The sequence below is a fragment of the Neopelma chrysocephalum genome, unplaced genomic scaffold (genome assembly GCF_003984885.1).
Source record: "Neopelma chrysocephalum unplaced genomic scaffold, ASM398488v2 Primary Assembly neopelma1_23b, whole genome shotgun sequence".
In the NCBI taxonomy this organism is placed as follows: Eukaryota; Metazoa; Chordata; class Aves; order Passeriformes; family Pipridae; genus Neopelma; species Neopelma chrysocephalum.
In genome coordinates this window covers 4,594,857-4,659,714 of record NW_020897692.1, presented here as the reverse complement: position 1 = coordinate 4,659,714, position 64,858 = coordinate 4,594,857, and the positions used below count along the sequence as shown (strand labels likewise).

The 64,858-nt window shown below is 36.3% G+C and overlaps 1 long non-coding RNA gene across 1 annotated transcript; it reads right to left on the bottom strand.

Moving 5' to 3' along the window:
• Positions 1-29,443: 29,443 nt before the first annotated feature.
• Positions 29,444-46,596, bottom strand: LOC113973224. Its single transcript, XR_003536173.1, has 4 exons — positions 46,548-46,596; positions 32,438-32,713; positions 32,094-32,306; positions 29,444-30,098 (listed from the first exon to the last, which is right to left on the bottom strand). It is a non-coding gene; the product is annotated as an uncharacterized LOC113973224 (long non-coding RNA).
• Between the last annotated feature and the right edge of the window lie 18,262 nt (positions 46,597-64,858).

Genomic DNA, 64,858 nt, shown 5'->3' with positions numbered 1-64,858 from the left:
ACTCAGATAACTGTGACTTTTCTGGCAATGATTACTTGTTCAAGATATCCATGATCCACACCACCAGCACACTGTAGAACATCAGTCTTTACTAATGGAAACATGTAGATAGTACACTGATTATTCGTGACGTGCTTCAATGAAGACATTGTGAACACATTTTTCCATTAAGTGAATGGATTCATGGGTCATTTGGATTAGACATTTAACTTCATCCTTATTAAAGTGATTGGCTTCTCTCTGCCTTCCATTTCTTCATGAATTCAAAACCTGCACATATACTTTTATATTTTTAATTTCTCTTTCCCACTTTCTTTCTCCCTTGGTTCACCAGACAGATTGCCGTACTTCTTTCCCTCTGTCTTTCTCAGCACTGTCCACTTATATCTGAACTTAATAATTAATTTGTAAAAAAAATTTAATGTTTAAATTTTAAGTTAACTCAGATATTAATTTGAAAAATACCTGTATCATTGGACCTTTCTATTCTTGTAATACTTCCCATAAAACTAATGGTTTTTACATCTCCACCTCACTACCTGCATCTTTCCCTGTTAATTGTCCCATTTCTTCACCTCTCACTCTTCCACTTTTTGCTCTATTGCTCCATTCACACCTGTGTTTCTTAATCTCCCTCTGGAATCCTTTATTTGTTTTAGCAGCACAAACATTCCACACAGTCTTCAACTCCATGTTTTCCTTTGTGACCAGATTCTCAGTTAAGTTTCCTACTCTCTAAATTACTCATGAACATGCCAGTTCAAGACTGGGAAAACACATATCTTCTTTAACATAACCAACATAACCAGTTTCCATGCTCATAGTTCTCCCCTCCTTTATGCATTATTCTCTAGAATTCTGTACTTTCTTTCCCTATTTCTTTTCCTGTTCTCGTTACACAAATCTTGCCATATGCCTCCTTCAGTTCTGTGTCACCTAACTTCTTTTTTGTCCAAAATACTATCCCCTTGATGTCAGAAACTTAATATTGTCAGACACCTGAGGTGTTCACCAGCCTTTTCTTTGTCTTCAGCAATGGATCTCCAAAAAGTCCTCAACTCTCCCATACCTTTGCTTATTTGTCTTTTAGCCCTATTTCCCATTAGACTAACATTAAAAGTTCTCTGTTATACTGATACATTTCATCTTCCTCTGTCAGCTTTGTAGACCAATTTTAAATTTTTCCATCATCCTCTTATATATGCTGTTCTTTGCACTTCTTTCACAATCACAGATTGCATTTCCTTAACTCTCTGCTCTAGTTAACCAAAATGACATATTTATTTCTGTGTGTTAAATCCTAACTCCCTTTCTCAATACACTTAATTTTTTTCTGTTTCTTTATCCAGCTAACAACTTGCTAATTAAAAGATTTTGGCATCACATTAGTCTTTTAAAATTCTGTCAAATGTGAAACACTCCTGTTATATTTCCTTATAGATTTTTGATCCTCAGAACTTTTACGGTAGATGAGTTGGAGGGGGAGAACCTTCAGGCCTGGCTTCAGTCCATTACCTGGAAGGTGTATGCCCTTCCACCCTGCCCCCCACCCACGTGGTGCTGAGACCCCACAAAGGAGCACTCACCAGACCACCAGGGAGAGACTGACGAAAGAGGAAGTTTATTGTGGTTAGGGGTTTATAAAGCTCTTGGGAGCATCAAAGGGGACCATGTAAGGTAGGGGGTCTTACAAAACACCAATCAGGTAGGGAGTTAACAGCCAAATAAGGAAGGGGTTAACAAAAGACCAATGAGAGCACCTTAGGACATCTTCCCAGGACGCTCCTACCTGAGAGATAAGGAGTCTTACAGAGGGTGTCGGGAAAAAGCAGTGACTCTGCAAAGAGCCATCTTAACACGTGTTTAAACAACATTAAAAACTTCTGATTCACCAGTCCATCTTTGGCAGGACTTTGTCCATAAATCCATTGCTACACAGAACCCTTAACTTTCTAGGTGCTATCTAATACATTCACATTACATTTTTTAGAATAAATTATGCAAAATAGCAGTGAGCACTGCTGATAACCTAAGTCAGTCACCCCTAATGACTCTCCACAAGCACATATCTATTGCTTGTTCATGTTATAGCCACTTCACGTGGACTGTAACATTAGAATATATCTGAGTTGACAACTCTAAGGGACCCATAACAGTAATATGTTCTTCATCATATTGGGGAGTATGTATATGTTCTGTACAGATGGCTGTCTGCTTATTATATATCCTTATTATATATATGCTTATAAACCTATAAGCACTGAAGAGAAAGAGCTGTGTCTACAGAGGATTCAGAACACTTGAGTTAACCTTGATTCTGAATCACCTATTAAATTAGACTCCTAAAATTAGTTTGGGCAAACGTTATGAACAGGATTTCCAGAAGACAAGTGTAGTCGTGAATATGAATATTTAGGGAAGAATATTTAAAGGCCTACAGGGAGAATCATAATTAGAAACTTAGTACATCTGAAGAACTATAAGAATATTTGCTGAAAAAGGGATGTTAGTAAAGAAGACAGTTCCTTCTTAGGAAATCTTACTCTTAGTGATAGATGTCAAAAAACTGAAGTAAAAGAAGTCTCCATATTTGCCTACTCTAAAACCTCTTGAGTGAAAATATCAAACTAAGTACTTAATGCTATCAAAGTTCATGAGTTTAAGAAATCTTAATTAATGTCAGCAGAAAACTTTCCAACAGAAAAATGTCAACACTTTCATTTCTCTCTCTTGAATCAATTTCTCATACAGGAAATGCCAGAATATCTAAATATAGATGTATAAATATTGACAAATTTCAGGTTTTTTTTCATCCTGCACCTAATGAAGGTGAATAACAGTGAATTCATGAGTCCTAAGCAAGCCTAGAGAGCCTTTCTCATCTCTCATGTGTAACTTGGTGAAGCTCTAACATTTCCAAAATATGAAGGTAAATAATGTATAAGCATATTAAGGAATAAGAGGTCTTCAAAATTTTGTGATACCCTAACAATACTTGTAATATGAGTGCTGAATAAGGATACCACTAATAAACACATATCCAGTGCTATTTTTAGTAAACAGTTTTGCAAAATAAAATTTGATATGTATGTCTAATTAGCACTTCAAAAAGTGATGAATATATTTGAAGTTGAAATAGAACTCAGGTTATTTTTCTCTAAAGATGATGAATATTTGTTCTTTAATTATTTTGCTAATAATTTTTATTCATATATCACACCTTTACAAGAAACAGCATCTGATGAGAAAAAACTAGAAATGGTTGCTTGAAATTTATTTACAAATAGTGTGAAAGCAAAACTACCTATAAATCAAAGGTAAGCTGGCAATTCTCACTGCGTCATAAGTTTTTTGGCATTTGATATAAAACTCTCCTCTTGTAGACAACTGCTTAAGACAGAACACCTTAAAAAATCTTCCTGACCTTGAGGCTGCAGAGCAGAACCTGAAGACCAGAAGGCCTGAATGTACCTTAAAGATTCAAAATTAGAAAGCCAGGGCAAAAGATCCTGAATTTATTCTATCATTCTGAGCTTATCCTCTCTGACTGGTGTTAGCATAGCATTTCTATGTCCCTTAAAGCATAACCACTGACAGTGACACTGTAACTGACTGCATGGCTTAAGTCTTGAATCTGGACACATACAGTCAAACTTTGAACTGGACTAAATGTCTACTGGAGAATTTGAGAAAAACTACATTCCCAGTTAAACATTGCAGGCTGTTTAGAGTATGGGGACAGGGAAGTAGGCAGGGACGTGCTCTGTATGAACAGAAGAGTGTGCTGGGTAGGGAAAGGCAAGAGCCTTCACTTTTGGACATGCTCAGCATCACTGACTGTGTTGAACAGGTTTGGGGAATGTACTGGTGGTATTTAATAGTCCAATAACCTTTAAAAGGGATTCTCTCTTTAAAGAGCATTTTTATTATCCCCCTGAAATAATGACCTTCTGGTTTTGGTGCAGGAAGGCATAAGGGGTGGTGAGGGGGGCCACTGATAAATATTATTTTCATTTTTAAAATTTTTACAGTTGTTGCTTTGGTTTCAAATATTGTCATATTTTCTTTGAAGTCTTTCAGTCACATTTGAAACAGAGATATTATATAAAAGAAATTTAGTCTGAGTGAAATGTGTTTTGGAAAGCTATACTGACATGCATATGTTTAGAAATTAATCTAATTTGAATAGATTGCCTTGATATTACACCAGTAAAAAGTAACACTGAAGAGACAGAATGTTACCTTGCCAAGTTTCAGAAGAAAATGTAAACATTTCCCAAGATTAAGAATTGAATGCGTAGATATTAATTAGATGTACAAACTATTTCTGTACTTTTTTCCTAAACTGCTGTTTTAACATTTCCTAAAGGAATCACATTAAAGTTCTACAAAGTCTGTAGATAGTTTATTTTGGTGAAGTCATTCTATAATTCAGTAAAATGCTACTGAAGTTCTCTGCACGCAGTGTCACACTGTTATAAGTGGCCACAGTCAGTATGTCTTTAAAATTAGGGGAAATGCCTTCCTAATACACAGTCTTTCTTATTTTCTCTCTTATAATTTCGCTCTATATTTACACTTATATGGGCATTACATGCATGTATATGTATGCATGTGCATATATGTGTGTGTATATATGTATGTATGTAATGTGTATGTGTATGTGTATATGTATTACCCATAAACACATGTATCATACATCAGGAAGATGCATAATGAAAAGTCCAGACCAGAACGGCAAATATGGAGGAAGTATGTCAAATAATGAAAGAAATCATGCAGCAGATGACAGTGGCTTATAATATCAACTTCCAGATGATTTGTTGTATGTGAATCCTTTCATCTAAGTTCACAGCAGGCACATCCTCTAGTCTATTGCAGAAAGTTTTATTGATTCACAGGGGAATAGCAAATCCTACCTGAGGCAGCAGTTCTTCCAAAATGCTGTTGATATCAGAAGAAAGTAAGGAAAATCTCATTGTTAGATATGATTTGTGATACAATTCCTCTCAGGTGCTAAGTATTAAGGTATTTTAAAGGAAAAGATCTTTACTGTCCTCAAAAAAGATATAAGGAACACTTCTCATAACAAAATCAGTCTTGAAAATTTGAAATTTCACAGCCCATTAACCTGCCATTAAAGACCAACGACAGGATTTTTTTCAGAAATGAACTTTGTGCTGTGTGAGAAGTTAGTCGTGATACCAGAAGGGAGAGGAGAAAAACCGTCACCCAAATCAACAAAAAAATAAGGTCCACAACATGATTCTTATCTAAGTCCATGCTATTAAAGAAATGAAATTGCAGCTATACAAAGCTGAAGATACCAATTATGTGTAATGGTGCAGAACCAGGTTACATCAGCTTTGAATTTCAGGCAGTTCACATTTCATTTTACCTGCATTTGCAGAAAGTTGAGCCAGTGTCAACTCCCACTTAGGATCCAGTTGGTCACAGTGTTACAGAAAGTCAAACTGACAGTTAAGAGGAAGTGAAAGGCTCTGGGTCATGTCTCTGCTGGGTTTTAATTCATTCTCATTAGGAACAATAATACAACAAAGTGCATGTTAGATTCTGAAGCTGAAAAGCATGCATATGTATGGATTATGGTTAAATTATTTGTGTGGATATAGGAAAGGCAAGTAAGAGGATTTTTGCATTAATTTCAGCAAGAAATGTGTGCTTCTGTTCAAAATGATTCAGTTTAGCACTAGGTAACATGTCTGGGCTAGGTGAACAAGGCATGATAACACCATCAAATGTGCTGTCTCTGGTAATTGTGTTCATTTCAAAGGGAGCAATAAACATTAGGATGCTTTAATTCAGTTCATTTCAATGGGAGCAATAAACATTAGAGGCCCTTTAGTATCCCTTCTGAAGGGTCCCACTTGACTAGTTTTACTCTAATTTAAACAGGAAAGACAGAAAGCATGATTAATTTAACTCTTTACCTGGCAAAACATTAAGTTTGAAACTGCTTCCACCAAAGGAAAAATTAATATTAATTAATATTAATTGCCATTCTAAATATGACATGGTAGCAGCAAAGACTCTTCCCAATGTAGGCTGAAGAACTCACTGAAAGAATAGAGCTGCACAAGGGATGCTTCCTTAGGTATTTAAGTGAGCAACTTCATAGATCTTAATGTATTCTGCACATCCATAGATCAGATGCAAGACTGCATGCATGATAAAATTAGCAATTTCATACGGGTTGTACAAAGAAGTCATGATAAACCAGATTGCACAATGTCTGATAGTGAGATCTACTTTGAAAACATGAGACTTTTCTTTCTTTTCTTTCCTTAGGAACTTGTGGGCTGACCTTGGACAGCAGCTAAGCACCCACACAGCCACTCACTCACTCCCCATCCATGGTGGGACAGGTAAGAGAATCAAAAGAGCAAAAGCGAGCAAACTCATGGGTTGAGATAAAGACAGTTTAATAGGTGAAGGAAAGAGATTATAAAACACAAGTGAGGCAGAGACAATCACTAACCACCTCCCACAAGCAGACCAATACCCAGTCAGTCTCACAGCAACTGCTACTTTGGAAGCACCAAATTTTTTATCCCTGAACATGATACCATATGATATAGAATAGCCTTTTAGACAATTTGTATCATCTGTCCTGGCTGTGTTCCCTCCCAACTTCTTTCCCACCCCAATCTATTTTTTGAAGGGGTAGAGTGAGAAAATAAGGAAGCCATGAGCCTATGCAAGCACTGGTCAGCAATAACACTACTCAAACAAGGTAAGGCCACACCTGGAGCACTGTGTCAAGTTCTGGGGCCCCCAGGACAATAGAGACATGGGCACACTGTAGAGAGTCCAGTAAAAGGTCACTATGATGACTGAGGGACTGGAGCATCTCTGCTATAAGCAAAGTCTGAGGGAGCTGGGATTGTTCAGCCTGGAGCAAAGAAGGCTCAGAGGGATCCTACCAGGCTCTTTTCAGTGGTGCCCAGTGACAGGGCAAGAGGCAGTGGCCACAAACTGGAAAACAGGTTTCCTCTGACAAAGTAAACACTTAGTTACTTGTGAGTGATGTGGGACTGGTACAGGTTGCCCAAGGACATTGTGGAGTCTCCAACCATGGAGATATTCAGAAGCTGCTTGGACATGGTCCTGGGCAGCTGGCTGTAGGTGGTCCTTCTTGAGTAGGTGATTGGACTGGATGACCTTCAGAGATCCCTGCCAATCTCAGCCAGTCTGTGTTTCTGTGATAGTCAAAATATTGGTGTGTTATCAATGCCATTTTAGGGACAGATTCAAAGCACAGCACCATCCCAGAGGAGCCCCCAATGGGCTGCTATGAAAAAAGTTAACTCCATTTCAACCAGATCCAGTGAAATGCTGGAAGCAAAGTTACTTTTTAGGCAGAGAAATATTAAATTGAAATAGCAAAGTTTATAAGAAGATAAGAGGATGAAGGAAAGAAGGAAAGGAAGGAGACAAAGAGGCTGTTAAGTACTTTAATTAATGAAAAGCTACCTGCTTGAGGTTGTGTAATATTCATCCTTCTACGAAATAAAAAAAAACAAAACAAAACCCAAACAGCAAGAAACTGAATCAAACCCTCCTGATAACTTAATCACCAGTGTGTGAGAGTTTTGCTGCTTTAGTTATATGATTAACAGATTCAGATAAATGTAACACGATTCTCGTAGTTTAGTGATGTTCTATTTTCTTTCTGTTACGTTGGTTTTTTTAAAGCTTTCTCTGGATGACAGATATCTATTATGTACTCACTCAGCTCCTCTTGAAGTTAATGGTTAACTGTTGGGAACTACAGCAGTACCATGACCTAGTATGGTATAATTTAAAACTGTCCTAATATTGTTTCTACTGTCAAAAATGCCAAGTAGTTGTTTTACCTTCATACATAACAGTATATGGTATTTCACATTTAACACAATATAGTTAATAGGTGTTTGATAAAGTTAATCCCCTTAAAGCTAATGGGAATATTCTCATCAGTTTCCCTTGGATCTGCTTTTAATTTAATTTCCTTTTATTTTTTATTTTAAGTTCAGAGTGCATTAATATTACTTGGTCAAACACGTCCTATCTATTTACCTATCAATTAATTCAGTCCATCTGGCTTATATCAACATAAAACCTCAGCAGATCACAATATCACATGAATGTTAACTTTAAAATTTTGCCACAATAAGTCAATTAAGAACAATATCCCGCTTCTACTTTTTTTCTCCTAGGTCAGGCATTTTCATCCAGTTTTACAGGGAGTTGCAAATGTCTATATCTGAGAAATGTGTTTTTCACGTTTATGTTTCAGTCATTTTCTGTAACACTTTCAGTCATTTTTCAGTATACATATTCATCTACTAATTTCCTTCAAGAATATGCATATGCTCTCTCTCGTGTTCACTGCTGACCTTGAGCTTCTGATTTCTAGGAAAATATATGAAATCACATCAGTGTATATTAGCATATATAACATCTCTAGACAAACATTTTAACTCAAGTAGGCTGTGTATCCTTAGGCAGAAGAATAAATGCCTCAGTATGCTGTGATAAACTGTTTAATAAAATAAAAAAATAATGAAACCCTTCTTTTCAGTCCAGGCTGCTATACTGCCCTACATTTTATTGGTCTGAAAGGTAGAATTCTTGGCAGAGAAATCATCCCATGGGCCACATAAAGGGCACATGGTATAATACAGCCTAGTGTAACTATAAATGACCAGAATAGAGTCGGAAAGGTCTGCTCATTTCAATATGTGATTTATGTTTCATGCCAGGGTGAGGAGATTTTGGAACTGACTCAGGCAGAGGGGGAGCTACGTGCTGCAATTGTAACTGTCCAGGTGAGAGAGGATACATGGAGCAGGATCATTTCCCAGTGATTAATTCAGCCAACACTATTCTCTTCATGGCAAGACATTAATTTTAAAAATTTTTCAGGTAGTCATATGTGCTAGGCATTTATAGATATGCATGGCATGCTATCTGTTATATCTTGACTAAAAGTGTATTTTTTTTTGGTGACATTTGTCTGTGTTATTCCTTATAAAAGCAAGGCAAAGGTCAAGTTGGTTGAAAGTGTGGTTAATGACAAACTATGTAAATAGGGTAGAATGGAGGTGAATTTTGTCTTTTTTTTACACACTAGTAGGAGCTATTACACAAATGATCTGACTTTGCTGGACTTGGTTAGTAGATACTCATTCTTCAACTGTCCCTGGTTTCAGCACATACAGATATATGCAGAATATACACTTCATAATAAATACTATGTAGATGGTAAACAGTTCTAATTTATAACAACCACTGATCAGAAGAAAAAGAAAAAGATATTTCCTGAAAACCAGAAGTTTTTATCTCACAGTACCTTAGCTGCATACATGTGTTTGTGCATATATATATATACACACATATATGTATGAAGAGAGAAAGAGACAGGTAGAAATTACTTAGGTATAGAGCATCTTTCTGTAAATGATTTTAATTCAGAGAACAGGAATGTATTTGAAATGATAAATTATTTTCCTAGTTATGACTTATTTTACAGCTGGGTGAACCAAAAATACAAAGGTTTTCTAGAAAATGCATTTTCCCTAATTTTAGTCAGACGGTTAGAAGAATTTCTGATCTGATTAGCAGAATTCTTTGATTTCTTAGTACTTTCCAGAAATAAAATATTAACCCTTAGAAATATGCTTTTACCTTTATTCTAGACAGAAAAATAATATTTTGGAAAACAGAAGCTAGTTATTAAAGTGATCAAAAAGCAAAGTCCTTTAAAGTAATTTTTTCCTGTGGCAAATATGTTTCTATTTTAATCAGGTATAAACTCTTTTCTTGTAGAAATATTTATTAGTATACAAAATGAACTTCTTGAATGTTCAGTGAATCAGCTTGTCTTGACTGCAAATATGAAGTGTAAAGTAATGTTTACCAGTGCTTATATTAAAGAATAATTGGATTATTTTAATATATAGAAATTCAGTAATCTTGACAAAGAATGAAGTGTTTGAAAAGAAGGAAAACCTCCAATACTTTTTCCTAGAAAATTGAGTTTGGATGGACAATTTCCAGCAATGGCATTTTGTTAGAATTATTGCACACTGTTGTTTATTTTACTTTTTACATGGTGTTAATTTATGTATTTTAGCAACCCATTTTATTTGCATCTTTCCTTGTACCTGCAAATGTAGATTGTTATGAATTGTAAGGCTTATCCGAAAGAGACCCAAGACATAAAGCTTATCTAACTTCTGACTTATATATCATTTAATGCAAGTAGACATGATAGGTAATTTTGCTTACATTTTTGAGGGTTCTTTGCTCGTGTTTCAGTTTCCCAGACTCTTATTTTTTATTATGATGGGTTTTATTAATTAAAAACAAAACAAACCAAGCCTGTTTCTGTTCCTCAAAAGAACACGATTTCTCTAGCTTCCAACAGAGTTGTCAACAGTTCTTGTGTATCCTGTCATCCTGAGCTGTGAAGTGTGTTGTAAAAACTTTGGTTAAACATTTGTATTGAACAACTCCTCACTATAAAAAGTTCTGACTATTATTTAATAAGGCTAAGCATGAGATAAAATCTTTGTTTCCTTTTTGATGATGGTATTTTGTCTTAGAAATTTCAACTTTTATGTAGATATGACAGAAGTCTTAAAAAATCCTGTGATTTCTTGATACTTTTTCGGTCTATGAACTCCAACACAACACAGAATGGTCCTTGCTACTTACCTCTCCTAATTTCTTTTTTTGTGGCCATTTCAGTGGAGATTTACTGGTGTATAATATTAGCTCTCAATGGACCATGTTGATGTCAAACTTTTGCCTTAAAAGGCTGACAACCAGAGGGTTAATTAGTACTGCCAAACATTTGTGCATTTGCAATTTTTAAAGCATTGGAGAAGAACTAAGAGAATACTATTTAAATTTTGACGATAAACATGTCTAATGGAGTTTTAAAGGTATTTAAATTATGTCTAAGTAGATCTCACTTAGCAAACAAATGGCTACTAATATGTTAGATAATAAGACTACTGTATTGAATAATAATCTTTAAAGAAAAAGTAATACAGGTCAATAGAAAATTCTCTATCATATTAGTTAACAAGTCATGTTTTATTTTATCTTAAACATTTTGAGGGTATGTTGCTTACTGTGTACTTTCTTCATCCAGAAATCAAAGCTGCAGCAAACATTATTGTGTAGACTTCACAGCAAGAAACTTTGCACTGCTGATTATGTTTCTAGTAGGAAAAAAAATCCATACAGGTCTCTTCAGGAGTCTTCATTTAAGTGCCTAATTTAAAAAAATTAATAATAATAATAATGTGGATGGACTTATGCAGCTGGAGATGTCATTAACACTTGCTCTGCAAAAATGTTTCTGGAAGGAATATAAGACACGTAGTCTTAATTTTGGATTATTTTAGTGTTTTGTTTGCATATCTTCCAGAAGAGCAGCAGAAATAAGAGTTTGGGAAATTTGTCAGAGATAATGATTAAGACTGGAAAATGTGAAGCTTTTTGACCAGTTTTATCCATCTATCTGGATAATAGACCAGCTGTAATTAATTTTATGTTACTCTATCAATCTGGAAATTAGTTATTCAAATCTTAATGTTAGCTATGTACAATACAGAAATTTAAATCAGAGCTAGGTGATAAAGTTTTTCTATATAGTCAGTAAAAATCTAGACACACTCTTGCTTAAGTTTAGTATGCAACTCATCACACCTTAAGAAAGAAATGTATATTTGATCAGACAACTTGTATACTAAACTATTAGCAGGTAGAAATTTCTCCCCAGTCAGTATAAATGAAAGCTTGATGACTGCCCTAAACTTGATGCTAAGTTCTGGATGAATTTTAACACAAACTATTAACCATAGCCGGGGGAGTCTATCTCAGAGACATAAACATTTCACTAGCTCCTTTGAAAGTGCTAATAAAGATAAAAAAACCAAAATAGCTGGTACACTACAGAAAAGAATATGCTAATTATTGCATGGTTTGGCATATACTTGACTAACAGTTCCAGTAGTGTACAAACAATTTTACTTAAATAGGAAAAAAAATTACTACATCATCACTATTAAAACAGTTTCAGAGAACACATTAAAGTAATATTTAGCTTTTCTATATGTTCCTTTATTTGGATTTGTATCACTTTGTTTACCAATTCAAAAATATTTAAAGACCACAGCTTCATCACAGTCCTTAGAAAAGTAGACATATTTAGGTGGCTTTTTCTTTTCACTGCCATATAATCTTTATAATTGCATCTGCCAGCATGATAACTGCGGATGCAAACAGCAGATTCAATATTTCAGCCATGATCTTTGTCTGATAGCTTCTGCTAAATTCATTGCTGTTCAGCAGGAAATTTCTTGGTAGACTTCTTCTGCCTCTTACTCTCCTTCTCTTCACAATCCCGTAACCTCTCTGCCAAAATGGAGGAACAAAGTATGTCTTCACACAACCATATGGCCAGTCACTAACACATACATTGCCAAGCATAGACTACGTGATAGCTACACATCTCATGCTTCTTTCCACTACTCTCCTTTATTTACAAATCTTTATGCAGGTTCTCATTCACCTTAGCTGGTTACCATACTAGAAAACTTACCTGACCTTTTGGTCAGGTTTACGTTTTTGTCAATATTTTATGTAAAAAATTAAGTAGGCTGATAATATTCTCTAGATGATACTCTCCTTCATGTTATAAGACATGCGGAGAATGGATGAATATATGTAAAATTGTGTGCTTGAAAGTGACACTATAAACGTAACAAACATAAAAATGCAAAACATAAAAGGAGTAGAAAAGCACAAGCAGTGGAACATGCTTGTCAAAGAGCCGTGAGTTCTAATGCAATAGGGTAGAGGAATTTAGTAGAAGTATTCCAAAGAGATCAGCTAAGATCCAGAAGTGGAGTAGTGATATTTCTACCTGCAGGGGAGAACAGTTTACCTCGTGGGGAGTGGTCAGGTGAGAGCATTGGTATCTACAGCAGACCCTGAGCAGGTTGATGTAAGTTGCATTGCAGCAGGGTGAAGTATGCCACTGACATCAGGACTTCAGCATAAAGTATTTATCAAGTTGGCAAATATTGCCAATAAATTATGAGCAAAACAGAAATTATTTGAAAAAGTAGCTGCTTCTGAGGCCAGGTGGGGGGAGCAATATAACATCTTTTATAGTTTTTATCAAAGACGGTATGAGTTAACAATGCAAGAGCTCTGCAGGAGTCATGGCCAAAGAAGAGAAAAGACTGTGCCCGAGGTTTGCATGGATACAGGACTGAAAGTGATTCTTTTTTTTAAGAGGTAACAAAATTCATGCTGAAAACCCAAAGGAAGAATAATATCTGGTTACATTTAAGGACTGCTAACTGTCTACAGCAGCAAGGCAATGTCACAACAAGGATTTTACAGAATGCTGAATCTCTGTTTTACTGTCTGCAGTTGGTGTGAGGAACATGCAGAAAAGAAAGCAGTGATCTGAGTTGCTGAAGCCATCTTTGGCTGGAATGATTGGATCTTTAACTTATGCATATTTTTAGAGTGTGTCAGCATACATCAAAATACAGAGCACAGCCATACAGTTCAGCCATATGTGAATGGTCATGAAACTGGAAAAATGGATGCTCTGTTGTCTCCTTTGCAATGGGAATGTTACTCTGCTGCTTCTGTTGTCAGCCTTACTAGCTCACATACTCTTGCTGCAGGGAGTCACTTGTGTTCTCTAGTTTCAGCCTTGCTAGGTAGAATCCTGCCCTACTGAAAGCAACAGGACTTTAACTATTGATTTCAGTGACTTTCTCTAAAATGATTGACCAAGGACTTCTGTGTGCTGCGTGGAGCTGTATGTGCTGACTGCATGTTGACCTTTTTTCCCAGAAGGGGAAAGCCAGGAGTGCTGCCAGACCCCGCTTTCTCAGACTCACTTTTTTTTTGTTTTTTTAAATTAAATTTTACATATGACGCCATTTCACTTCTTTGCCAGGGCTCTGATTTTCTGCTTGGTCAAGATGTGATCGATGAGGTCAAACTTTTGCCATGGGATTAAATCCTCTAAGTGCAGTCTCCAGACACTTGCAATGCACAGACATGTTTGCATTGTCTGATTCTGTGATTATTTGCTGTGCAATTTCCTCATCTCTTTTTAATTTACACACAGAAAATATCAATCTGCTACAAGAAGAAGACACTGAAGCCTTTCCCCTAGGAAAAGCTTGTGCAAAACAGAAACCAAATGCTTTAAGAATTCTTCCATTTACTGGCACGACAACCACACCTCTGAGATGCTGCATTGCCAGTTCTTTTAAGCCTGGATCAATGAGCACTTTCTTTGGCCAGACACCTGAAAACATGCTGCATACTCCTTTGGCAGAAAGACTCATTTTGTACCTAAAAGCAAGAGTAGACCAGAATAAAACAAATGATGGACAAGTTGGAGGAGATTTTCAGACTTACAAGACTGAAGGGAAAATGAGAAAATTCAAAACAGCATTTGCGAAATGATGTCAAGATAGTGATGTAAACATGTTTTTCATATCTTTTACAAGGTGCAGGACTGAAAAAATACAGAACTATATTGTAGCTATAATGCTTTGGCCCAGTAGAGGCAGCCCAGTATAGGATTTTATTTTTCCAGGTTAAGTGGCCTAGAAAAACTAAGCTTTGGCATGAGGAAAAGGAAAGGTCACAGATTATTAGAGGACTGAGAAAGCATGCATGCCTAGATTCACCTGGAAAAGATCAAAAATGCTGTCTGTAAAATGTACAGCTATGTACTTAGTGTACTTTCAAAAAAAAAAAGGAGAGTTAAGCAATATTTTCTTAAAGCAAGTTAGAAAAGATTCTAAAAAATTACTTTTTAGTGTAAATTAATAATTTTAGTACATTATATTACATGATGATAATTATTTATTCTTATTGTTTCCACTCAGAAAAACTAAATGTATTGAAACAGATTCCTCCTACTGTGTTTGGCTTCTTTGAATTGTTGGACAGGTCTGAAAAGAAACTGGAAGCTGGCTGCTGTTGCCCATTCAAGATTTCTCCCTAGATGCAAAGAAAGGAAAATCTTGTAAAAGACAACATAATTGCTCTTACATTTCCATGTCAGCTTAGCAGTTATTTTAGGAGTAGCAAAAGACTTGCCTGCTCTCACTCACACCATGATGAGGATCACCACATATTAAGAGCCGAGTAGTCTCCCCTTAAGGATTCAGCTGAGTCCCCACTATATTTCATCACTTAGGCATTATCCCATGAGGAGCAGATGTCATATTACATGCTAAAGGCTAGAATTGAAAGATTAAATAAAACATGTACAAAGCAATAGGGAAAATTATATTTTAATGATTTCAACCCTGACCATCTCTAAGCTTACTTCAGTTTACTTTCATAAAGGTAAGATGTTTGTGAACTTGAATAGTGCACGTGCATTTAGAATAAGGAGACTTACAACAAGCTGATCTGCACTGCGCAGGACTTAAGAAAAAAACAAAACATAAATTGAAATGGATCTCTACCACAGTTGTAGCAAACACTATGTCCTTTCAAACACATCTTTGCAGATTTTAAAACAATGATATCAGACTATAGAACGAAATGGCATTAAATATGGATGAGCAACAAAAAATGAAACTTGAATAAACTCCCCAGATATCTCATCTACCTCTTACTACTACATCTGTTTTCCTTTGCGTAAGACAAAAAAGTTCTTAGCATGTCACATTTTAATCCCTTTAACAGTGGAATTAATACTTTTAAAGAAGATATTTGAAAGTGTTCTTTGTGTCAACCTAACAATCAGTCTTCAAAAAGTGGAACAAAAATGCTTTTCCTGAAAGAGAGATGGGTAAGATTTGAATACACAGCTCAGCTTCCTCATGAAAAATCCCCTAAAATTACAATACTTTCAATGTAATAGTGCCTAACTTAATACTCTTTTTGAATTCAATGATCAAATATCCAATGAGCAGTCATAATATAACAAGAGATTTAGATGCAAGAATAAGGTTGATTTCCAATCTTCAGTTTAAATATTTAGTAAATATGTGTGATTATTTCCTTAAGGTTGGGTCTGTAAGTCAGCACACCTTATTTGATACTGCCTTAATTTTAAAATTTTTAAGGATTTGGTGGCTTTATTTTTGTTTCTCAGATAGTAATTACATGTAAAAAGGACTCCATCTATAGTAAAATCTATTTCTAAAAAGACAATAATATGATAAAAATATAACATGGTCATCTATCATGGACAGTGAAACAAATTTTCAAATTGTCATTGCGTTTGGGAAAAGTTTTGTATGGAACTATAGCAAGAATTTAAATATTGAGAAAAAGCCAAAGTTATTTGTAGTTTTTCCTTCTTTGCATTTCTAGCATATTTTTTACAGAAGTGCTTGGCTATTTGGAGCAGGCCAAGAGGTGAGCTCTCTTCTGTGTCATATGAACAGGAATTTTGCAACATGTAAATCTTATTTTTAAGAAAACGTTTGGTGGGAGGAAATCTCCCTCTGGAGAAAATGTAAATGCAACAAATGCTCTTGTTTGGTTTGGACTTACAGTACTCTGATTTTCTTTCACAAACTACTAATTAAGCTTCCACAGCTCTGGAAGGAAGGCTAGAGTTCCTCTTCAGTGTAACCTCAGAGGAGTACTTTAGTAAGTCATTGTCTAGGAAATCATGCAATAGAAGCTTATTCTTAATATGTTATTAAATCAAATGATGATATCCCACTCCGATTTTAATTTCCAACTTAGTTAACATCTAAAAGGGGTAAAAAAATACCCAATCCTTTCCTCATTCCATATCACCCTTTTTTGAATTACTTGAACCAGAGGTTCTCCCTCAAAATTTTTATTTTGAATCACAGGAAGGAGAACATTCAAGAAAAAAAATTACATTCTTTTTGACACTGGTTATCAGGTAGATGGAAAATATGACTTCTCAGTGGCATGCCACCTCAGTTACTGGACCATACAAGGCCTTTCAAGGCTTAAGCTGTCTGCTTACTAATACCTTATAAAGCTTAATATTATATGTCTCCTTTCATAATCAGAACTTAGTCAAAAATATGTGCCAGTTTGGTAAGAAGTGAATAAAGCTGATTCAAAACCTATTTCAAGTGGGTATATCCAATACTAAATGTCACATTTTACTGGTTGACAAACATTTATCACTTCATTTCACAGTACAGTAAACAACTCATAAGTCACTGGCTAATTTGATTGACAGTAGCCTTGGGTATTCTTTAGAAATCGTTTAGTATACTGCACTAAGACAGACTTTCAGGGTAATTGACCTCAACAATATAAAAAAATTAGGCACTATAGTCTGCTTAAAATGAAGGGAAAAGGGGAAATCAAAAATGCAAGAACAATAAATTATAGAAATTTCTCATTTGAGTAAGTAACAGCTTTAATAGCTTTCTCTAAGAACTGGGTGCACTCAATTGAACATCTGCTTTCCAGCTGTGTATATTGATATATTACCAGGATTTTATTCTCCTCTACTTTAAATATATCCATAAGTTTTTCAGAGCTCCACTACCTGACTTTCTGACAATGCCTTGATTGTGAAAGATATAAAAATGTCAAAAATTCTGTAGGCCATTTTATGCCCAGGATATTATTTTTCAATTGAATCCAAAGACAGATGTCTATGAACAATTAAACCATTCTCCAATCACACCTTGTTCCAGCTGGGATCATAGAATTAAAAGGAAATAAGCCATCATGATTCACTTATTGTCGGAGTACCTAGTGTTTCCTGTACTGCTGATAGATTCTTATTAAACAATTCTGTCGATGGAAAATGAATATTGTCCGCTGCTTGAACTTCTAAAGTTAGTTCTTTGATATTAAATTTGATTTTCTTCTCTTATAATAATTCATACACTTAGTGACTGGCTTCAGAAATTCCCATTAGATGGAGATCATGTTATCTAAAGCTTACTAAATCCCACGTCAGGTCTCAGGGAGTTTAGCTGTAAAGTAGAACACTGAAAAGACCTGCAGTTAAAAGAGGAACTTGCTAATTAAAAAAATGTAGCTTACTGTCTCTTCTATTAAAGGAGATGTGAAAAATGTTTACTTCTTTTCCCCCACCTTAATATAAAGTTACCTTTTTCAACTCCCTTTGCCACTGTCTCTTGCTTGGCAACCATGCAGCTCAGACTTAGGTTTATAGCAAGGGCCATATAACATGTGCATATGAACCCAAATATCATCAGTATGTTTATGTTTTAGTGATTCACAACAGCTATACTCCCATTCATGTGGGGAACATTTAATTTCCAGACTATGCCCAGAAAGGTTGCCAATAAAATATTTCTACACTTTGTAGATAGACGGTTTATGATCTTAGGTTATATATTCTGAAAGAAATGTACACTCTCACCATTTCCCCTGGCCACAATAGACCAGATACAAGCAGCTTTTGTTTCAAAAACTATTATAAAATTGAAGGAGAAAGCTACTGATTGATATGTTTAACTTTATTAAACAGTACCAAAGAAGCATGATTGCATCTTTCAGAAACACTAGCAATTAAAAGGATACCTTAAAGTGTGTAAGTTAAATCTCTCTTAGCCTTGATAAGTTTTTGCAAAAGATTGACACATATTAAACTTTTGACTATGGAAATTACAATCAAGCAAGAAGTCATTTCCCTTAAAAGGTGAAGATTCTCAAGACATAAGAGGAGACAAGTGAAAGATATATCCAAAAGATGGAAAGCTGATGCAGCTGCGTTTCTTTTTACCATTGAAAATCTGTACTAGATGCACTGGTTTACATTACGCACTTCTTGCATAAGTCTATGCACACTCGAAAAAAAAAATGCAGGGTCAGCTTCTGCTCACAGGCCCCAGCCAAGCAAATCCTTTAAGCATGTGCTTAAATTCAGCAGAGGAATAATAACATCGACATCAAGGAAACTCCACACATGTTTAAGTGATTTAAATGTTCACAGGTTCAGGGTAGTTTTATTTAGGATCTATTCTCTTGTAGCAGTGAGCACTAACATTACTTTTATTTTCATTCCCATATGCCCACTGTTTATAACAGAGAAGAAATTTGTAGGGCCAGGTAACTACCTTCTTTTTTTTTGGAACAACTGATGTGTAGGACAAAGGACTGCACCAACCTTGCTTCAGGCTTGAAACAGAAACAGCAAACTTTGCATAGATATAAGTTTATACAAGAGCAGTTATCCCTTGTGTTCATCCCATCCCACTCTAAATGTGTCCTCCCCAACCCCTCCTTCCTGTTGTATTTTATCTAACAATACTGGGACACACAGGCTCGGATATGCTTAAAAATCAAGAATAATGTGAACATGTTAGTTGACCAAGTGTATGGGAAAAAATTTGGTAAAAATCTGTCTTGCAGAAAGAAGTGCTGAAGTAGCACTTCAAGGAAATTAAATTTAGAAGTGTTAACACATTTTTCTTTTTTTTTTTTTTTTACCTGAAACAGACATATTCCAGTTTCAGAAAGGAAAAAGAAAAATCCTAACTTTCTTTGTAGTTACAAAGGTTGAAATTTATTGTTTTTACTGTTGAATTAAGGATAAGATTTAAAAGGAAAAAAACCACATTGGAACAAAAATTCTTCCTGTCCTCTTCATCTCCACCTGGATCCAGCTAGGAGTTTAGTATTCAAAATGCTGCTTGGTAAAAACTTGTCAAGCTCACATGAAAGGTCATTATAATGATATTCAATACTTCCATCCAGAGATTCTTGTATTTATCATGGAGTGGAAGTATGGGGGGCTGAGATACAGAAAAGTAAAGCAAAGCATCCACATTCACACAAAATATAAATGGCAGAAAAGAGAATGTCACAATTCCTGAGATTTTGACACACATACTTAACCTCAGACACTGCTTCAGCTCAAGCAGTTCAGTTGCATTTAAGGCTTGAGAGATTATACCTGGATATTCAATTGATTAAAAAGTTGTTCTCTCTTTATATGAAACACCTGAAAACATCTGCTAAATGTGGAATAAATCTTGCTGACTGATGAAGGAAAGAATATCTTTTTAAGCAACTGATTATTCTTTCCTCCAGATACATTATGTGTGGTGAAAAGATACATGATATTTGTTGCTTTCTCTTCAAACCTCTGAATTACCTTTCAGGCTGTTTTTTTCTCATTTATCTTGAAAAAAAATCAGAGGTACGGTTGAAAATCAAGTTGTGTGTAACACTTTCAAATGCTAGTAATTTGTGTCCAGTAATGGATCTTCTTATTCCAAAGATACAAAAACTGCATTATTTGTATTTTACAAAGTGTGCACTGAGACATAAGAATGGAACATGGACATTTCAGACCTAAGTTGCCCTATGCTTCCTCTGCAGAATGTTTTCAGTGAAGTAAGAGAAATTTTCCCATAGTTTTACTGAGAGCTTATTTCTATAAGTCTCTGCACATAACATCTTACTATCATGGTGAACTTAAAAGTCTGGTAAAATGCCAATGAAAAGCAAAATCTTTGTCTTATTTAAATATTCTATGTTTTTATACGTGTATTGAACTATTAGTATTTAAAGTAATTTGTCCTCCCTCAGCATTAAAAGGCTGAGAATCTTCAAAATTATCATCATATTGTGGGTAAGATTAGACGAGATCTGCCAAGAAATCATAGTTGATATTTATTTGGATGTTTGGATTATTGATAAACCAAAATTATATGAAAACAGATACACATTTATCTGACTGAAAAGAGACGATATAATAAATTGTTTCTGGTTTAACATCTGAAATCAGAACGGTGACATCCTAATTGGAATTCAAAGGAATACTGAGGTAGAAAAGTGTTGCTGCAGGAGGGAATGTTAACAGTGTGAAAGATTTACACTTACATCTGGGAAAGTCACGGCACATTGGATGAGCTCCAGCAGGTAAGAAACCATTTTGTGGGAAAGGCAAATAATTGTATGTCACAGGATCAAAGGAATTCTTGAAATGTTAGAGGAAATTACTACAGGAGTTTAGAAGAAAGGTTTTCTCCCTCGTGGAAAGCATGCATTGACTGTTGTATGCAGCCAGTGAAAGAGAAGATTGCATGTCCTATGAGTAAAAATGTCAGGAGGGTATTGCTGAAGCTATTAGGGAAGCAAGTTGCAGCACAGAGATCACACTGCACTTTGGTATATGAGGTAAACTTACAACATCAGGTTTCAAACCAAAGGAAATTCCCACAAGAGCTGAGGGCTAAAGAAAGATTCATTTATTTTGTGTAGTGTAGGATAGGGCTTTTTTAAGCAAGTATTTCAAGGTTTGGACCTAAGCAGCAAAGCAGATTTTTGTAAGGGATGTAGGAGGATGTAGATTACTGTCTTACTGAATTTTGGCAAAAAAAATTTGATTTGGTTAAGATACCTCTGTTTCATGATCTGTTGCTTCAATAGTCATACCCTGAAGAGAGGTTTTTAAAAAAATATTTAATAAAGGTGTTAAATGAAACTAACTCTTTTATCCCCGAGATAGTTTTGATGTTGATTAAACTGCCTTCAGCCTGCCTTCAGGTGTTAAATTCAGGGTCTTGAGCAAAAGCCAAGCAAAAAGCTCTTCTTGCCTCCAAAGGAAGGGGCTTGCCCTACTTTTGGCCTATAAAGGTAGAAGAAGTCAGATGAGCAGGAACTTGAATAAAAATCGAATACTGACTTCAGGATTTGGAGTTTTGAAACTCCTTGAGATTAGTCTCTCTTGGTTTCCCTTGAAATTAATGATGGCAGCAGAATTGATTTAGATGAGAGTGTAGCAAGCTGAACCAAGAGCAAATCTTCAAATCCTACTCTATGAACACCTAATCCTGAGAGATTAATTTACAAAAAGCATTTGTAGGATTCCTTTTTCGTCTTTCTTCCCATGGACCTATACCCTAATGAAACAAACAAGCATTTTACAAGGATGAACTTGTGAAAGGAAAAGTCTCATTTTCTGTTCTGCAAATTAGTCGTATACTCAAAAACCCTGTTTTAGGTAATGTGTTAGCACACAACTAGTACATGGTTTGTGTAACATAATGGGCACATGCTCACTGCAATAGAAGATGCTAATGACCTACTTTAATGAACTGCTGTTTATAGGGGAGTGGTACATAACAACTCAAAACAAAAGATCCTGTCTCTGAACTCATTTATTTGATTCAAAATATGATTAATAACTACCCAGATAATATACATCAAAGAATTTATTTAGTTATCACAAATGTCAATGGCTTAGTGATCTTATTTAATTAAATATACTTTTGAAAGCTAATGTTGACCCATGACTTCACTTATCATAGTGTGTAGGATATTCAAATGAGAAATCTGGAAAAGGCTTCAGAGTTGTTTGAGAGTGGGCTAACCTGTGAGGACACATGCCAGGTTCTGACCTTTGCCCTCAGGATGGTCACCAACTTGTTTTATCTGTTAATATAGATTATATTTCCTTCCAGAGCTTTACAGCCCTTAATGAATTTTCAAAACTTCTCCTTATTTAAGATATTTCTGCACAAAGCGAATCTATAACTTCCCAGCTAAAATCTATTATGGTTTGAGAGTGAAAAGACTGAGCAATACAGTTCATTCTACTGTCTGTCTAAAAGCCACACACTGCTATGCTGAAGTTGTATAGTATTTGTTGTTTCTTTTTGGATTTTTTTTTAAATAGGAATTCCTGGTTATGAGGACAAAATACTGTAAATGCAGGAACAGAATAAAGTTTTTCTCCAGTCACAACTTTTCACTTTATCTCAAAAAAGGTTTCTAAATTCAAAAGCAGCATTGTCTTTTGACAATGACATCATGTTTAGAGTTACAACTTCATCTGTCATGTGATGTTAGTCTTTACACCTTTTTTAAACTTTCTTTCAATTTCAATTTCTGACTTTCATTTTCTTTCTCTTTTTGTAATGCACAGGTTCGTAGCTCAAAAAAGATAATTTGTCTGATGAAAAGTTCATGCAATGAGTTTGACACTGAAGCCTCATTGAGTAACACTAGCAAAAAGTAAGAGAATTTACTGTACTAGATGATAAGAAAAGAAATCTGTCTTCTTCCATTCCTTCAAGAAATCAAAATACCCCAATGTTCGTTAGATAGTACCTATTTATTCAGTTTTTTAGTTAAACGGAATAGTTGTATAATATTGGAAAAGGATATTGCTGCTTCCTATAAATTTCTGGCAAATTGTGAGATGTTCATTAACTGTAGAGGTTTCTGAAGTTCAAACAACATACTTCTTTTACTGGAAACAAGAAGTGAATATTCTGTCTGATCCCTTTATTGTTTACCTGCTTTTCATTATATCTTATTCCTGATGAGAATTATCTGAAACAGGGTTTTTGTTAAGTTCTGGTTTCCTTAGCGATCAATATAGAAAATGGGACCGAGGGGAGGAACCCAAGGCAAAAAAGGAACTTTAATATGAATAGTTCACTCTCCACTATTCTTATAATTAAGGAATGGGAGAAAAGGGATTTAAAAATAAACAGAAAGAAATGAAATGCTAAACAACACTGAGAGTAGAAGTTTATCACCAGTATAACCCATCATTTTTTACATATGAAAGCAAGAAGTATAAAAGAAGCAGTAGAAATGACAAGGAAAGTGTAGTCTGGGCTTGAGTTTGCACTTCCTGTCAGAAAGCTGGAGTGCTTGAGGTACTATTGGGGGGTAAAAAAAAAAAAAGCTATGCTATACAGTTACCTCAGAGCAGTTAATAAAAAATTTGAGGGGACAAACTGTCAATCTTCCTAATTTTCACTCTCTGAGTTTTAAAATAGGAAGTTTCAACTCTTGAGTCCTGTGATTTATCAAGGTGCAATTCAATTTAGCAGAAATCACAGTAGAAAACACATTCTCTCAAAGTTTTCAGCTATTTACAGAGTCAACAGATTTTGATAATGCATAGAAACATTCTTTATCATTTTAATATCTTAAACGTCAAAATGGCTCATCTGTTTAGCTGGTAAAGTTTCCTTTTCCTTGGCAAACGTTTTCAATGCAGCTACTGCATAGATAAATAAGCAAGAACGAATACAGAAGGGTTGAATTGGAGCAAGTGAAGGTACTTTGAGACTTGCAGTGCAAAATTAAAAATAGTTTTTAATTTCTATATAATAGTTTTTTCATTTCTATCCCAATTACAACATAATCCTAGAAAAACTAGGACTAGATTTCTCATGCTTGCTTTATTTTCCCCCCAACTTACAGGGTGCTTGTTTTTAAATGTGAGTCATAGGAGCCCTTCTTTATATTTATGCTTTCACCTCTCTGTTCACACATCCAGGGTTTTAAAACAACCTATCTATAAACAGGAATAATTGATAAATGATGAAGTTGTTACATAATATTATCAGCAATTTAGACTCTGAATTTCATCATTCCCTGAATGCCCTATATAACATATTTTAGAGCCAATGAGACATTCCACTTTAAATCTTTTTATGCTTTAAAAATAGAGAAGAACCATCTAGACTTTAAACTAGCTCTCAACTAAAGGCACAGAGTAAATTAAGCATGGTTTATTTATCTTCTTCCCTACAAAGTGCCAAAAAAAGTGTTTGAAACCTTTTGAACTAGTGTGAATGCTTCTATAATCCTTACCCAATTCACTTCAAATATGGTAAAAAAATGATTCAACAGTATTAGCCATGTCCTGCTAACTTTAAGGTCAGCATTGTTCTACTTTCAAACACAGGTCCAAAATAAAGTGCGCTTAAGCAGAGTTATGTTGTTTTACAAAGTATTCTGATTTACCCCTTTTGTGTAATGTTCTTGTCCTAGTTAGAACAGCTGGGACCAATTCATCACTGGATGGGTGTAACTCAAACCTGTGTATTCTATAGCCTTCCATGCCATTTCCCAGAAACTGTTATCAATAGAGCATTTACACCCTCTGCCCAGAGCAGCCTGACTCCTCAGGCTATAAATTAGGCATTAAGAGGCCTGCGAGATAGGAAGAAGTTCCTGTCCTCATGCCCTTTTGTGGAATTCCCCGCTCTGAGGGAAGGACTGGGCATTCCTGCCTGAACTGGAGAATATATAAACTTGGAGTTTTGGAACCTTTTTACCACTCGTGGGATCCAGAGGAAGACTGCAGCTCACCGCTCTCAACCAGACTGAGACCACACCCTCAACTGGACTGCAATCACCACTTTTGACCAGACTGCAACAACTCTCCCACCAGCAGGTTTTTCCCCTCTCCCTTTACTTTGGACTCAGGGGGGCCCAAGGAACACCACTTTGTTCATGCCCCAGGGTGCTGGGTTATACATTTGGGTTTTGTGGGTTAAAACCAATTGTTTGTCTGTATAATCGTACTTATTGTATTATTTTATTAAATTGTTATTCTGACTTATAATCTCTCTTTTGAGTTGAGTTCATTTCCCCTGCTGGTTAACTTTTAAACCAGCACAGTTCTATACCTGTGCTTCATGTATATTTTAGAAAACAGCTGTGACAACACATGAAATGTACCTGATATTTTTAGATCTACCTATTTCTTGGGTTTTTTCTATGTAAAACCTTTCTGCCTCTTCTGAGACAATAATTTTCATATCTGACATGCACAATGGCACCTCCTGCTTTGGATAATTATATGGTAGAATTCCTGTAAACCTTGTCCCTCTTATTAAAGCCTAGAATATCTTCCAGCCATCTTCTTGCTAATGTTTTCTGCCTGTGGAGTCTTGATGACATAATTCAGATCTGCTTGCAAGACCCTCACCTTGGGCCATCTGCATTCTAATTGCATGACTGATTTCTTGGGAAAGAAGGAAAACACTTCATGTTACATTTTTTATTAGTTCAGGGGGGAGGTGACTTGCAGAAGATATAAGCATTACACGCTAAAATAGTGTAGACATTTTCTTTAAATAAAAGTGACAGCACAAAATCAATGTGTAGTATGCATAATGGATACTCAATGATTCTGTATTAAGGACTTTTTAAAAGTGCTTTATTAATTTAAGTATTTTATTACATTTTGCCAGGATGTAGCTTTTGGAAACTGCTACTGCAATTAAAAATGTGATTATGTTTTATTTTCACTTTATTTTAGGACAGTGATTTTATAAAAGATAAGGTTTAAAAGTAACCTTGGGATCAGCAAGCAAATACCGGGAAGACATTTCCTAAAAGTAGATATGTAGGAGGCAGAGATAAGTCCCAATCCTGGAAGAGGAAACAAACAGATTTAAACTGCAAATAAAGTGACAACTGCTCACAATAAAAGTTATGTAATAAATCTTTGGAGCAGTTTTCTAAAGAGCACGGTAAACTGTTCATCATCTCAAGTTTTTATATTGTTACTAAGGGTCCTTATGATTGCCTTCAGTTTACAGTTGGAAAAACTGTAATAGAGCGGTGCTGACTTTGCAAACAGTGATGGGAATAAGTTTCATGTCCTCAGATGTTTTCTCTGATTATTAACAATCCTTACCTTTGCTGTGAACCCATCAAATACAGAAATGTAATAATACATAGAAACAACAAAAAGAAACAGTAGAAAAAAGCATCCAAGCAGTATTATACATCATACTATGATCATACTTTCTACTGTTTCCTTACTGTCTTTAAAGATATCCAAAATGACAAAATATAATTTTTAATCACATATTAATTTTCCCAGTTGCTGAGATTTATCAGCTTAAAAAAATCAGAAATTGTGAAAGAACAACCCTTTAAGTAAGTTTAAATAAGTTGTCTTCCTGCATTATGAATGAGAAAAATTTTCATCTCATTATTATGAAGGCAAAATCAATATCTTCATTTCAGAATGCATATCTCAAAAAGTTACTTTAATGCTTCAGGAAGAGCTGGGAAAACCAATGCCTAGTCTATTTAGTTAAGATAGAAAAAATACTCATAAGAAAATGCCTTTAACAAATATCCCAAAAAGTTAGACTGTGATAAGCAGTGCTCTACCTATCCTTACTGCACAGTTTCTCAGAGGTCTTTGGGAAGGGGTTTCTCTGTTGTGTGAAACTTACAAGATTAAGCCTTTCTCAGTGACTTTTTTGAGCAAGTGCACAGCACCATGTATAAGCAGTAAAGATTAATATAAAGAATTAAATTTCATTTTGACTTCTGCATATACTAAATGAGAGCCAAATAACCAGGTGTGTACATGTATATGTGCATGCAGATGTTACATTTTAAACCTAATGTATTATGACAGAAATATTTTTATGTAAATTTGTGGGGTTTTTTAAAAGACAACAAGCTTCATCCATAGGGAAAATAAAATTAACTAACACCCCACTATCACCACTACCAATTGCATATCTCTAGTGCAGTTTCAGTGCAGTATATTCTCAAGGCTGACAAGCAAAAGGTTTTTTGCCAGCATATACTTCCAACTCAGGTGATCTAATCTCCTACTGACCTTACAGAAATTTTTCCTTATTTTAAAATATTACAGAAATTATATAGATATATAGGCCTGCTAAAATCTCTATAGTAATATTCTTCCTCCCTTCTTGGAGAATATACTAAGCAGATTCCTCACATAACTTCCTGAGTTTCAGTGGATCTATGCCCACAGTGAAAGTGGACTGAAAGCTTTCCACTTCTAAGCACAATTCATGTACTAGCTGAAGAGATAATCAAATTGAATGTAGTAACTTCTAGGTGAAATCCTACCCCCTTAGGGTACTTTGTCTCTCATCTCAAAAGAACCAGGATTTTGTTTTCTATTTCTAGGGATCTTATTTTCTAAGATAGAAAAATGAGGAAGGATACTTTAAACATCATAGATAAAGGCTGAATGCTACAAATCTTATTAACAAAATTAAATTCCACAACTATACAACTTGGATGTTCTACAAACCTTTCAGTCTCTCCAGTTCTGGAAAATTAATGTACCATGAAACAAACTTTTAATATACTCCTTACTTTTCTTTCTTTCACTCTACCCCCCAGAAAATAATTCCATATTTTATATCAAAGACAGGAAGATATCTCAGGAAAGTCCACTTTAGAAGTCTGTCTACTGGAAACAAAATTGAATTTTGGCCTTGAGAGGGTTAAAAATAGGTTTAGAGTTTTTTCATAGTAGGGCTTTGCTATATCCAGCTTGTTCTTGTTTCAATATTAAGAATTATCTTTGTACTTGGTCTTTTAAATAACTTATGAACTTGTTTTTGATTTTATCATTTGTTATGGATCTCTTTTAAAATTCAGGTTTGGAAATCATATTTGGAAATCATATTTAGAAATCATAGAATCATAGAATCAACTGGGTTGGAAAAGGCATCCAAGATCATCAAGTCTAACCCTTGATCCAACACCGCCGTGGTTACTAGATCATGGCACTAAGTGCCACATCCAGTCTCATCTTAAAAACCTCCAGGGATGGAGAATCCACCACCTCCCTGGGCAGCCCATTCCAATGTCTGATTACTCTCTCTGTAAAAAATTTCTTCCTAATATCCAACCTAAAATTCCCCTGGCAGAGCATAATATTTGACATTAATTCAACGGGAATGGGCAAAACACATTTTTAAAGATCCAAACATGGCAATTCACGACTTTCGGATTATAAAACAGTCCTGGCTAATGGCAGGTTTGTGCCATAGCAGATTTTTTCTCAGAAAGCTATAAAGCTCCATTTCTCAGAATGGTTAAGGTGGGAAGGGGCAGTTTGAGATCATCTAGATTAAACCTCCTATTCAAGCAGGGTCATCTACATTTGTTGTTTCCAAAGTCTGTCTGGGGAACTTTTTCCAGTGTTTGATTACATTCATAGCAGAAAAGTTTTTTCTTATGTTCTGATGGAATTCCCTGTTTTTTAACTTGTATGCAGCACCACTTGTCCTGCCACTGGGCACAACAATTTGCTCCTATCAGAACTTTATACATATTGATCCTCCTGAGTTTTCTTCCATACTGAATCATCCCTACTCTCATTGTCTTATCTCCACAAAAGATGCTCTAATCCCTTTATCACCTTTGTGCCCCTTTGCTGGATTCTTTCCACTACATTCCTATCTGTCTTGTACTGGGAAGCTCAGAATGGGACCCTGCGCTTCAGATGCGTCTCACAAGAGATAAGTAGCGGGGAAAGATCATCTTGTTGACCTGCTGGCAATGATTTTCCTAATGTAATCCGGAATGTTTTTGTCCTTCTTTGCTATGAGGATGCATATTTCCTCATATTTTCCACTTGTGAGGCTGGACATGAACCGACAACATGCACTTACAGGCCAGAAAGCCAACAGTATCCTGGGCTGCATCAAAAATGTGGTCAGAACTCCTGAAGAACTTCTTAGAAGAAAATATAATGATTGTGGAATAGGGACATGTTATGATCAGGTTCTTTAAAATTGGCCTCTGCCCAAATTAAGGTGCAAATGAGACCACACTGCAAAGTCAATAGTATGAATTTTTATTTAACAGTAAATGTGAGGTAGAGAGATAGAAATAGGAAAAGAGAGAAAGAGGGAAAGAGGGTGACAGAGAGACAGATTAAGTGGCAAAAAAATATCACCACTTCATAATTCAGCTGTCCAAATACTAGCATCTGCAGCCATCTGCTGCAAGATACCCAAGTCATAAAGCCAAAGCATAAGCATGGAGTTCTTATGCTTTTATTGTGAATAAAGTCTCACTCTTTCCAAAGTAATATTCAGTCTGAGATAGACAGACCAACATTAAGATTTACAAAACATGTATTTCTTGTTGTATGGGTTTGCCTAAGTAAAAATAGTTCATATAATGTCAGATAAATTACTCTGTGACAGAAAATTTCTAAGGTAGGAAGTGTTGAGTAGAAAAACAAGAATGTGTTGATATATCAAGGTCTCTACCAATATTATAGATGCTGAGTGAATAATCAGAATAGAATAATACAGTGAGCATCATTAAAAATTCAATATCTAATACTTCATGGGTAATCAGGGTCTGCTATTGTCCACTGCCTCAAAAGGGACATGCTGCAGTGACATTTTCAAGCAACATTTACTGAGGTTTTAATATAACTCACTGTACCTGAACATTTTCAAATTCATTTTTTGCATATCTTCAAATGAATAGTTATTCTTTCAGTGGTCTTTAGCACCAATCCTTTATGCCTTCCTGAAATCTATAATCTGAAAGAGATTGATCTTATTTTTAACTGACATTTAAAAGTGGCAAAGCTTCTTCTACAAACTGCTTGTCACTTAAAATTGTTGATACTCTGTCATCAAGTGATAATGCAGGATATAATTAGTCCTTTTCAAAATGTTATGCCTTTAAATACAAAAATTATACACATTAACCATGCCTCTTAAAAAAATATGATATATCAATGCATGCAAATCACTGTGTCTTTATAAATATTTTCTTAGGAAGCAGAACATCTTATTAATAGGAATCAGCCAGAAAGCACTGATCAGCTTTCATAGGGTCAATTTTTCAGTCATTCCAAATTTTCAGGTGAAATCTAGAAGGATGAAATATCAAATCAGCCAGAATGTTAAACCAAAGAAAAACATGATTTATTTTTTTTAATAAAACTGTTTGAAAGTATTTGAATTTACTAGGATTAAAATTAATTTATTGTGAAATTTTGTGAAAATCAGTGAAAATCAGTAAGTCAATTATCAAAAAAAAAAGAGAAAATTTATAGTTTTTATCATTATAGTTTTAAAAGTGTATTTCAGTTTGAATTCAGCTTTCTAATATATGATAAAACCTTCTTTATCTTGGAGTCGTGCAGATATAACCAATTTAAAAATAGGAAAATGATTTTGTAAAATATTTTATAGTTTTACATGTGGAAGACATAATAGATTTGAGCAAGATATGCACCATAAATTTAATTGTGGGGGTACAATATTCATAACTTATTCACTATTCAGTCATGACGTGTTTCTTGCTCTCTGCCTTTGTGGAAATCAAGGTCTTCATTCAAATCACTGACTGCATCAGAGTTTTATAAACTTACTATAAAATATTATTTGTAGAAATATAATGACAACTTAATTTTTTATACTATTTTGCATCTCATTTTTTCCATCTCTATATTAATTTTGTAAATAAACACACATATATAACTATAGACGTGTTCATGTATCCATGTCTCCAATGTTCTCTGAAGTACAAGCACTGGTATCTATCTAAGACCACCTTTTGCAGCTGACACCTTCTCATAAAAAGAGAAATGCACTGTAAAGTGAGCTGGTCCTAAAACGACAGCTAAAAAAACCAACAAATAGGGCCTTCAGCTTGCACATTTTAAGATTCTGACAGAATCACCTCTATTTCTGTCACTTCATAACTTTTGTACAATAGTTGTCACAAAAATAGCAGAAAGATATTGTCATGATAATCTCGAGGTCTTGGTCTTGTAATCAGATCTTTATCCTATTCCCTTGCAAAGTCCCAGAGATGCCTTTTTGGTGCTGGGAACTTTTCATTTATTTTGAGCAATCTAAAAGTCAGTCAACTGCACCAAGCTACAGGTTCTGCATACTATCAATACAGGGGGAAAGAATTCACTAAAGTTTAATTAATTTTGCCCATTTTAGAACACAGTGAATCCCACTGTAAAGACTAGTTTAGATATGTAGAACTGATGAGAGCTGTGGATATCCTACTTTCCAGAATTATGTAGTATAAATCCTACCATAAAAGAGTGCCTGAGGTAAATCACAGATTTCACATTTATGATTGAATTTTTAACTAAATTCAAGTCTCTTTTGTTCAACTGGCTAGGCAACAATTTCAATTGTAAGGTGAGATCTTTTAATCAGCAGTAAAAATGATATTTTTCACAAGATCCGCTACTGCAGAAACAAGAACACAAATAGCTGAAAGGTTTAAAAATATGGAAATTTTTGGAGCTAAAACACTTTAGCATTTTGATGAGTCACTTGTTTTCATTTCATAAATTAATAATATCATAGAGCAGAAAACACATTAACACATTAAAAAATCCACAAAAATCTGAAAGTAACACTTTGCATTTAAAGATACTTGTAAAAATTGCTTTTAAAAATAATCCCCTCTTCTTGGAATTACCAAGATTGTAATCAGAATAAATCATGCTTCTGATTCGCATCAATAAGGTATGCTGTGACCTCACTGTTTCCTGTACTTACACAAATATTTCTGGAAAGACTTTAATTTACTTTACTTTTTCATCAACATTCTCTTCTTTTCACTGTGTTGGTTGCAGGAGTTGTCCCAGGACATATCCCAGGAGGAATCCTGAGGAAGGCTGGAAGTTCTGTGATGTGCTAGTGAATGTATCTCATTTACCCAGTTCCAAGGTAAGTGAGTTCTAGCTGAAGCCAAAGCTTTTATCTTTAGACCTACAAATGTGCATAAAGTCAAAACAAAAAACGAACAAAAATCACTGCTTCACACATGAAGAATCATGAGGAGGTCAGATTGTGCAAGACCACGTATAAGAAATCCATTCAAGATTATGTCATGAACTTACCTAAAAGGTTGTACAGTAAGTAGTGTTGTGCAATGTAACTTGAGAAGTTGGTAATCATATTATTTAATTATTCATAATGGCAGCTGTCAACATAGTACATTCAATATGTCAAATTATGCTTGCAGTAAGGGTAACTTCACTTCATCCTATGCAGTGAGATATCTCTTGTATGTGCCAGCATATGATTTCAGACTTCCCAAGAAGTATCCCTGAGGACTTTCCACATCTGATCTCATGTCACTCAAGAACCTTACTCTTTTTCACTACTTCCAATAGCTACGGAAGAAAGAAAATAAAATTTTCCTAGTTGCAAAAATAAATACATTATAAAAAGTGAATGTAGCATTTAACTTTTAGCTAGAGCAACTATACAGTACCTCTGCTTCAGCCACTATCGTGATATTAGCTGATTCTTTCCAGAAAATGATAGTGTGTTTTGTTTTCCTGGAATTCAAGATAAATTCCCTCTGTTGAACCCAAAATGTTCGGAGTGATTATAGATACAAGTCATTATGGACAACACTATTCAGCATGCCAGCAGTATACAGCTTTTGCAAACTTTGTAAACCTTTACTTTTCTGAGAGTATAGGATTTGATCCTTCTGAATTCAGTCGATCTGACTTTAGTAGCACCCGCAGGGCAAATTCAGGAGAGGCATTTGATGTACATTTTCATTTTGAGCCCTTTTGAAGTCACTAGTGTTCATCTGCATTAAAAATGCCATTGACAGGGCTCAATGCATCGTTTTCAAGTGATGTTTTCAATCTCTCAACAAGCTTACTGTTTAAGAAATAGTTCTCCCTAGCATTCCCCTTCTCCTTGAGCACCACTTATGTATTGAAGTGCAATTCAGTTAGGAATGGCATACCTGCAGGTCAAAGAACAGACTGAAGGAGTTAAACCAGACATAAATCAGAATGAAATACATGGCTCCATGGAAGGCTCAATGGGGTAAAACAAACTATGTATCCATTTGTGCACAGCATGTCTCTCCCAGATGAGCAGAATTGAGAAAACAGGTTTCATAGACAGAACAAGTGTTGTCCATTGATGTACAAAATAAATCATCAGTCTAAAGAATTTGTCAATAACATGCTGCCCTAAACATCCATATGTCTGCGACATTAGGCTCATGTTGTTGCAACTAAATGAGATCCCAACCAACACAGAATGAAAAAAAAGTAGTGTAGCTTAAAGTGGCAGCAGATCAGTTTGGGAGAAAAAGACATTTTTTCTCCAGTTTTTTCAGAGCAGTTTAGGAAATGCATAGTCATTTATGAGAACAAAGAGCACTAGTTTATGCTCTGCATACCTATTAAAAATATAGACAAGCATTGGGAAAATTCTTTTAACAAATTGAGACCACCTACAGTGTTCCCAAATACATGATCAACTTTGGCAATACTGGGAATGCAGCTCACTTAGGTGAATGACGGGATTTGGCACTAAATGCAGTGATGTAGTAGGCTGTTGAGATGGATTCTGGTTTCAGCTCTACCTCCGCGTTGTGGGGCAGCTGTGACCAAATCATGTTTGTTTCAACATTGGTATTTAATACATCTTTCCCATTTAGTCTTTGTTCACCTAGGATGAACACGTGTTTGTGCAGTACCTATGCTGCATTTGGTGGCACCACAATACAAGTAAGAACTATCAAAGACCATCCAAGAAACATGAGAGGAAAGTGAATTTCTGAGGAAGTAAAGTGTGTTGTATATTCTAGATTAAAGTGATATTTATTATGTTAGAGAAAGCTGGAATTTATTCAGAAGTAAGTATCTCTAGTCCTCTTACTGCTTAAGATAATCTATAAAGTCCACTAATCTCTCTGAGCTATTATAAATGTTCCTAAATTCAAATCTATTTACTTCCTGGTAGTTTCTGTCATGATTCATACTGCAATATAGAGGAATAACTAAATCAGAAATAGATAACCCTATTCAAATCCAAAACATATAAAAATTTGATGTATTTATAACAACACTATTCACTTTGAGAAAATACGCGTTACTTCATGAAGTTTACATATAAGGAATTCCCATGTAGAAAAGAAAAGGGACTATAAGCTAGCAAGAAGAGAGTAGATTGTGACTTACTGTCACATGGAAAGGAGAGATTTTGTTGACCCTTATTGTTTGATTCGTCTGTCAGTGCCCCAGGACAGCTGAGACTCTTATGCCCAACAAATCTGTCAGCATCTCATTATGGGGACCCTTCACTGAACAGTCTTGCTAAGCCAACAGTGTAAGGGAGACCCCTCAGTGGGTCTTCCCACTTTATTCAAGTATGTTATCCACTGCCAATGACTACCATTACCTATAATTTCTGTACTGTTATAACTTCTGTTAGGATGTGAATATAACTTTTCAGTTTCCTCTAATTTTTACCCCCTGCCATCTTCCCACACTTACCATGGGAAGAACAAAGAGAAAAGAATAACTGATTATCATTGGAAGAAACTCAAAAATTTCTTTTCAAGTACTGTATGGAAATAGGGTATGAAGAGTAAACATCAGTTTTCAACACAATTTTAGCAGAACTGAATGCCAAAGCACAAATGGTCTATGTGAAAGCAGGTTGAGCAGACTTTTTGGACTGGCATGCCATTGCTAATTCACACAAAGATGATTTCGTGTAATATAATGTGGAGGTGATCAGAGAATGCTTAGGAGTCTAAATTTCAAACTGACTTTCAGAGCTGACCAAGAGTTGTACGGGTATTTGTTATCAGTGGGAAGTGCAGGGAAACATTGTTCATAGGTGTGATAAACTCTTCATGAAACTAACATGTTGGTGAACACCCTCCATCTGAAATATTAAAAATTATATACTGGAATAGAAAGACAATATGCCTGTCTACCAAGAGTAGCTTCTTTGGAAATGATTAAGTCTGGAGGCTAGTTTTTTCCTGCAATGACATATACATATATGTGTATGTGTGTCTCTCTATGTGCATGTGTGTGTCCAAATGCAGAGAGAGAAGGGAGGAGAGAGAGAGGAATAGAGAGGAAGATTCTTGTAAAAGCTAATTCAGAACACCTATTTAGTGGGTTCCTAAAATCATGTAAGTATTCCACAGAATATCAGACAACTGATAGAAAATCACTAGATCAGAACAGTACATTTTTTTATTGTTCATGGATAATTTACCACCTAGGTTTGTTGTGAGTTTTCCTCTTATTATCTACTATTCCTTATTTCCATGCTGTTTGTTATTTTCATGCAACTACATACAATTGAATTTGGAACATAAAGCATTAGAGAGAGGAAAATAAATTACAATCAAAGAAAGAAAATTCAAATGAACAAGTGCATGTCAAAAACTACAAGGCATTTCTTTCCCATCCTTTTAGACAGAACAAGAAAGAGTAAATTAAAATTAAAAGGCAGAAATAAAGCTGCTAAGTGATTTCTACTTTCCTCCTGTCGTAACAATTAACCTATGAAAATAATTGACACAAGACTACATTCAAACAAAAAGATTGCAATCTAAACTAATGAAGACACTCACATGGAATAAACACAGGAAATCAGAATTTCAAAATGCATTTTGAAGAAAATTGCATACTCACTCTGCAGGGAATGAGCCAATGTATCACAGATGAAACTCAGGAGAAATTACCAATTTAAAAATCAGTCTGTAATGGAGTATAATTTTATTTTACATTTATGAAAAATAAATTTAAAGGAACACGAGAAGATGTTTCTAACCACAAAAACAACTATGAACTAACAGGACAACAGGATTGAAAAAGAGACTGAGCTGTCTATTTTCTTTCTTTTTAAAGCTCTTGCATTTTATCCTCCTTGCAGACAGCTAGACATATTTGTTCTGAACAGATTTTTTGACAAGGACATTGTGGACTAAAAGCATCATACCATATTTTTCATTTTTAAGGTACATGCAATCCATCCCCATCACTTTGAGGTAACTTTGCTTTCCAGCAGAATGCTGCAGGTTTTAATCACAAGGCTACTTTTATTCTCAGTATGAGATCAAAATAAATACACCACCAGCGTGAACACTTTTCTGAGAGGACAAGAGGGATTCCTGCTTGTCATAACTAATGATGGTGATCAAAGCCAACCAGGTGCTCACACTGACCCTGAGCTTTGATCATTTACTGTACTTTCCAATATCTGAGCCTGGGAGTGAGTTGCCCTAATGGCCTCTGGTTACATTAGCGGCATATGGCAGGAAAAAGGAGTAGAAGATAAGAAGAAGCAAGAAGGAGAGGGAAATATCTAGCTATGCAGCATGTGCAAGTATAAAAACTTCCAGGTAATTGAAGTAAGCTCATATTGAAGGCTTTTTATACACTGTACATGTTAATGTTATTGAAATACTCAGTAGGTATTTCATGAAAGCTTGTCCCAAAGGGCAATGACATGATCCTTTACTCACCTTTGAGCAATTACTCAAATGAGCAGACTCAGTAGTTTAAAAGGATTTTTGCGTGTGCATGTGTGTGTGTGCAAGTGCTCTTCTGAAGCCTGTGAAACTTCTGACTTCTCAAAAGAACATATTAATGCTACCTTTTTACACGTTACAAATGTTTTGACTGACTTGAGATTCTTTCACCCATTGCTGACAGTGCCATTCTTGATAGCCACCACTGCACAATCCCTCAACTGCAGACTATGGTGCAGTCAGTTGAAAAATGTTCTTTATCTTTCTAAGGTTAGTTTCTCATTAGTTCTAATAGTGGATTATGTGATAGAGTTGATAGCTAAAGGCATTTGGGAAGACTTCCTCCCATCCAGTCTGCTTCACACTAAGTGAATCTTTCTGAAAACACTTTTCTTTTGTCTGTGCTACCACTTGAAGAATTTTATGTAGAACAGCAGCAAGTGTAAATGTACAGATATAACTTAGTGTACGGAGGTTCTCCAACTGCTGTGCACATTTCAGGTGTTCTCCAAACTCATTGCAGCCACAGAGAATAAACATAGCAGATGACATTATTATATGGGCCAGAAGCTGATATAGTTATTTAATTCACATCATAGGAAAAAGCAAAGATTAAAAAGAGATCTTTTTATCATCTTTGTGAGATCCTTCTTCACAAAATTCAGAGAGAAACAAGAACAATCAGTGTCCTAAGTGGATTCATTTCTTAGCACTTTAACAAAGCAGAAATTCAAGACTGTGTTTTTTAAAAAAGAAAGAAATTTCAGCCTTCAAAATACCTGCACTCCTCAGGAATGCTTGGTTTTTTTCTGTGCTATGACATCCCTATTGTAAGCAAGAATAAGAGAGGGTAATCGAAGTTACTCACTTCTACTGAAAACACACTTTCGGCAACAACACCGTAGATGAATACATTTACAAATAGATGAATGATGTCCAATATCACAAATAACAATGCAATGAAAGAATTTTTTGGTCTTCCGTTGAAGTGCCCTTACTATGCATATGATCTGCTTTAGGCCTAATTCTGCAGACAGTTCCCCTGTTGCATATTGTGTGGCCTCTGAAACCAGAGTGCTGTATCACAAGTTGGTAATTGCATGGTGTCAGATTGCACCTCATATAATTCCATGTCACAGTAAATTACGGATGTCTGGGTCCTGCAACATGTGTAGCTTTAAAAAGCCAAACTATGCAATTGCATTATGAGTTAGGTGGTACTGTGGAGCTCTGACCTTGATATGTAATTTAAGTAACTTTCAGTGCGTTAACAGTAACTGATGGAAGTATTCTGTAGTGTCACAGGCAATAGAGAAGATATAATATCTCTTATATTTTACAAACTGGAGTTCTGCTACCAAGTAGAAAGCAAAGCTAATACAGTGTTGTATGGAAAGCTGGCTGGCATAATGTATTCCACAAGCTTCTATTATGGTGTTATTTGTATCCTTCTGTTGGTATGTTTGTCATTTTCAGGGTTATAAATGGAACATCAAAAATATGCAGCAGAAACTGAATGAATTCTACAATTATTCCTATGTGTATGCCTCAATTTATGTCACATTAAAGACAGCAACACTTGTGATACTTTGTAAAAACACCTATTTTGCATCCTGGGAAATCAGGGCAGATCTGAGCTCTGACTGTGACAATAATATTTTTTTTCCTGAACAAGTTGGCTTCAGAAATACCATCATCTAAGGCATGAATTTTTGTAGTCTTTTATATACCAAAAAAACCCACCAAAACCACAACCACCCACCCCATTTTTGTATTGTAAGTTTTTTTACTATGAAGGATCACCATCATAGGTCAGAGATGCAGTTTGAACTCGGCTTGATGAAAGATGCTTAATATAATTGGAACAGATATCATATTTTCCTGTGACTGTCCATAATGCTTTTTACAGTGAGAACATGGTACTTTCTGCAGTGTAATCACAGGAGGAGGGGATTTTGACAATTAATTTGTACTTATTGGAACAGAATTTTAGATCTGATACAGAAGTAATTATTTTCTACCAGAAACTGCACTTCAGTTTTTTGAAAGCAATAGTAAAACAGGTTTGGACATTATCTAGAGGAGGAATTTAGCTTTTATACTGATTGTCAAACTTCCCTTTGCATCAAAATGAAGACATTTAACAACCCTGCATACTTAAAACAACAATGCAGACCCCAAATTTCTAATCCAATGTTTCGCAGGATAAGATTCACACTCACTAAAGGTAGGGAGTTCCTAAACTCTAGGGAATTTCACTCATTCTTTGGTGGAAGAAGTTCCAAAGGCTGAATTTTGCAAGATGAGGATTCAAAAACCATTATTAATTCCCTGAAAATTATAGTTGCCTGGTCAAGTCTTCTTATGTCAAAAAGTGTTGGAACTTATGAAATGGTGTCAAAAAAATCTCCTCTTTCACACAGAACCCTATCCTTCTATTAATGGAAGGTAAATTTTTCAAAAGCCATTACCTGATTTAACAGCCTAAATCACATTTTAGAGGTGACTTTAGCATTTAATAACTCAGCCTTCCTTTGAAAGCAACTTGGAAGTTACATGTCATCTGTTTTTGCCCTTTTAAAAATCACATCTTGTACTTAATGCAATTTTTAAGCCCCTTGGAAAAGCTGGTTTTAAATCCTTTTTGAAAATGTCACAGTTGTAAGGGTACTTCTAAACTATGGGAGTTAGAAACTTTCAATGCATGCCTGGAGTATATTCCCTTGCTCGTTCCCTCCATATTAAAACAATACCTAAGCAAACAATTTTCATCTGTTCTTTCATGGAAAGGCAATGACATACCTGTACCAGGAAATGAATCAAAACTTTTTTTACCTGTATAGAGTAAGGTCTACGTGTGGAAATAAATACATGAGGACAAGGCAGAGGAGTGGAATGAATATTAGGTCATTAATTCTTTTGACTGGCTTGGTAAAACCAAAATGAGTTTGTAAAATGCAGAGGATGAATAGTTGCTGGCATAGCTTATCTGTAATGATCTAGCTACAGTTGTAGCTGTAATATTTTACCTGGTCTTTTGTGTGATACCTCTCTAATACTCACCTGAAATCACTTATGCTGGAATATGAAAATGCTGAAATTTATGCTGGAATATTATTCCCATTAAAAAACTCTCATTATTTTTTGCAGGATGCATGACAGTTGCAAAGAAGAGAGTAAAAATCTGAAAACAAATTGGTGACTTCAGTTTTGCAAAGACCTTATCCATTTGCTTCATGCTCTGACTTCTGAATACCCCTCTTTGCCATCGTTACAGTATTTGCTGTGTGGCTAAAGATGTACATCAATCTTTTAGGATATCTTTGATTAAAGGACAGGACACAAGTCTGTGTACTCACAGCCCAGAAGGTCAACCACATCCTCGTCAGGTTTAGATCAGGTAAAAGGAAGAAATTATTTTCTCAAAGAGTGCTGAAGCACCTACACAGGTTCCCTAGAAAAGTTGCAGACTCCCCATTCCTGGAAGTGTTCAAGGCCAGGTTGGATGGGGCCCTGATATAGTGAGTGACATCCTTGACCATGGCAGGGAGTTGCAACTAGATGATTTTTGATGTCTCTTTTAACCCAAACCAGTCTGTGGTTCTATGACTATTACCCTGAGGTCCTACAGAGACCAACAAAGCCTTGTAGAGCACAAGGATGCATGTATGCATAATGCATATATTGGTCTGGACCTACACCCTCAGCAGTTCTTTACTCAATGCTAAAACTGTGGTGTTGCTGCAGTTGGGTGTTTTTATTCTTATTCTTATTATGAACTAGAATGAAGTTTAGATAGCTGAAAAGCATAAGCAATGATCACATTTGAAAACACAGTAGCATATAGCACATCAGCACTGGAATGCCACAAATGCAGTATTTGATGCACGTAGGTGGCTGTTGTGACTAGAACCAGGTTTTTAGTCAAGTAAAGAGGTATTTCTTGGCATTATAGGGTCACACCCTACTGTCAGTTTTAAGTAACACTCTGCATTGATCTCAGTGGGTAGTTGTGTTTAAAAATTGATGGCATGACCTGGCCCTTAATATGGAATGTCACCCGAAAAGAACATACACATTTTGCTGCTCTCTGTACAGTGAGAAAAAACCGAGTAGGAAGGAGGAGGAAACATAACAGGCCTCATGCTATCTTGAAGTATGTGGAAGGCACAGAATTTTAAACAGTATTAATAGCTTGAGTCTCAGCCTGTTTAATAACCAATATTACCTTAATTTATTTCCTGTTACTTCAGTAGAGTTGCTTTGGATTTACATCTTTGTTAATTCAATCAGAATATAAACACACTTGGAATTAAATGCAGAAATATATTAATGAAAAAATATTCAAAGTGTCTCATAAATATTTTGTTACTGAAAAGATTTTGGGTTTGGAAGCAGAGCCTGAAGAGTTATATTAATATTTCCAACTATTCTCTCAGGTTCGAAACCTATGGATATTGCACATCCCTTGGGCTGCAAGTTTGCTGTATTTTTCCAGTCTGAATATCATCAAACAGTTTTCTATCAATCTTAAAATTTACAACAACCTGTAAAGTATTTGTTTGTTGTTGGACCAGATAATAAATTCTAAAAGATTTATCTGTCCTGATTCAAGCTCAACTTTTCTATATTTTGTCTTGTTCATGTATTCATATGTTTTGTATAAACTCCCATCTTTATTTGACAGCCAATGATCTTTTATTTTATTAAAGAGACTTAAATTCAACCTCTCAACCATGCTGTAATCATTTTGATCTTCCTTATTTGCTTCTCCTCATACTAACATCTGCTCATAACATTTTACCACATAGCAAGGTTACATATTCAGTGTGAACAAAATCTCTCATCCCCATTCCCTGTTTTTTGGTTTTGTTTTTTTTTTCTCCTTTGTTTTATCAAAGTGTGTGATCTGGTTCAAATTACAATATGAATACAGCATAGCAGAGATGTATGCAATGAAGATTAAAAATAAGTCACTGAGCTCACTGTAACTTCCTCAATGTCAAAAAATGTGCCATTGTAAATCCCCTGGGACTGCCTGAACAATACTTGCATATTCCAGGCCTTATGTCAGCCTGATACCCATCTGTCTATTTGCTAAACTCAGTCTCTCCTGTCCTTTCTGATATCACTCCTTCTATTGTGGGGGAATGGGAGAGGAGGGGCTGTGAACAGCAAAATTTCCCTTCATTTTATTCAAAGGTGAGATCCTCTGGACATGATATCTCCCTGTAAGGTACTCTAACTTCATTTGCATGCTGTTGTGGGATGTTTTTGTACTAATCCTAAAAGTAACAAGTCAGCACAGAACATTTTAAATAACCTTGAGTATCACTATTGTATTTGAATAATTTAGATCAGGATCCTGACTCCAACTTGCAAATAAACAGTTTTGGTAAATCTTAGTACTGGGGCTGCGGTTTTGTGGTTTGCACAGCACAGAATTTGCAGACAAGTCAGAAGACAGCAAGAAGAGGTAACATTAAACTCTTCTGATTTGTGCCACTCTACAGCCTAAGAGTCATCTGGCATAATTTTGAACCTCTCCAGGAATGTCCTATGTGCCACAGTACAATACACACTCTCCAAAGTGTGACATGGCCTTACTCTGGGGTGTCCTTCCTTTGGCACCATTGAATCCAAAAAATTGGCCCGAAAGACTGCTCAGAGACTTTTTTTTGTCTTTAAGCAGCAAGGTATTTGTTTATTCAATGTTGGGAGCAAGCCAGCTCGCGCTGGACAAACTTGCTCGACTTGCAAGTGCAAAACTAAACCATTTTATACACTTTAGATACATGGTTACATCATTTATTATACATATTAATAAGCAGGCTAGTCTCTGGGCAGAGTCTTTCCAGACATGCGCAGTCTTCTATTGTGGGGGTCTTCTCCTCAAGCCTTCATCCCTCTGGTGGTTGCCATGGACGTCTTCCTCAATTTGACCTCTTCAATTAGGTGACCTGGATTCTTCAAGCTTTCAAAATCCTGGCTCTGGGTCTTCTAGATCTTATTCAAACATCTAGTTTACCTAATTTATTACAGTGTGCGTACTACTCCTATTCTTTCTATAATAAGGCCTTTGGTCCAGTGAGCAGAACAGAACATGATATTAACCAGTGCTCCTAAAATGTTCTTCTAGCAAAACAGGTATTGAGGTTTCTTAGCAGGCCAAGATATCTCAGTTAACTCTTTTAGGCCTGGCTCCTGTTTCACCATATCTGAGCGAGACTTTTGGGGGATTCTTTGAGGAGGGATGATCAGTGAAGTATCCCCTCACTTGCAGAATCAAGACCGAGATCTGCAGCTGAGTCATTGTGCAAAGCTGCTTCTTATGAACATTTTGTGATCATGCTATAGACAGAGGTGTGCAAATCTGTCACAAAGTAGTTTTCAGCAATCTATTGCATCGCTCAACTTTTCCAGCAGCTGCTACACGATATGGGATACGATATACCCATTCAGTGCCATGTTCCCTGGCCCAAGTAGTAACTAAACTGTTTTTGAAATGAGTCCCATTGTCTGACTCAATGCGCTCTGGGGTCCTGTGTCGCCACAGTACTTGCTTTTCAAGACCCAGAATGGTATTTCAGGCAGTTGCGTGAGGCACCGGATAAGTCTCTAACCATCCAGTGGTTGCTTCCATCATGGTGAGAACATAGCATTTACCTTGGCAGATCTGTGGCAGTATGATATAGTCAACCTGCCAGGCCTCCCCATATCTATACTTATTCCAATGTCCACCATACCATAGGGGTTTTGCTCTCTTTGTTTGTTTAATGGCAGCACATGTCTCACAATCATGGAAAAGGTGGGAAATAGTGTCCACAGTTAGATCCACACCTTGGTCTTGTGCCCATCTATAAGTGGCATCTCTACCCTGATGGCCTGAAGCATCATGTACCTATTGAGCTAAGAACAACTCTTCCTTATGCTACCAATCTAGATCTACTTGCGATACCTTGACTTGTACAGCTCAGTCCGCTTGTTTGTTGTTTTGATGTTCTTCATTAGCTCAGTTTTTGGGTATATGGGCATCTACATGGCGGACTCTCACAGTCAACTTCTCAACCCGAGTGGTAATGTCTTGTCATAAATCAGCAGCCCAGATAGGTTTCCCTCTATGCTTCCAATTAATCTTCTTCCACTGATCCAGCCACCCCCACGGAGCATTGGCTATCATCCATGAGTCTGCGTAGAGATAAAGCCTTGGCCATTTTTCTCGTTCAGCAATGTCCAGGGCCAATTGAATGGCTTTGAGTTCTGCAAATTGGCTTGATTCACCTTCCCCTTCAGTAGCTTCTGCCACTTGTTGGATGGGACTCCAGACAGCTGTTTTCCAGTTCTGATTCTTCCCTACAATATGACAAGAATCATCAATGAAAAGGGCATAACGTGTTTCTTCTTTGGGTAACTGATTGTACAGTGGAGCTTCTTCAGCCCAATTCACTTGTTCTTTTTCCTCCTCATCAGTCAGACTGAAGTTTCCACCTTCAGGCAAATTTGTTATGATTTCTAAGATTCCAGGGCGATTCGAGTTTCTGATTCGGGCACACTGTGTAATCAAATCAATCCATGTAGCACCAGTGGTATGATGAATAGGGGCTACCTTTCCTTTGAACATCCAGCTCAGCTCCAGTAGTTGGGGTGCCAGGAAAAGCTGTGTTTCTGTGCCAATCTTCTCTGAGGCTGCTTGTATTCCTTCATAAGTCACTAAGATTTCCTTCTCCATGGGGGTGTAGTTGGCTTCAGATCCTCTGTAGGTTCAGTTCCAGAAACCAAATGGTCGGCCTTGGGTCTCACCAGGTACGTTTTGCCAGAGGCTCCAGGAGGGACCATTATCCCCGGCTGCAGAATAAAGTACATTTTTCACATTTGGTTCTGTCCTGACTGGCCCAAGTGCCATAGCGTGTACAATCTCCTGCTTAATCTGTTTAAAGGCTTGCTGTTGTTCAGGACCCTACTGGGTCACTTATGGGTCACTAAGTAAAGAGGATTCATGATTTGACTGTATTCAGGAATGCGCATCCTCTAAAAACCTATGGCCCCCGTGAAGCTTGTGTTTCCTTTTTGTTAGTTGATGGAGCCATAGCTATGATCTTGTTGATGACTTCCGTTGGAATCTGATGATGTCCATCTTGCCATTTCATCCCTAGGAATTGGATCACTTTGGCAGGTCCCTTGACTTTACTCTTTTTGATGGCAAAACCAGCTTTGAGGAGAATCTGGGTAATTTCCTTTCCTTTTTCAAAGACTTCCTCTGCTGTGTGCCCCCACACAATAATGTCATCAATATATTGTATGTGTTCTGGAGCCTTATCCTTCTCTAGTGTAGCCTGAATCAGTCCATGGCAAATGGTGGGACTGTGTTTCCACTCCTGGGGTAATCGGTTCCAGGTGTACTGCACGCCTCTCCATGTGAAAGCAAACTGCGACCTGCACTCTGCTGCTAAGGAGATGGAGAAGAACGCATTTGGAATATCAATGGTGGCGTACCACTTCGCTGCCTTGGACTCCAGTTTGTACTGGAGCTCCAACATGTCTGGCACAGTGGCACTCAACGGCAGGCTGACTTCATTTACCTGTCTGACTTCTTCTCTGATTGATCGACCTTCCCCTAGTGAGGAACTGGCTCTTTGTGAACTGGCTCTTTGCCTTGCCTCCTGTTTTTCTCCCATTGTTACTTCTGTTAATCTGCCCCCTTCCTCCCTTACTAATCACAGAGGTAGGCCTGTAGGTCCTGAAGATCTCCTTACCCGTGTCTTCCTTTTCACTACAGGGGCAATAGTGACTTCAGATATTGTGGTTTGGGTCCCTGCCTCAGTCGTAGTCTTTTTAGAGTATTGAACAGCAGCTCGGTAGGCACAGGCCAGGCCCCAGTACAGGGTGAGAAGTTGCTGGTTTTGATTGGGGTAGGCAAGGCAGCCTTCCATTAAACGAGGTGTTAGTTTGTTGGGATTGAACACTTGTTCTGGTGTGAAGTCCCAGGCAACAGGGGGTTTTAGATGCCCAAAGAACCTGCCTAAATTCATCCACATCCCTTGCCACCCAGGAACTAGCCCCTTTAGAAAACATCCCAGTAAATTCTCTCTCGAATTTGGTTTTGTCCTGGCACAAGGCAACGAAAACAACACTACCTTCCCCACTCCCTATAATGTTTTAAGAGCATTGGTTATGAGCAACAATATAGCCAGACAACTCAAGTAAGGTTTAGTAAGGATTGCGGGTGCTTTCATTACCAGACCCTCCACGTCAAAATTAAGAAGAGAAAAAAAATTGATTTCTTTCCCTTCTGTGTCTTTTAAGGGACAAGTCCCACATCCTATCAAAACTGTTAGTAAAATTACAGGAATATCCACTAGAACTGGGTGAATTGCCATGCTTTTGTTATATGTTCCCAGGTTAGCAAAACAAATAGATAAGTGAGGCAGTTGTTGTATAAACAATCTTCCCTTGGCAGTTTTCCCAGCCAGCGCACCAAAATTTGTAGTTGTTTACTTTGGCTGAATGTCAGGTGTCCACTAAGCCTGCGCAGATCTCCCACCACCACGAAAAAGGGGAAACGAAAGGGAAAAAACATGAAAAACCTGGGCTTACCCAGAAAGAAAGTCTCCATATTTACATGGAGAAAAAAAAAAAAGAAGAGACTAATAATGCTACAAACACACAGGCAAAGGAAACTAACAGTAAAAAAATTCTACCTTCCCCATGGAATGGCATCTTGGACAGACATAGCTGCCTACAGGGCCATCCCAGAAGAAAGAAGAAGGGCCAAGCTAATTCTTCCTTCCCTCTTATAGTCGGACGGACATAACATGATATGTATGGAATATTCTGTTTCTCCTGGAAAGAGGAGGTGTTATTTTACTACACAAACCCACTACAGTTGGTTTGGAAATACAGACTTTGAGTTGTTGGCAAACATGCATGAACTGCTTTGTGTCTCGTTTCATCTTCTTGCTCGCTAGTGAGACAAGAAGAACATGTCATATCCTGGTGACTGGAGGACCAAACAAAGAATGCAAAGGCAACATGCTTTGTAGGTTTCTCGTAGGATGTTTCTATCTCTGCATCTCCTATTTCTCTTGAACTAGCAGGTTAAAATGTTACTACAGGAAAACAGATAGGCAGACAAAGCCTTGCACTGAACATGATTACACAAAATGCTTTCCTTAGGAAAGCAGGAGAGGCAGGAACTAGCACGTGATTGCTATAATAGGCTGTGCTGCTTCTTGATCACTTCAAGCAGAATGAGCATTTTCCTGAAAGGGAGTCTATTGGCCTCCTTTATCTTGTATGAGAAATGCTTGCTCTGTTCTGTTGTTATCCAGTGACCTCACTTGTCACCTGATTTCAGGTAGGTATCTGAGTAGGTGCAACATATTACGTGTCTCCTTGGGAGTTTTCAGAAGTCGATGTTATTCTCTGGCATCAGATTTATTTGTTATTTGTGGGTGTTTGATGATATGAATTATAGCTGCTCAGCTTTATAACTGAAATATATAAAAGAAAATATCTACTCTCTGGCAATTACTTGCTTAATGCATACAACAGAATCTTCTGAATGGTCTCCAAATCAGTATGTGACTACCTGAAGTCTTATTTATCTACAAAAACTAATGACCTATTCAGTTATGTGATAGTCATCTTCAGCTTTTCTTACGTCCCTAAATTAGGAGATGCTTGGTACAAGCAAAATCACAGAATTCAGAAACACGACTTGTGCAAAGCAATATTTATTAGACTGTCCTTTTATTTAAGTATTAGCCAAGTGTATGATCTTAATTTATGTATGTTATTTACACAAAAAAAGGCAAGTCTACCTTGGCTAATATGTTTATCACCATTTAGGAGAGTGAAAAAACTGTAAACTCAGGCAAAAAAGGGTTTGGGAACTTAGATTTCTCACTTTGAGAGCAGCCTGTCTCTATCAGTCTTTAAAGGAAAATCACTACTTTACTAAATGCTACATTCAGGAAAGAAACAGCTTCAGCAACCAAAACCTCAGATTCTGAAAATTAAATGAGCAATGATGACTTAATATACAGTCTAGAATCACACAGCAAAGTTCTAGATAGAAATAGGTAATATTTATTTTTTTGTACTGTGAGTATATCCTTTTTTACTCTTTAGGAAGTTCTTCAGTTGTCATGTATGCATTGTTGATTGTATAGCTCTATTTATTGAAAAAGCAGCATAGACACCTAATACACTCAATCTGAATTGTCCAGTTGGGGCTGGATACTTGCTCTGGAGCTCCTGTGGCACTTAAAAAATGTGAGCAATCCTGTACTTGACTTGTGAGATCAATGAACAAAGATAATTTCTTGTCATTTGTTAACATTTTTTTCTGAAATATATGGCATTATAATTTATCACAGAGCCTCATGGACAAGTTAGGCAACAGCAAAAATGCCATGTTACAAATACATTGGACACTCCTCAGCCATCAGGAAACAACAACCCCCACTATGTTTATTTCCTCTTCAATAGTGATGGTTGCTTCTGAACAAGACAGGCTACTTTTCTCAGCAAGACATATTTTCCTCATGCTACAAAACGAGAGGTTTTTGAGTTATATACTGATATACCATATCACAAACAAGACAAACCCTTTTAGAGTTAACAAATAACCACATGTACGATCTAATGTACAACCCTCTTTGGAGCGAAGATTGAATATGCCACACATCTAATGAATGGCTGCCTGCTCTATGCTGCTGCATGTACAGTAATACCTACTGTACTCTACAGCTGATCTTCAGGCTACCACAGAGCTAAAATGTTCATACAGTGTGTCATTATTTCCTTAGACAATTCTTGTATTTGTCTTTCTCTGCTTTTATTTCCCACTGTCGTACTGCGCATTTTGGGAATTCTTCAGTGCTGCATATCTGAAAAAAAATTATCTCAATATAGTGTTTTAAATGTGGTTCTCAACAAAGATTTTAAAAATTAAGTCCAAAGGAATAGAGTGAACAGAAATAGAATTCTGGGTTTGCACTGATTGAAAACTGATGTTCTACAATTCCTATTTTCCTCTACTCAGATATCATAATTTACATTTCTGTTTGCCTCTCTTTTCTTCTCATACTGCTTTTTTTCAGAAGGAGGAAACAACATTCCCTTTCCTTATGGGTGTTCTGGGACTATCTAATGACAAAATATTGTATATTTCAACAGAAAATTACTGATCTCTCACACAAAAAAGTGTTTTCTGCATGTGATCTTATGGTAACTAATACAAGAAAGGTATTTTAAGCCATCTCACAGACCTCAATGTTATCACTTCCATATATAATCCAAATGCTCTATTATTTATTAATATTGGTGTATTTTATACCCTAATTCATGTCATTGTGTGATAAAATATTGCTTAATTTTTTTTCAGAATCATGCCAAAGTATTGTAAAATAGATGTATATCCTATTTGCCTAGTTCCTAATGCATTTGTACTCTTAGTCCAGAGCAGTGTTTTAACCTATCACTAAACTTATATTGCATTCTAAGCAGTTCCCAAGATGGTCTGATGTTTAAGGAGCTTTTTCCTTAGTACTAGTTGAAGAACACAGGAGACTCTGCTCCAGCACCTGATAACTTAATACGATGAAGAAAAGAAACCTACATAAGCCAATGCTGAATCTGTATAGCTATAAGTGCTGACATTTTTTGCCAGAAAGAAAAATCACTAGTATTGGAAGATTTCAGAGACAGTTCTAAACATAATTATTAAAATCATTAATATCTGTGTTTTTTTCATAAAAAAACACAGAAAAATCAACTGACGATGGAAGTAATTTGACTTTTTAGGATATGAATGGTATAGCAGTACAAAAAGGCAGTCTAGCCCAAGATATCCTGCTTCAGACTTGTGAATGGTTGTAGTTGCTTCCAATGGAATATATTTCACAGCCTCCATTGCTCTTTAAAATGAAAATAACTTAGATTATGGGTTTGTGCTTAATAAAGGTGTCAGATGCAAAAATGTTACTAATAGCAAAATATAACACTTATAGATATCTAACATTCATGTTAGTACCTGTCCATTGCCTAACAAATTTCAGAAAAGTTGATTTATTGGCAGCTTTATCAGATGTTTCACAAAGTTTTACTGATACTGACATGAAAAGAATTACATATTCTTTGATTTTTAATCTTTGAGAATATAACTCATTCCAGTTCAAAATATAGATTGAAGGGGGTTCTTTGGAAGTTTTGATTATTTGATGGTTTGTTTTGGTTTTTGTTTTGTGGATTTTTTTTAAAGAATTAAGACCAAAATACGACCCCAGAGTAAAGTGTCAGTATTAGCACATGTGGTATATTACTGCAGGATGCTATGTTCTGACTGACTGTCAAAGGCTAGAATATACTCATCTGTGTATGTGGGTGAAATCTGCTACATGTTCTCATGTTTTTTTTTCTTTTCAAACTACAAGTACAAACAATAAGACACATATCTGTGCCCATTTTAGTCTCTGCCTTTTTGAACTAGTAAAAAGATTGTTTAGGAGGAGCTAAACCCCTGGTTTTCCATGGTAAACTGTATTGCTATTTTGAGGAAATATGTAGAATAAGTGGCCGTGGCAGCATATAGTGTGTATGATGCTCAGTATGTTATTGAACCATTTCTCTGGAAGACTCATGGCTTTATTCTGACCTAAGATTTTTCATTCTGAGCTTCCATTTGTTCCAGTATTAGGTACATTCAGAAGTTTCGGGCAAAGAATTTCTCTTTCATTACCTTCCATATTTTCTGTGTGTGCCATGTGTTTCAGCCTACCTTTGTATAGATTCATTATAGCAGCACTAGTTGAGTTCCTCATACTTAATTAGAACTCCACCAAACTTACAGCACCAGACCTCAAAATTGTGTGAGATTTGCCCCTTTTAATGTATATTTGAAATCCTTAAAGGAACATAATATATGTGTTTTATTGTAATTAATCATAAAGATTTGAAACTCAGCATTTTGTTTTTAAAAAGCACCAGGACTTCCTTCTTTATACTGATGTTATTTTAATATGCTAAAAATATGAATGCTGGGACAAGGAGTCACATTAGGAAAAAAATTTTGTGAACAAAACTTAATGAAATGTACACTCCCAGTGAATCCACAATGAAGCAAAGTAAAGATAATTGATATTCTAGTTTATGCAAGAGATAGCATGCAAAGTCACCTTTCTTTTACTTGCTAGTGTCACATTTTTCATGAAAATTCGATATTACAAAAAGTTGATCACAAAATACCTTCAACTTCTGAGTGGTATTACTGCTATTACTGAGCTACTCTTTGTAATAAAACTAAAATGCTGAAATCAACAATCTTTCTCCAAGTACACATTTCATATGCTGCTTTTTCACACTGTATTTAAATGAAGCTGACATACCAATATAGGTTTTTCTAAATCAAGGAAGGTTTTCCTCAGGATATGTAACAGGACATTTTAAATTTCAGATTCTAGGCACTTTTCTCCACATAAGATTCATACATACAGAAAAAAAAAGACAGTACATCTAAATTTATATTTTAAATTAGCCGTGCATTACTTGTGTACTTAAAGAGTAGGTAAAACAATTTTTTTTTAATTTCCTGTATGTTTTTTAGTCATTGTGATTTAGCATCTTAATACACAAAAATCCCTATCACACTACAGAAATATATTATTATTTCACCTTTCTTTGGAAAAGATAAAGTTATTGTAATTTACCTTTATTGTATATCCAGTTGGAATTTTCCATTTATTTTATTTTATTTTTTATTGTCAAGACAATACCTAATTTTCCAGAAGAGAAAAAGACCACTTTATTTGCAGTTATTTAAAATACTGATAGCTTGCAAAGCACATTTTGGTAAGATATTTTATAAGAAATGTTACACATTTCAATTTCTACTTGTGTTTCTAATATCCTCCCTACAAATATTTGATATCTGGGTTTAATTATACTGTAAAATAAAATCCAATATTTCAACACTGTGCAATTTACTTTTAATTTAACAAGCAGATATATGTAAAATACCTTTAGCAGAATCATGCAAGTCTGTAGTACATCAATCTTTTGTATGCTTGTACCATCTGCAACACTTAAAAGAGAGGGAGGAAGTTGTCAATTTTTGAAGACAGAAAAATAAAACCAATTTTATGTTTCAAATTAATATTTTTTTTTAGGTGACTGAAATTAAACATTCGGAGTGAAGTGGTTCATGGTAGATAGAGCATTACCTTAGAGATATTGCTCTTTTTATACTATAGGTAGATCACAAAGAGGGCTAATGTCAGAATGTTATTTTTTTGGTGAAGACAATGAAATAGCATCAGATATCAAGGGCTGTCTCTGGTTTGTGGAGTTACCACAACAGAATTAAAGCTTTATTGCTATACTGATGCCAGAGGAGATGCTGGCTAATGGAGTCCCTGTGAGTACAGGGTCCTGGGATGGAGAAGCAAAGGGGCACAAGGGTAAACAGTACTTAAAATTTAGTGCTTAAATCTTTCAATCCTTCCTTGAAGTCCTTTGAATTATTGACAACATGAGACTGGTTGTGAAGTAAGAGAGACACTGTGGTGGTGGAATGTAGAAGAAATATTAGATCTACTCCTAATTATATGCTCAGAGTAGCCATGCAGTAGGAGACAGCTATGTAAGGTTTAAGACATTTAAGATCAGGAGCCAAATTACTTAGCCCTCAAACCTCCCAAAAAATTGAATACAAACGGTCATTCCAGGAAGGAAGAATCAGATATATAAAGTTTAGATTCACAGTTGGTCTCATTAACACTTGCTGCAACACCTGAAATATCCGTAATTATTTAAAGTGGTAATGAATGAGACTAGAGATGTCTATTTTATTCTTCAGCAGAAAAGCTTTCTGAGATCAATAAATATGTTTCCTTCTGAACAATTCAATTATTTTTTTTAATTCTTCACTTGATCCATGTTTCTGCTGTTCTTTGACTATGGAAAACATGTAATACTAATTTTTTTCATTTTCCCCTAAGGGAAGATAGTATTCCAAATGTAAGAATTTCAAGGGATGCTTTTCGTAATTAAATGCAAAATCCCATATTGTAGCACTTAGAAGGTATTTTCAAATCTTCTGCACTGTCTTTGTCTGTGTTTTATTGATGTCAGTGAAAGTTCTACCAATCAGCACAAACAGAAAGAATCCATCCCTAAGAGTTTTTCAAAACCTATTCCGTAGCTATTTTTCTATGTAAGATGAGAAACAAAACAAAGTAGAATATTGTTTACACTAATGCCTCTTTCTATGATGCTAGCAATGCAAAAGGCCTTTAAACATGTGCAAATATAATTCACAAAATTTTTTTAAATTCCTTTGTTCTGTATCACCATGTTAGATTGCACAGCAAAAGGGAAGCTTAAGATAAATGAACCTCTGATCCACAGGGACTCCATATTTTTAGGTTAATACAAGCTGAAATTACTACTCTGAAAAATCCAGTTCTGAAAGAGTCTGGAAATATATGTTTAAATTTAAGGCTATGATCGTCTCCACAAGAGTCACAGAAACAGGACATTTTAGGTATTTAGTTTCAGAGCAAGACCAAGGAGCATGCACCTTGCTGTGGACTTCTACCTGTAGCTCTACCCAGCTGAACAGATAAATCCTTATAATCTATCTTAACTTGTCAGCCAAACCAAATGGGAGATGCCTAGTCAAGTGCTTATTTTCTATGATGGCAGCTATAGATAGCCACAAACTTCAACTGTAGTAAATCATGTAAACTTGGGTAGGGCTTTCATATCAGTGTTGTGTAGTATTAGGAATTCATAAAGAACATGACACTGCCTGGGCTCTTTATTTGGCTTGTTATTAAGCTACATCTGCTGAGAGATCATCTGGGTCCCGGAGACTGCCAAGTGAGCAGCCTGTGAAAAGGCATCAGTTCCTTTTCAATAAAAAAGTCTCCTGGCTAGCTGGCTAGTTTAACACCTGCACTGGGTTTACATGGTAAGACTAGGGCAGCATGGATGGCTTCTTGGAGAAAAGACAGGGAGCTGCCCCCACGTTGAACAGAAGCACTTCCGAATGGCTCTGAAAGGGATGCAGCACTGCCCAAAGCTGAATCAAACACCAGTGATGTCTCTGTGATAACTTATTTAAGAAAGAGTAAAAAGTGCTGCATAACAATTCTGAGAGATGAGCGAGAAAATGTGCCCTGAGGACACCAAGGTCAGGTAAGGAGTGGGAGGAGGTGCTCCAGGAGCCACAGCAGAGATTCTCCCCCAGTCCATGCAGAAGACCATGGGTCCCTACTATGGCCCATGAGGGTCCATGGTGGAACAGATACCCACATCTTAGCCCATGGAGGACGACGTGCTCAAACAGGTGGATGTGACTTGGAGAAAGCTGTAGCCCTTGGAGAGTGCATGCTGGAATAGACTTTCTGACAGGAGTTGCAGCCCATGGGGAACCCAAGCTGAAGCAGTCCATTTCTGAAGGACTGCACCCTGTGAAAAGGACCCATGCTGAAATGTTTCTTGAGGAACTGCAGCTCATGGGAAGGAACCATGTTGGAGAAGGGTAATAGCATGAGGAGAAAGGAGTGACAGAGACTAAGCATTACGAACTGAGAACAACACCCATTCCCTGTCCCCCTGCACCACCTGGAGTGGAGGAGGTAGAAGAGTCAAGATGGAAGCTGACCCTGGGAAAAAAGGAGTGTGGGGGAAAATATATTTAGTTTTGGTTTTATTTTTCACTTTCTTACTTTGTTACCAATAGGCAACAGATTAAACGAATCTTCCCCAGTCAAGACTGTTTTGCCCATGATGGCAATTGCTGAGCGTTCTCTCTGTCCTTGCCTCAACCCACAAGATTTTTCATTTTATTTTATCCCCATGTTATGCTGAGGGTAGAGTGTGAGAGAGCATCATGGTGGGCACCTGTGAGCTTGGCAAGATTAACCCCCCACAACACCATATTTCCACTGCAAGTAGATACAGCCTACAAATGAAGCTGTATTAATTAATCTTCAGTGAATAATTGACCCGGCTCCTTGTGTGGCCCTTTACAGTTAGACCAAAGAGCAGATGCATATTCTGAGTCCTTTGATGCACTGAATCTTGTTATTATCTTTACAAATGCTCAGTGCATCAGGAACACAACAGGGATCTGATTATTTTCACCAGGAACAATCAAGAGATTAGTGGAATATAGACGGAGATTGAATCTGCATGGAAAATTATCCATGCTGTGTTCTATTAGAAGGTGCTGCTGTGCAAAATTTGTTGCTAATCATGTGGCAAAATTACAAGAGTCTGCAGAAAGAAGAAACTAGTAAACAGAATAATAAAAGTCATTTTAATTATTAAACTTCAGTGTTATAAATTATCTGCCATTCATCACTGCCACGAATAAGAATAAAAAAAGGAAAAAAATCCATATGCTCTATGCACTCTAATTTAATTTTGCATAATAAATTAGTGTAATTCAGAATGTTTAAAAATATGAATAATCACCAAATTACTATCCATTTTCAACAGGCAGCATCTAAATTTTAATACAGACAGCTACTACAGTTAACCTATGCTTTATGTTGACTGAAACACAATAAAACCTCAAATGGGTATTATAGACACAATTCCAGTTATCAACCACTAATGATGTTAAGTGATGAATTGCTACATTTTTAATAGAACAATAAGAATCCAGAGTTTTCATTATCTTTCTTGGAATATTTTGTATACCCACTATTGTTCTTCCAATTAGTCAATAACAAAGAGGATCTGTTTGAAAAGATATAGTAAATGATGAGTCATGGGTGACAGGTAATTCTCCTTATGCTGCCTGGGAAGAAATGTTTTCTTGATGTCAGTTATGGTTGTTTTTCATCTTTTTTTTTTTTTTTTTTTTGAGGTGCTAAGATGACACTGTCCCTTTAGTACAGAAATTTTTTCACTAAATAAATGCAGACAAGGTAAATACAATGGAACACTTGCTCTTAAAGCTTCTAGGTCCCTATTGATCTAGATATGTAACTTTCTATTACTGTTTGTGAATACTCTCTTAAGTTAAACCTCATTATTCACATTCCTCCAAAGTGGTACAACTCATGTCAATAAACATCTGTTTAATTACTTCCTTAAATGTTTTTTTCTTCATAAACAAACAACAGGGAATATACTAGTTCATCATAAAGAAAATTATTTTATAACTATCATTATCCTGCTCACAAATGAGCAAGGTTACAAAGACTATTTACAGATTGAAAATAGAAAAATAAAACAGTTCAGTACTGCAAAAATGATAGATCAAATTGAATGATCCAGAGATGTCTTCCCATACTTGTAATCCCTGGATTCTATTCATAGGATATATTACCATGGGGCAGTATTTCACCCCAAAATAGCTCAAATGAAACCACTGGGAGAATTCGAGGAATATGCAGAATACATGGAGTCTTCAGCAAATTATTACCTTTTTTTTTCCTGTTCTCAGAATGGGTCTCATGTTAAAGGTACTTTTTGCTTCTTGCTAACCAAAGGTTTGAGGTTCTGGATCTTACTGAGACAAATATGAGTCCATTGCAGTGCTGTCTCTAAGCTCTTGTCAATATTCAGACAATAGTCTAGCAAGTCATTCCCAGGGTACAGATCACCAGTTAAATATTTTGTTAACTGAATAGTATTTGTTGGAACATAGAGTGAATCAAACAAAAGGTACAAGCTGTGGTTAATGACTACAACAGATCCCATTTGTATTTGGTTCATCTTCCCTACTGACTTCAGCATCCCCTCTTGCTTAAAAGTTTACAAAAAAACTTATCTTATTTTACCCAAATTAAATCAGAATAAACAAAGTTTCTCAATGTGCTTAGGTTGAGAGATACCTGTGAAATATTTCATAAGGACCTTCGCAGACTGAATGACTTGTCAATGGTATTCAATGTAAATACATGTAAAGTTGCAGGTGTGGGAAGAAACAATCCTATTTTTTATATAAAATAATGAACTCTATGCTGACAAACACAAAGTGTTTGGACTCATGACAAACGACTGCATGAAAATACCCCAGTTCTTGGTAGCATTCAAAAAATCAAACTGTTAGGAAAGGAATAGAGAACTAACCAGAAAAGATTACTATGCAGCTGTGTAAATTCATGATCAACAAAGTTGATCAAAGGTCTTCAGAGACAATTTCTTTATGGTGGACAATGAACTAACCTAGAACTTTTCAGCTCAAGAAAGAGGTCACTAGGAATTCTACAAAAAATCATCAGTGATGTGAAGGAGGATGATAGGGAGTGATTGCTTCCTCCCTCTTTCACTAAAAGTCAAGTCACTATCAAATTACCTCAGTGAAAGCCAAGTCTAAACCCAAGAGATGGCATTAATTTTCACAGGAAGATCTGTATACTACTTGAAATACTTCTAAAATCTGTTATATATATATTTGAGCAACAAAATGAACAGGAATGTCTCTAAATGGAAAATTATCGGAGGCTGGGAGGATATTACTATTATATATACTTCCTCTGTTCTTATCCTTCTCTAGATGAACTGGACTAGTTGGTTTTTGGCTTTTTTTATAATGTTTAGTTTCTAAGGTAGACCCTTTTACAGTTCTTTAAAAATTTCCTCTGATTTTCCTAAGTGTCAGTGTTAATAACTGGAATTTGTGACTTGGAGAGAAGGGTATGATACTGGTACCCACCTTCAAAACAGGGGGTGGTATTTCCATGGTGGTCATAGCCCTGTCCTTTACAACATTTTCGGAGTGACTAGCTCTTTGTACTCATCTTTGTATTTCTCCCTCTTCTCACATTTTTAAATGAAGGAATCTGAGGCAATGCTTTGATTTTCCTGAATCCTTCTTTATCTTCCTGTGAGTTTTCCCCATGGGAGTTGAGCATAAGCACTTACCTTATTATTTCATTTGAAATAACCTGAACTGGATTTATGTACACCTTGGAATGTACTCTATTTGCTCCCTCAACACTGCTGGATAGACATAATATAGCAATGTGCTGCAGGGAGGCAAATGACTTAGGCTATGAATAAAACAAATTGTATTAACCCAGGGGCACAGCAAAGGGCATTGTTTTAATTACTATATAAAGGAGTGTATAGGAATGATTTACAGTAGGGCCATCTTACAAATGGGAAGGCTGAAAACACAAGGTGGTGCTATTTACGCTTAACAGAATGGATGTGCAACGCTCAATCTTGCCTGCTGGCATTACCCATTTCCGCCATCAGCTTCCTATGCCTTTGGACTAGGTTGCAAGTGAGACAGAGCCCCATCCTCCTCCAGATGTGCAGGTATTAACTATGAGAGGACATTTCCTTGGCAACAGCTATCTGAGTTCAGCTTGACTGGACGGGAATGTTAATTTTTCCTTGTCATCTCCGGAAGGCAGGACAGAAGCATTAGATGTTTTGCTGCACCAAGTACCACAGGGAAATTTGGTATTATAAGAAATGACACACTTAGCTGTTTCTGGATAGAAGGAAGTTAGGAGCTAAAGCAGCAAGCACTTACTCTTTACTATTCCCCAGATTAAAGAACTGCCTTAGAAGGATTTAGGATACCAGGTGGTGTGGTAGACAGCTGATATTTTGCTTTTTTACCAGCTTGCTCTGTGAAGTCAGGTTGTGCTTTCAGTTGTAATTAAGCAAGGTCATTATCAAATGTAAAATAATACCTTCTATTCAGCTGGGTGCATCACTCTGAATTTCTCCATGGATGGTAGATCTCCCACTGCAACTACTCTGTTGAAAAACTGAGAAAATAGTTGTCCAAAGAAAAAGTGAAAGATTATTGTAAGTGTTGCCTGGAGGAGAATGGGATTGCTTCTCTGAAAATAAGTGTCATCAAATCTCTGCATTTATCAACTGTTTATTCTTCCAGAGTGTTATATTAAGTCATTGTCAGAGTAAGCTTTTACTTATTACTGATTCACAAAACATAAGACCATTTTACTCCTTCCAGAAAGAACTCAAGCAAAAAGTTTAATTCCTGAAAAAAAATTTCCAAATTAACAAATAATTTCTTCTAATTTTATTAGTCTGGCTTCAAACATTGCAAATAAAATAAAATAAAAAATAAAAAATAATAATATGACAACAAAATGGAAGTAAAATGAGTACTGTATTTCCTTATAAATTTCCTTATAAACTGTCCTAAATACTCAAATATTTAACTTATTTTTCACCTTGCTTGATACCATGTGCCAGATGGCCATTCTAGTGACTAAGAAGTTCTAAAACCCAAAGTATTTCATAATGTTATAAATGAAAGATCTTTTTCATTTACTAAACACTTCACAACTGGTATAAAGAAATTAATAACTATCTCAACTAAGCAAAACAGATTTAGAAAACATTTTTAGCTTTCCAAAGGGAACCGTGAGATTTTGATTGTATTTTTTGCCTTTATATTCAGGAAAGTTTCACTCAATTGCATTTTCTTCTTTAAATGCATATGCAAATTTTCCTATGAATATACTTGGAATTTTCATAGACATACTTGCATGTATGCTCGAAACAGAGAAATCTTTTATAATTTGTATTCCAAAACAGTACTCTAGAGATACAGACTTTGAGATGCAACAATTTATTTTATCCTAATCAATAAAGGTGCAAAAACCAGAGGACAATTGCAAAAAAACCCCACATAAGTCTGAAATATTTGCAGGAAATAATACCCATTTAGATTACAAAATAAGTTTTGTTTGTGCTTTTTTCTGACATAGATATTTTTCTTTTTGTACCTGTGTTATAAGCAGAGAAAAGAATAGAAAACAGTGCATGAGTTTCCCTTTCCCAGGGATAATTGTAGCAGGATACTAAGCTCTACCAGAGAAACAAAAGTATTTTTGAAGAAAAGGTAAAATACAGATGATAAGTTAGTCAGGGAATTATCTGGCACTTGGGAGAGGATAGAATGGACAAGTAATAATTTCCCAGAGTCCTCTCAGCTTCTGCTAGTTCCTTTGAAAGCTCTGTTCTCTCAGATGTCACCTACCTGGTATTTCACTGGTAAATGCTTAAATTTAACAGTAGTCTCTACTTTCAGTTTCTCTTCATTAGTGTCAATATATACAGTCAGCTTTTCTTCTACTGTTTTGCTGAAATAGTTGTTTTTCTAAATTGTTTTGTCAGTCAGTCTCTATGCGCTCAGCTGCTTGTTTCTAGACCTTTGCTTCACAAGACAGTTCTGTTGTAGCCAACAGTTCTCTACTAAGGTAATATTTTCATTCTGAAAAGAGAAGTGCTAGAAGTTTTATTTTGTTTGCATGGCCAGGTTGTCTTAGTGGGTGTGGTCTATAGAAGTGGCTTCTATGAGAAGCTGCTAGAAGCTTTTGTCATGTCCGACTGAGCCAATGCTGGCCACCTCCAAGAAGGACCCATCACTGGCCAAAGCCAAGCCCACTGGTGATGGTGATAACAGATTTGAGAACAAGGGTGAAAAACCTGTGCAAATGTAGTTGGAGAGAGGAGTGAGAATATGTGAGAGAAACAGTTTTGCAGACACCAAGGTAAGTGAAAAAGGAGGGGGAGTGGTGCTGCAGGGGCTAGAGCACATCTGGAAGACTATGGTGATGCAGGCTGTTCCCTCTGCAGACTATTGAGGTCCACAGGGAAGCAGATATCCATTGCATGCTGGAGCAGGTGGATGCACCCGAAGAAGGCTGTGATCCCACGGGAAGCCCATGCTGGAGCAGACTCTTGGCAGGATCTGTGACCCCATGGAGAGAGAAGCCCACACTGGAACAGGTTTGATAGCAGGACTTGTGACCCCATGGTTGATCCACACTGGAGCAGTTATTGAAAAACTGTGACTGTGGGAAGAACTTGCATTGGAGAAGTTCATGGAGAACTGTCTCCTGTGATAGGCAACTCATGCTGCAGCAGGGGAGGAGTGTTAAAAATCCTCCTCCTGAGAAGAAAGGAGCAGTGGAGACAATGTGTGATGAATCGACTGCAACCCACCTTCCCCATCCCCCTGTGCTGCTGCAAGTGGACAAGGCACAGAATTCAGAAGTGAGGTTAAGTCTGGAAATGAGGGTAGAAAGTGTTTTTAAGATTTGGTTTTATATCTCTTTATCCTACTCTGATTTGTTTGTTAATAAATTTAACTGATTTCCCCACATCTAGTCTGGTTTTCCCATGTTGGTAACTGTTGAGTGATCTCTCCCTGTCCTTACTTCGGCCCACAAAAGAGGGGAGTAGTATAGTTGCTTGGGTGGGCACATTCCACAGAAGTTAATGATTTCCATTCAGAATGGAGAGGTTATTTCAAATAATTTCACAGAAAACAGCTTCCTAATTTTTGATTCCTGACAGCACTAGGAGACTGAAATAATTTCAGGAAAATCCTGCAAATAGAAAGCATTTACTTTAGCATACATGTAGAAAATCTGCCTCCTCTAAAAAGAAGAAAAAAAAGACCATTGAACTTTTTACAGAATTTTTTAAAGGTGCTATCCTGACAGAGTTGTGGCAAGTAATTCCTGCTTTCTATTTTTTTCAAGAGGCTAACAGATTAAACTAACTGGTTATGGGAACCATGGTCTACTTGTGTGCTGTTATGCTTGATGGAGTTTAGTAAACCATGTGAATTCAGACTTTTAATTAAAGTCTAAAAAATGGGTATTTCTGGAGTATAATGGAATAATCAATACTTAAAGTATTTTCCAGAATAAGTTAATATTTATTGTAAATTTTTGTCTCATTTGAATCACCTACTGTTCTAATTGGTCATCTGTTTCTGAGCAATTTAATCTTCAGTTAAGAAAATCACAGTTAAGGACTGTTGTAGGTATCTTTCTTTAACATAACTCAAGTGGCAATTCAAGAACAATCTACATCTTTAATCAAGGTGCTAGTCTCTTCAAGTTCATGATTATGTTAGTTTGCAAGGGCTAACTACTGACGGAATATGTTGAAGGACTTTAATTAATTATATTTAAATAAGTTGTTTCCAATCTTCAAGAATTATGAAAAGAAGGGGAGAGTAATCATTTATCCCAATGGAGTTATAGCTAAAACTGATGGAGGACTAAGGCAATGCCTATGGAACAACTGTAACAGCAACATAATTTAATCCCAAACTGTTTAGAATAATCTGTACTTCACATTGAAAGACACATGAGTTTACCTCACCCATAAAAGAATTTTGCATTTGTTTCTTTTTTGTTCATCTGCTTCAGGTGAAGGTAACCTAAGACAGGAGTACTCTTGGTTCACTGTACCTGGAAAATCTAACGTCAGAGATGTTGTAGTAACCCGTGATTAACAAATTTTTATCTCATGTACTGTACTTATTTGGAAATAAATGGGAGAAATAAGTGGAAAGATTATACCTGTGTCTTCTGTGACAAAATAATGAATAAGTATAATCAAAGTATTGTATAATATTTTCCAGATATTATATATATATATTTATGTTATGTGATGATATGTAGCATGGTGTCCTTGGTGGTGTAGCTGAGCAACTTTTTTGTCACTTTCCTGTGTACAGTGTTGCTAAGTAAGTTTCTCTTTGGAACTGTCTTGAAAGGTGTAATTATATTTTGACTCTGCATAATAGATCACATCCTGTAGAACATGCACTATTTGATAACACAGGAGACTAAGGTTGTTGCTATGTAAACCATGAATTATTTTTCTCCTTCCAGCTTACTTTCTTTTTGCTTATGTAAGTCCTGTCCTGCTTCAAGCCAACCCAAACTATAGCTATATGCATTTTAATTGGTGTTTTCTTCATTCTATAAAATACAGAGGAAGTCCTTAAATGTTTTGCCAAATGCCAAAGAACAATGCAAATTGCAATTCAGTGTGCAAGATTTAATACTTGTTTGAACTGTCGCATTCAGCACCTTAAGGCCCTTCTTCCCTAATGACTACAGGTTCAGATTTATCTCCCCAACTCCAAGAGGATTCAAGAGATCCATGCAGAATACAGAGGGAAAGCAAACATCTCTTAGGAAGTGAGCATCCTAGTGTGTGGGTGAACAGCAGGATTATGAAACCTGGAAAGAACAGCTTTAGAAACAGGCTCATTACAGCGGCAGCTTCCCGGGACCGAGCGAAGCAGAAAAACAACAGCTTGCGTTTTTATTGTACGGGTTTCCCTGAGTTATGTACTTCCCCTGGTCCATGCGGCCCCCCCACTCGGAACCACGCGGTCTCCCCTCCCCGATTGTGGATTCTTGTTGTGCCTGCCTCTCCTCAAATCCCTGTCTCGGTTACTGGAATGCGGTCCTCCTGCACCTCCCATTGGTCAGTGGGCTCTCAAGCCACTCCCCTCCCCCCGTATCTTGACCCAATCATAGCCCTCCTTCTTCCTCTCCCCCCGAACCCATATAAACCGTGGGAGTTTTAGATTAAAGGTCTTTCTGCCACAGAACGCCTGGGGAAGCTTGGTCTCTTTCTCTGCCTGCCAGAGGGGGACAGCGCGGCCGAGCTCCTCTCCGGGAAAACCGACAGGGAGTCCACACCCATATCCGTTACTAGTGGTGGCTGAAAGACAGAAAACTCCAAGTGGTTTTACTCTTCTCTAAGATGACCATTAACACAGTACTCTAAGACATTTTATCACATATGTTAAAACACTCTGTCTCTTACATCAGATCAACCAATACAGACCTGCAAACTAAAATACTTACACATTTTTACATTCTTTGACTTGCTGCATTCATGCCAGCTGTGCTGTGTGCATGGGAGGATTATAATCTATGAGATAAAATTACAATATTTCCAGTAAAGATAGTATAGATAATGATGGGAAAATATACTTCTGCATAATTTCAAGATATGTGAGAAAGTTTCTTGTCTATCTGTGTTTTACTTAAAGCATTACTGAGGAGAGTGGTGATCTCTACTTCCCATCTTGTATAGTTCCAAACACTTTAACAATCTGTAGTATTCTCATTTATTTCAACTGTTCTTTTTATATAAATCAGGATTTTTTTCTTCCTTAAATGCAGCATTTTATTTTTCCACTATTAATTAACTGACTTTGAACTGTCATTATTAAACTAAACAAAGAGTTTACTTAGTTGGAGAGAAAAAACCCAAACACTAACCAAACCTTTACTATATAGGCTGTTCCCAGAAGAAGAAAAAAACATATCACAAATCATCCAACCACACTATCTATACACAAGGAAATAGTAGAAAGGATTGCTCTTGATCTGGAGCCATACCACATGTAGAGATTATGGGCTTGCTGAGTTTTGAGAATACATTATTCTTTCCTGAGAAAAAGACTCTTTTATGCAACTGCTATGTTTTTTATTTATGGTAACTTACTGATCAAAGCATGGAATGCCTTCAGAGAAACAGTCTTAGAAGAAACTAAATCAACTGCATATCTTCCACTCACAGCACACAGACCTTTCCTTGATTCTGTGATGAGAAGGGGGCATACATATTCAAAGCATTGCTTCTGGGCCTGCTATCATCATCACTGCCACCACAACCACTAAGCAGAGTCTCTGGCAGTGAAAGTAAATTCTGGTTCAAGATGCATATTTCCCTCAAATTCACACATCTGAGAATATTTAAAACTGGACCAAAAAGTGAGCGATATTGAGTTCACTAACATCTGCTGTTTCTTCCATTACTTGTTACTTGATCAGCCTGTGGTGACTGGCAGGCATCAGATACGTGTGCTACATTAACATCCATTTTGGATAGAATGAAGCATGAATAACACATAGACACGAAACAACAACAGCAAAACAACTTCGTAACATAGGAAACTATGCTCACCAAGATACGTAATCACAGAAAACAGGTGGAATGTTATCTGGTGAATCATCAGATCAGACAGCATTCATCATTCTATTAGGAAGTGTTTGCCTTTACTTGGTCCTGTATGAAATAGGTTGACTCACCACTGTCATATGTTGGTAAATTATGAGTATGCTGCCCAGTGAGGTGCCTCTCAACTACCCATTAAACCACACAAAAAAAGAGCTCTAGACATCAAAGAAGCCACAGTATTGAACATGAAAAAGCCTTTTTGATAATTAGA